The following is a 69,038-nucleotide window of genomic DNA, read 5'->3' on the forward strand; positions in this document are numbered from 1 at the left end:
CTCCTTTTTCACTTTCTCTGTGGTACCCTGACCTTACGTAGGCTTCCCTCACCCCAAGTTCCAGGAGAAAATAGCCTATGCCAGACAGATCCCTTTGGTTACATTAGGGAAAACCTAGAAAAAAAAGTGGATGCTGGGAGAGGTGTTCGGATCTAGACAAAGGACTCAACACTCCAGGATTTATGGTAAAAGAAGAAAAAAATGAAGTGGAAAGAAGTGAGTTCATGTAGTTGTATCTTCTTATAGAGTATGATAAATAATAATAGGTAATGTCTATTTGTTGTTCATTAGCTGCCACGCACTATACTAAGTGATTTAGTGTGACTTATCACATTTAATAAGGAGCTCTTGTAGCACAATGCCTAAGGCATTTGACTGCTAACAAGAATGTTGGCAGTTCAAACCCACCAGCTGCAATCTACTTCCCCTAAAGATGATTTATCACCTTGGAAACCCAATGGGGGTTGATTTGAGTCAAAAGTGACTTGATGGCAGTGGGTTTATTACATTTAATCCTCCAGCCCCATCAATCAGAAGTTCTTATGCTCATTCCATAGTGGGAAAACAGAGAAGTTAACATGTCTACAGTTCTAAAGCTAGAAAGGGGTGGAGCTAGGATGTGAACCCAAGCAATCTAACCCCAGAGCTCATAATCTAGAAGATGTATGAAGAACTCAGTGATTAAGGAATATAGGTTGGAATGAATCCTTCCCTTTTGGCCCCATTTTCCATTAGTCTTCCCCCTCTTGGGAGTTAGGGAGCAGAGTCCCACCCAAAACATATCCCTCTTTGTTGATGACCTGAGCACTGTATTTTCTTCGACCCTTGTACACCCTCCCAAAAGAGCCTTCTCCAATCATCTCCAACACGTGGTACTTCTCCATGACAGACGTCTCAGGAGCCTTCAAAAGGAAGGAAGTGGAGACGGTGGTGAAGGGCTACAGCTCCAGGGACAGTTCTGCACATCTGGGAGGCCTGGTATGGGCATGGGAGAAGGGTTAACGTCAGCGCCTTGTCTTTTCCCCTCCCACAAAAATCCAGGCTTTGAAAATATGGAATGGTAGAATGGATGAAAAGGAGCTCTGGTAGCTTAGTGCCTAAGGCACCTGACTGATAACCAGAAGGCTGGCGGTTCAAACCCATCAGCTCTCCTCGGAAGACAGATGGGGCAATCTACTTCCGTAGTGACACTGCTTCGGAAGCCCAACGAAGGGTCGCTATGAGTCGGGTCCGTCTCGAAGGCACATAACAACAACAACAAAGTGGATGGAAAGATGAAGGATAAGATCTTCCTGCAACGCCTCTTGGAGCTCTTTCGCCTTTCTAGACTCTCCAGTCCCCCAACCAGCCTCATCCTACCCAGATCCTTTAGATCCAGCCTCGCCCAGCCTCGCCCACCCAACCCCATCCCACCCCTAACCCCCCCCCCATCGCTTTCGACAGCGCCTTGACAACTCCGCCCCTCCCCCAGCCTCGCCCACCCGACCCCTGCCCTTCCCCCAGGCCCACACGTCCACCCGTTCGCTCCTCCTTCCCCACAGCCTTGCCGCCGACCCCGCCCCCCTCAACCCAGCCTTACCCACCTAATCTCGCCACTTCCCAGCCTTCCTCTTGTTCCTTCCTCTCTCAACGTCTTCAGCACCCTCGCCCACCCCCCGCTGCCCGCGCGCCTCACAAGCCCGAGCCCCTCTTCCAGTCTAGGAGTTTCAAGCTCCTCAGGCCGAGGGACGCCGGCTCTGGCTTTTATCCCGCCCCTTCCGGCTCCCTAGGTAGTTTGCCTGATTTGAAATTCTCTTCCACCCGCACTGCCAGTCTCTTTGTACTCCTATTCTTACCAATTTTGCTTGCTACAACTGGAAAGAGTCTGGAGGACAAAGGCGTTCAGCTGTGTGGAGGAGACGGTAAACTGCCTATAGGCACTTGCTAGGGCATTTCCGAACTGTCTCTTAGCCATTAGGCCCCAGTAAGGACCCGGAGTCTGCGGTTGCCTAGAAACGATTGCTAGCCGCCCTCCTGATCTCCCTTAGTTTTTCGCCTCCGACCTCCCCAAGAGCATTTCCGGTTCCGGCTAGGAGCCGGAGGAGAGATGGCGGTGTCGGCGTCGGCAGCTGCCGGGGAAGAGTTCTGGTAACTTTGGGGTATGGGCTTTGGCCAGCCGCCTGGCTCCGGCCGAGGGACTAACGGCGGCCGCAGAAGGCCCGCCTGGCGGGTGTATGGGGTGGAGCGGGGGATGAGAGCGGAAACGGTGATATCTCTCCGTGGGAGAGCCTCTGAACTGGGGAGCAGATGGATGGAAGGGCACTGGTATGAGCGGAAGGAGACCGGGTGTGGGCCTGGACATTTCGAGCCGCGCCTCATCTGCTTCAGTCCCCACCCTGTCCTGTCTTCTCCTCCTGGAGCAGGTTTGCTCGGGGGTCAGTGAAATGCCTGCTTGTTAGACCTGCCGCCTTTCACCTCCAGCTTTCGTTCCCCTTCCCCCTTGGATCAGTCTGTTTGTTCTGACGCCTTCCTCAATCTTCTCCCTCTCCGTACCAGACTAATGAGGACTGTTATCTAAATAAAGCTTTGCACTTCACAAAAAACTCTCCTAGTCCTTCTCTCCAGCCTTCTTAACAAAAGACCAGAACCTGGAAGGACTCTGGGATTTGGGAACAGGGTAACTATGGCCTCATTCCACACTTCACTATGTGCTAACCAGGTCACTTAGCTTCTGTGAGTCAGCATCCTCAGCCATACAAAGAAGTGGGTGTGGCATCTACTTCATAGAATCGTTGAATCGTTCATTAAGATCGTTGAGGTATAGGCAGCTGAGAAGAGATGTGGCCCCAAGGAAGGTAACTTGTCAAAAGGTAAATATTGGCAACAAGGAATCCAGCTCTGTCTGACTCCAACTGTCATATTCTTAGTACTAGGATGTTTTGCAGTCGCTTTTTATGTCACCACCTCACCACTCTATTGCTCCATACCTCACATCTAGGACTCAAATCAGAGCTAGAGTGGGTGAAGTACTAAAGGCCTCCTAACTCAGGCGTTTCATTGGCTCAGGGGGTGCTGGCTTTGATTGAGACCGTTTAGGCTAGTGGCTTCAGACTGTTGTGGGGAGATTCTCAGACATCTTGAGCCATGGAGATGGCAGCAGTGGCTGTAAAACCTAGGCTGGTGCTCTGAGCCACCTACTCCTGCGTCACCCAGAACTTCTCTGCTGTTACCTATTTTATATTTTGGGGTTTCTGCCTAAGAGTGAGGAGCCCTGATGGTGCACTGGTGCTCGGCCATTAACTAAAAGGTCAGCAATTTGAACCCACCAGGTGCTCTGCAGAAGAAAGATGTGTCGATCCGCTTCTGTAAAGATAACCTTGGAAACCCTATGGATCTCATGGGGCAGTTCTCTATTCTGTAGGGTTGCTATGAGTCAGAATTGATTTGACAGCAAAAGCGTTTTTTGTTTGTTTTGCCTAAGGCAAAACAAACAAAACCCACAAGCAGGCAGGTTTGAGGACCACTAATATAAAGGCCATGCTAGAAAAGCCCAGTTGTTAAAGAGGGAACAATGTTTATACCTATTGGAACACAAACAAAGTTTTCATCTTCATGTATCACCTTTGTAGAGCTGTGGACGGAAACCAGCCACACATCCTTATGTCATTATAATCGCAGTTTGTAATTAAGTACATATATCCTCTGACTTACAATAGAACAACTAGGTCCTGACTGGACAGGTTGATGTTAGATCAAGCAGGCAACCAAGGTCATAAATATATCCAGAATACTCTGCTAACTACATCCTTTCTGCTTTCCTTTTAAGGGAGAAAGATATGTACAAGCAGGAAAAAAAAAAAAAGAGGACATAGACTATGGCCAGATACTATTAGGTACTATACATAAATGAATCATCTTTAGTTCTCATAATAAACGCTAAAGAGCAGGTGGTACTGTCCATATATGGTAGGGCAACTCAGGCTATCAGAGTAGGTCACTACCCAGATTACATAGCTGGTAATTGGTACCTATTACTGACTTCAAGGCTCATGGCTCTTCCATTGCAACACAGCCTTTATACCACCTAGACGTTTGTTCTGTTCAGATTGGTATCTCCTTTAAGAAGGATTTGGGTGACTGCTGTTGGCAGTGTGTATAGCGAGTAGCCAGGGCACTGTCTGGGTCCCACGGCAAACTGGGGGGTAAGCTAAGAGTAGTATTGCTAACTTCAGTGCTGATGGATAAACATCGTATTTGAGGATCAGTGAGATGGCTGCTGAGTGACTACCAACAGTGGAATAAAACTTAAATGAGAAGTTAAGAAACCTGACTATGATGCCATTTCTGCCTCCTAAGCCTTGAGATTTGGCCTAGTTAGTTCACCTCTCTGGGAATTTGTTTTCTCATCTTTAAATAGAAATGAGCTCTAAAATTCTGATCCCCTGCTTTCTACTTTGCCTCTTGACAACGTAGTCCTCCATTTTTCATGTGAGAATGCATTCAGGCAGACTGTCATTTTCTACAAAGTCAGCCATCATTGGCCTTAGCAGGCTTCAACCAGGAGAGCTGTAATGATAAGCTGGTCTCCCTCTGTCTCTCTAGGGTCCTTCCCTCTGAAGTTGAAGTGTTAGAGTCTATCTATCTGGATGAACTACAGGTGGTTAAAGGAAATGGAAGGTATGTATCCAACTAGGGGTGGGAAGGAGTCCTCTTAGTAATGAGGAGAGGATTCCATGCAGAGTGTGGTCTTAAGTCACTGAACCTTGCTTCAGAGCTAATATTTCTCTCATGAAGACAAAGGCTATTCCTTTCATTCTCCCAAGAGAGAATCCAATGCTCACTTTACTCTCCCAAGAGACAGACTCCAATGCTCACTTCCTCCACCCCTTTACCACCTCCCTGTCCTCCCCAGCCCTCGAGCCCTTGCCCAGTCATATCCCAGGTCTCCACTTCATCCACCTGCAGATCTTCATGGGAGATCTGTATCACCCTCCATCCCTCCACTGCAGAGGACCAGGACTCTCAGTACGTCTGCTTCACTCTGGTGCTTCAGGTTCCAGTGCAGGTGAGGCCCCTCGTCTGGCAGCAAAGGGAGGAGGGTTCAGCGGTGGAGCATTCAGCAGTAACTTGCTGTCTCCCCCACTAGTATCCCAATGAGGTGCCTCAGATCTCTATCCGTAACCCCCGAGGACTCTCAGATGAACAGATCCACATGTAAGTTGGGCTTGTTGGAGCAGGGAAAACTCAGGATACAGCTCTGCCTGGTGATGGAAGGGGGCAGGCCTAATGTTTGGGTTGCCCTCTTTCCTCCAGGATCTCACAGGCGCTGAGCCATGTGGCCAAGGCCAATCTGGGCACTGCCATGCTCTATGAACTCATTGAGGTAAGAGATGTGTTGCGCTAGCCTGGGGAAATGTCCTTCCCTCCAAGCTAGAGCAGTTTCTCTGAAGAAGCCATGGGCCTAGAATCTGAAATATATCTGGAGTCACTTCAGCTTGTCATTGTTTACCAACCAACCAATTACTGCTGAGTTGCCTCTGATTCATGGTGACTCCATGTGTGTCAGCTCTACTACTTGATTTTTCAGAAGTAGATTGCTAGGCCTTTCTTCCAAGATACCTCTGGAGGAATGTTGCACTTGGTTAGCAGCCAAGTGCATTAACCATCTGTACCACCCCAGGGACTAGAGTCGTCGTTTAGGTAAGGCCTACATTAGTCTAGGGAGATGAGACTCCTTTCTATTTCAAGGAATTTCCTCAAACACAGTTCTATAGTTTCCCAAGGTTGCCTGTTCCAGCATCTTAAAAGAAATTACTTTTCCTCTTGAACTTGCAGGGGTTTTTTTGCTTCAGTTTCAGTACATTTTCTGTTCTCTTCACATTGGGAATTGTAAGTGGCAAGAGATAGGGATCTCGCCTGGGGGAGAAGGAGATGTCTTAGTCAGCCATCCTTGAACTTTTGAAGGCTAATCTGTGTGGGACTGAGTGAAAATGTCATGATCCTTTACTCAAAGAGTTAATACCCTTGTTAAGAAAACAACCCACATCAAGTACCCAGAACTGCAGTATTGGTTGAGATTAAAAAACATACAATTTAGTACAATCTTGTTGTCCTCTACTTTGGATTGAATTTAAGAAAATATTCAGAATTGAATGAAGGTGAGTGGCCTGGCGTCAGAGTTGTTGCCTTCAAGTCGGCTGAACGAAATGTTGCTTGGTCCTGCACCACCCTCGTAATCTCAGTTATGTTTGAACCCATTGTTGCAGCTGTGTGTCAATCCATTGCATTGAGGATTTCTGTCATATTTGCTGACCCTCTGCTTTACCAAGCATAATGTCCTTTTTTAGGAGGGGGTAGGCATAGTAGATCTCTGTAGCACTGCTGACTCAAGCCTACACAATGCAGCTTTGAACTTGGAATTCTAGAGTTAACTATTCAGTAACAGTGCAAACACTTATTACAAAGCCCAACCCAATGCACTTTGAATTCTTTGCCCATTTGAGTTGTCCAGAAAGTTGAGTTGTTTCAGAAAGATGACTTTCTGAAAGCTGTTTCCAGAATAAATTGATTGCCCCACGAGGGATTGATCAAAGGAGGTTAATCAAGAAAGCCCTCCCAGAAGATAGGCGTTTTCATCAAACTTTTTTTCTCTCCAAGGTATATTTCTTTCATCTCCAAGATAAATTTAAAGTGACTTAATGAGACAAAAACTTAAATTGGATTTGGAAGCCAGGAAGATCAAATTGGGGGGAGGATTGGGCATGTGGAGAAGGACTGGTACCAAGCAGAGGGAGCATCGTGAAGACAGACATGCATAAACACGAGTCAACAAACTGGCTTGGGAAAGGCGGCCCAGCAGTCACTCCTGGGAATGGGCGACAGGCTTGGCTCACAATTCTTGCTTCTGCCTCCCTGTTTGAGCAATGTCTTCTCTCCTCTCAGAAAGGGAAGGAAATTCTCACAGATAACAACATTCCCCATGGCCAGTGTGTCATCTGCCTGTATGGCTTCCAGGTGGGTTTTTCTCTTGGCACCTGGCGATCTGCCAGGACAGTCAGTGGAGGGCTAGTAAAGAGCTCTGGCCCAGAGCCCTGCATCTGTCCTCCCTCCAGGAGAGGGAAGCCTTTACCAAAACACCGTGTTACCACTACTTCCATTGCCATTGCCTTGCACGGTACATCCAGCACATGGAGCAAGAGCTGAAGGCCCAAGGGCAGGAGCAGGAATGGCAGCATGCAGTAGCCCAACAGGTACACTTGACACCCACCCACCCCATCCTAACACTCTTGGTCACTGACTTTCACAACCTTTTCCATCATTTCACTCCAGTGGCTCTGAAACTTTTTAAGGGCCTAGGTCCCTTTGGAAGGAGCCCTAGTGGTTAAGCTCTCAGCTACTAACCAGAAGGTCAGCACTTTGAGCCTACCAGCAACTCTGCAGGAGAAAGAAGATAGTTTCTGTAAAGATTTACAGCCTTGGAAACTATGGGACAGTTCTTTACCCTGTAGGGTCGCTGTGAATTGGAATTGACTCGACGCCAATGAGTTTCAAGAAGTGCGTTCTTATATACTAAAACCAAACTCACTGCCATCGAGTCAGATCTGACTCAAAGCGACCCCTCCTTGGGTTTCTGAGGTAGTATCGCTGCAGGCGTATATTGCCCAGCCTTCCTTTTGAGGAGTGGCTGGTGGGTTTGAACTGCCAGCCTTCTGGTTAGCAGTTAAATGCCTTAGGCACTACCACCAGAGCTCTCCGCTTTCTTATATATGCTTCTCATATTGCATGTATTTTAGGGAGTTCCCAGACCCCTAGTTCCCATCCCCTGCTCATTCCTGCCTCATGACTGAATAGGTATGCCTCTGCCCTTCAGTCTCCGCCCTCTGCAGAGTGGGAGGGTTGGCTGGCTGATCCGACAGCTGGGGTGTGATTTCTCTTTTTTAGGAGGCAGTTGGTGTGCAGTGTCCAGTGTGCAGAGAGCCCCTCGTGTATGATCTTGCCACATTGGAAGCAGCCCCTGAACCCCAGCATCCCATGGTAAGGGAACTCCTGAGCCAGGAATAATGGCATTCTCCAAGGAAGGGGGAATGACAGCTTGCTTGCCTTCAATGAGGTCTCCAGAATGGGGCTTGACCTTCCTAGGACCTCTCTGCAATGCACTAGTCCCACTGGGAGACTAAGGCTTAGGCCTAGAAGCTGGAATCTGAGGGGCCAAATGAAGCACCTAGTGCACATTCCTTGAGATAGTCCTAAAAGAGCAGGGTTTGAGTCTGCCTTCACCTGCCTGCGTATTCTTTCCCCTGGCCATCTGCTTCCTTCCCTCTAGGAGCTGTACCAGCCTGATGCAGAGAGCTTGCGCCAGCAAGAAGAACGCAAGCGGCTCTACCAGAGGCAGCAGGAGAGGGGGGGCATCATTGACCTTGAGGCGGAGCGTAACCGGTACTTCATTAGCCTCCTGCAGGTGAGGGAAGGGTTTCCCACTCTTCCTGTGTGCCACCTTCCTACAAACACCATGGCCTTGGTGCGATCTATTCTACCCACATTGGTTATAGGATGGTGGTTGGCTCTGGTAATGAGAAATGGGCCAACTGTCCTCTGCTCTATAAGAACTGCATCTCCTACTTCTTTCTAGGCTCCTGCCCCTTCAGAACCTGAGTCAGCTGTAGATGTCTCCGGAGTGTCCCACCCAGCTAATGCCCTTGGCACGGAACTGTCCACCTCATTAACTGCCCAACCTACCCTGTCAGCTCTTCTGCCTGTGGCCTCCCAACACACGTGTGAGAAGATTTCAGGGGCTGGGCCAAATCAGCAGAAGTTGGGCAAGACCCAGAGAGCTATGCCAGATCTGCCCAGAGCCAGTAGAGACTCCCGGCAACTGCCTGAACAGCGGCTCCTGAAGGGAAGGGAGTGCTATGCTGCCAGAGGTACCAGGGATACTCATGAACTGCCACCTCCTGAGGGGCCCTTGAAGGAGCCCATGGTCCAAAACCAGAGGGTTCAAGATCTTCCCCAAGAGGAAGGCCCTGGCAACCGGCAGGGCCCCCCACCCCGCCGGACTCGGGACTGTGCTCACTGGGGGCACACCAAAGGTCGGACATCAGGCTCTTCCTACCCCCGTGTGCCTCAGGGTCGGAGGGTCTACAGGCCTGGCGGTCGGAGACAGCACCTGGGCCTGGAACCTGAAGATGGTCCCTAGCAATACTGCTAGGGGCAGGGGATTTGGGGTGGGAGGGGGCAATAAAGAGACTTGGCCTTCGGCATTTGTGCTCAGTAGTGCCCGCCCTGTGAGGTAGGGTTCTCTCTAAATTCCTAGTAAGATTAGGATAGGGTAGAGCTGTTCCGGACTGTTCTCAGGGCTCAGGGTCTGGATAAAGGGATCCAGCATCTCACCCAGTGGACAGAGGGAATGCTAGTGGGATAGCAACATTTGGGAACACTTAGGAACCACCTTCCACATAACCCATTGTGTAGTGTGTATTTTTTTTTTAACGCCTTTAGTAAGAACATCTTTTCCTGTGTTCTGCAGTACCTCTTCTCCGCTTGTCTCAGGCTGTTTCTGTTGTCCCTGACCTGTTACTTACTAGTAGCCACTGATTCAGTTTTGACTCATGGTGACCCCACGTGCAGAACAGAATTGCTCCATGGGGTTTTAGAGGCTGTGACCACTCAGAAACATCACCAAGCATATCTTCTGAGGCCCTTTGAGTGGGTTCGGGTCGCTGACCTTCCAGCCAGCAGTCCAGTGCTGAACTGTTCACACCACCCAGGAACACACTGCCCCTTGCAGACAGGCATCTGCAGTTGCACACTCTGCTTTCCACTCATGTACCAATACAGTGAGAGAAGAAGGGGGCGTTGAGACAGAGGAGGACAACAGGTGTTTATTGGTTTCCTAGATTTGAAGAGCCTGGTCATCTCTTCAGCGTCTCAGCATTGTGAACTGCTCCTGCAGGGTCATTTTTATACAGCATGAAGTAGCCCTGCACCTGTGCGGGACTGATCTGAGTTGTAGCTTGAAGAACATGTTCTGCAAAGGCCTCAGCCAAGGAAGGTGCTTGCCCTGGATAGAACCTCTGGAACATCTGGGTCAGCTGCCAGTGTGAGCAGTAGCCCACATACTCCTTCAGGTCTACTCGCCCAGGGCGTACCAGGGCAGGATCCAGCCTAAGAGGAGGAAGCAGGGAAAGCATGACTATGGGCACCAGTACCACCAGCAGCCCTATAGATGGTGCTCCCTTCTGAACCTCAGGATCCTCCCAGGGCACTGAGATGAGGTGGAATCCCCTTCTTACCTGTCAACATGGTTGGTTGTCATGAACACAATGCGTGCTTCTGTGGAAGCCACACCATCCAAGGCATTGAGCAATCCACTAAAGGTGAGACGACCTAGACCTTGATACTTTATTGGGTCTGAAGGAAAGCAACAATAAAGTATGTTATTGCCATCGAGTCGGACCCAACTCATAGTGACCCCTCCTTGGGTTTTCAAGGTGGTATCACTACAGAAGTAGATTGCCCAACCTTCCTTCCAAGGAGTGGCTAGTGGGTTTGAACCACCAGCTTTCTGGTTAGCAGTCAAATGCCTTAGGTACTATGCTACCAGAGCTCCTTAATAAAGAAGTAAAAATGGTCATATCTCTTCTTAAAATGGGCATCTCTTTCCATTCCCTTCCCCTATTGGTGCCTCTTGGCTCTTGTAGCTAACCCTGGCATCCTCTATGAGCCTCTGGATTTCAATTCTCATACGGTTTTTCAAGGAGCTTTGGTGGCACAGTGGCTGCTAACCAAAAGGTCAGCAGCTTGAGCTCACCAGCTGTTCTGCAGGAGAAAGATGGACAGCCTTGGAAACCCTACAGGCAGTTTGCTATGAGTTAGGTTCAACGTGATGGTAGTGGGTTTGGTTTGCGTTCATTTGGTAACATCCCCCAAGCCCCCTCACTTACTCTCCGCAGCTAAGTCTCGACTGAGAAAAGCGGCATCCACATCCTCCAGGAGCACCAGGCTCTGCTGCGGGGCCACGCTTAGCAGGTGGTTGAGCCGGTCATCAGAGAGGCTGGAGTCAGTGAGGCTCAGCAGGCAGATACTGTGCTGCAGTTCTCCTGCCAGGGCCATGCTAGGGGGTGGGGGAGGGGATGACAGGAGGAAGCAGCCCCCCGGGAATTCTTCCTTGGGCCCAGTTGCCCATTCCTCATTGTCCTGGGAGGGCATGTCTCAAAAGTCTAACCTGCCATCCCACCCTGATGTTCCATGCATCATGGTTATCAAAGACCCTGTTCCCAGGTTTCTTTTCCTTTCCAACCCCATCAACCCAGTTTTTCTCCAAAAGTTAAATGTTATAAAGTTAAGGGAAATTTTGACTCTACTTACATAAAACTGCTTTTTCCACAGCCAGGAGGCCCATAAAGCAGGTAGCCACGTCTGTAGGGAATGCCTAAGAACATACCAGGATGATCAAGACCACAAATGAATCAGGTATCTTGCCCCAGAGGTCCACATTCATCCCCAGCCATGCCCTCTGGAGGCCTGATGGCCTTGCTACTGGAAGAAATGATCCTGTAGGCAACTTTTCTTTCCCCTTCATTTGGGAAGTTGGTCTAAAGTTTTCTATTTGCCTCATCTCCTGTCTTAACAATACATTAAAAACAATCCAGTCAAGACTCCAGCTACTCACCTCTGTCAATGTACCACTTGGGATTATCGATGAATTCCTTGATGTCTCTGACAATTCGGTCAGTCAGACCCTGTTGCAGAACCACAGAATTCAGTGGCCGGCGGCGGCGTGGATAACCAAAGGGGCGCCATTCAGAGCCCACGGCTGTGTACATCACTGTCTTCCCTTCCTCCTGCTGCAAGGCTAGCTCTCGAGCTGGGAGGGGGAGACAAAGCCAAGAATTCATCTTTTGCCATGGCTGATTCTTGATCTGGACAGGGAGCTGTCCTAAACAGCTGCTTCTGGCTCCTTGCTCCCAGGGGCTCTGGTCTTACTCCTCCTCTCCAAGGCTGCTTACTGTGATTTTAAATGCCCCTACTTCTGCAGCCCCTCTGTAAAGCTCCTATGCCATCCACACCTTCCTTCAGGATGTTGAAGAAAACTTTGCGGTCAGTGCCCAAGGCCGTGAAGGTGACAGATTCCCATGGAGTCCCCGTCTGCAGGTCTATCATCTGCATCTCTCGACTTCGTTCCACTCGGATCCACTTCCCCTGATACCTGTATAAGAATGGCCAAAATGGGGTGAGCAGATAGGTCAAACCTTGCTCCCCTCATTCTCCTTTTCTGCTTTTAGAGCTCTCCTTGGCTCCAACCTTACCAGATAAAATGGTTTCCAGGGCTGGGAACAAATTCAAACTTGGTGGAGATGCGGCCACTCTCATGCTGAAGGTATGAAGTCTCGACACTAAGGTGCTGAGTTCTGGTACTGTGGCGGGTGAGCCAGCTAAGCAACCAAGCATAGCTCCTGTCTCGAGCAGGGACTTCCAGTGTGATCATGTAATGGCGCCGGAATGCCACCATGCCCAGCTGGGCACCCTTCCGGGCCAGGGCAAGGGCTGTACCCACACCCACCAGCCCAAATCCAGCCCCAAAGTAAGGATTGTCCTTCAGGGCCAGAATAAAGTCTGAGAGCGGCATCTTGAAAGGGAAACACTGAGCCTTACAGGCCCTGAGGCATTATCAATACCTACGGGGAGGGGGCAGTGCAAATGGGATAAAGCACAAGATTAGCTTAGAAACTGGACTCCATAATACCTAACCCACCCCCACCCCATTCCTTCCTGTAGAAGGACAGGTCAGCACCAATGTATTTCAATATCCTCCCTTTCAGGGTGTAAATGCCAAGGGCCAGAGAACAGAGACTCCAGGTTCATTTCCCCAGTTTGTCCATCATTAGCCTGTTCATACCTGTTTCCTGCCAGAGGATGGTATCTGGAGAATCCTTAAACCCAAGGGAGCAACCCAGCTTCGCTTCAGGATAATAGAAGATTTGTTGTGGTCCCCGAGACCAGCTGAGACAGAAAAGGGGTCCGATGCCTGCAGTCAGCTGGCGGTGAAAAGCGACTCTTCCACTGACAAGGCAGTAACTTCATGAATTGAGTAAGGTCTTTCAAATATCCTCTCTCTTTCATATCCAATTCCTCATAACCTGTCCTATTTAGAATGTTATTTCCCACCTAATTGTCTCTAAAATGTTTAAATTTTGGTTCTTGAAACTGCCTCTTAATGGATCTCCACCTCCAGCTTTGTGCAGATGCTGCAGGGGAGATCAGCTCCAGTTCTATCACTCACCCTGCTCTAACTCCTAAACTCACTGCCGCCTAGTGGGATCAGACTCATAGTGACCTCTCCTTGGGTTTCCGAGACGGTATCTCTATGGAAGTAGATTGCCCAACCTTCCTTCCGAAGAGTGACTGGTGGGTTTGAACCACCAGCCTTCTGGTTAGCAGTCAAATGCTTTAGCACTACCACCAGAGCTCTAATACCTAGGAGTGTATCAAAGGTACTGTAGGTATGGCACCTGCCTTCTCTTGAAGGGGGCGGTGCCATCGAGCAGTTTTTATTAACCAGCACTAGCTGTGAGAGATAATTCAGCAGATGAAAACTGATACTTGGAGAGCCCTTTCCAGACTTCAGGGCTTTCTTCTCCCACTACCTCCTTCTTCCCACTGGTCTGCTCAAATCCCTATGGTCTCTGCAGTGCCATCACAACACCCCTCCCTGCCCTGGCTCAGCCTCCATCAAACCGTATGCCAAATGCCCTCTTTTCCCCTGAAAAGTTTCTAGATGTTAGACTATTTTCTCCCAATGTAATCTTCAACCAAACCGGGAGAAAGTTATCTGTGATCCGGAGAAGGCCCAAGGGGATGGAGGGAACCCTAAGAGCTGGTTTTTAGAAAAATGGTCTCTCTTCCATGAAAATGAGTAACTGGGTCCCCATAGCAGAGTTTTGATTGTTAATTGTCAAGATCCACAACGATGTTAAATATTTAAGATGGGTGTCCGATGGTTATACAGGGCACTACATACGCCTCTGCTATCCCCAATGGTTCCCAAAAGACGATTGAATTAGGTACGAAATCCTCAGTCCAGTACTCAAAATTCTCAGCGACACGGCACCCATCTACCTTCCCTGGCTTAGCTTCTAATACTCCCCGTTCAAAAATATGCAAACCACCTCCCACCTCCTTGCTCCTGCAGATCTCTAGGCTAGGGACTACCCGTTCATTCCCTCCATTCTCGCGAAATGAAATTCTGCCCATTTGCTACTTCCTCCACGGAGCCTTTGCTGAATCCCCCAAGTAAAATTTGCCCAGGTCTGGTTCTAGGCTGTAAGATCGCAAAGGATAAGGGCCAAAACGTTTCTAGTATCCTGCCCTTACGCCTCCCCACCCCGACCCCCAACTCCCGCCACTTTGCCTTGAGCCTGCTCGCAGGACGGTGAACTGACAGCAGTGACCTCGGGTGAAGCTCAGGGTTAGGATCCAGATTTCCAAAGCATCTGTGCATGGAAAGCCGCGGATAAAGCCCTCCCTGCCCCTGGACACCCATGCTGGACGCCCAAAAGCACCCTCCCGAGCACTCTCCAAAAATCCAGCTCGCGCCTTCAGCGGCGTGATTTCGAGCGACTCGTCACCCCGCCCCTTACCGCCATGACTCTCTGGCCCTCTTTCTCGATGGTTTCACATCCTCGTACTTGAGGGAAGCGCCTTTCGACCCCGCCCCGACTTCTTTCATCTACTTCCCGCCACACCCACCAAGGAGATCATGCCACTCTGCTCCACAACTCTCTATGGTATTCCTTGGGCTCCTCAGACCGGGCTAAGGGGGAACGGGAACTATAGAAAAAAACCATAGAGTACGCCGCCCGCCGCTGAGAAGAAGAGAGAGTGGCCTCCATGCGCCCGATGTCCTAGAGGCGGCTGGGCTGGAGGCGGTCGCACAAAGGAAGCCCCGGGCGACCTCTCCAGCTGCTGGTCAACCATAGAGATGCAGCTCCCTCCGGCCCTGGGCCGGGAGGTGAGTGAGCCGCTGCGGGGTGGGAACTGCAGGGAGGTGGGGGGTGGAACAAGCTGGAGGCAAAAGTTTCACGATCCCGAGGACAAGGGAGTGTCTGGGTGAAAGGAACCTCCGGGAAGAGGTGCAGAAGGGAGCATGCCGAGAAACGGGGCCCCGGCGCCTCAGCAGCGTCACTGCTATGGACCACTCTTGTGGTACCCGCTGCCTCCTCAGAGTCGTAATGGTGACCATGCTCTATCCCAAGCCTTGCAGGTTAGAAAACGCCTTTTCCATTCGTCGGCTCTTGTGATTCCTGCTCCCGCCCGACAAAGTGAAGCTGTCATCGTTTCCACTTTACAGATGGGAAAACTGAGGTCCAGAGAAGCGAGGTGACTGTCTACCCGAGGCCACACGGTAAGTTAGAGCCTGAAGGCAGATGGGAACACGAGTGTGTTGGTCCCTAGGCCGGGATCTTTCTTTCTCAAGGCTTTGTCACTGCTTAATTTGTCCTTTCTCTTTCTCGTTGCCCCTATCCCAGTGATAAGCTTATCTCTTCTCATGTGTCCACCTATCTCCAACCTTACCTCACCTTGTAACAGATGATGTAGTCATCTTTGGCTCCTTTATGAGACACGTGAAAGTCCCCCAGAAATGGAAATAATAAGTGAACGCTATAATTTACAGAGAATCCCTCTAATCGCAGAAGGGCAATTCCCTGTGATCCGAGATTTTGAGTGTCAGGGTTCTGGAGAACTGGGAGTGTCAGATTGAAGGGTCTTGGTTTCTTTTTTATGCATGTTGCTTCTCATCTGCAATCAAATTTCTTCCTAGCCCTAGGTCTTTATTGACCTTCCATGATGCAATTTCATGAAGTGATTACTGTCATTATTCTTGTTAGTTACAAATTATTCCACTTAAACTCATTTTGGGAGCTCTGGTGGCATAGTGCCTAAGGCATGTGACTTCTAACCAGAAGGCTGGCGGTTCAAACCCACCAGCCACTCCTCGGAAGGAAGGTTGGGCAATCTACTTCTGTAGTGATACCACCTCAGAAACCCAAGGAGGGGTCGCTATGAGTCGGGGCTGACTCGACGGCAGTGCATCGTCTCTCTCGAACTCATTTTAGCCATGTCTAACAGGACATGCAATTTAACTGCCATTCATTCCTGAGGAGTTGTGTTCCAGGGTTCAGTTTGAGGCCATAGCCTCAATGAGTCTGGAATTTCCCTAGATGTATTACTTTATGTGTAAGGAGCCACTCGACTGCGAAGATACCTCGTTTTACTCTGATGCATCTCTGTGGTTATTCTACAGTTCTTTGTCAGAATCAGCTTACTTGTCTGACTTGCATTGGTGGTGGTTTGTGTTCAATGAAGTGATGTCAATAGGCTCCACTTGGAAAAAAAAAAAAAAGCTCAGAGCCTAGGGAGGGACAGTGATGAAAAAACAACAATGAAATGTGACAGGGCCATGTACAAACTGTCATTAGGATGAAAGAAGAGACAACGTTAAGAAGTCTTCACAGTGGAAGTGATGTTTGTGCAGATTCTTTTTGTTTTGTTTTGTTTTAATTGTGATTTGGGTGAAAGTTTACAGAGCAAATTTACTTTCCATACAGCAATTCACATACACTCTGTCTCATGACATTGACTACAATTTACCCCAATGCAACAGCTCCCCTCCCACTTCCTCCCAATAGTTAGCCTCTTCCCTGTTTCCATCCCTCCATGTTCTCCTGCCCCCTGAGCTGCCTCCTTGTGCATAAACATAAACAGCCCTTCTTTCTCTCTGATTGTTCTCTCCAAGGAGTGTATCCACCTTGGGTAATTGTTCAACTCATATGCCTGTCTTTTGTTTGGCTGGAAGCCACAGGTGTGGGTTCAGTTTCAGACCTGAAAGGCAGCTAGGGGCCATAGTCTCAGTGGTTCCGCCAAGCTCTATCAGAACAGCAAACCTGGTCCCTTTTTTTTTTTTCCAAATGATTTTGAGTTTTGTTCCACATTGTTCTCCCACTCTATCCAGGATCTCCTACATAGATCCCCCTCCGAGTGGTTGACAGTGATATCCGGGCACCATCTAGTTTTCCTGTTAGTGCAGATTCTTAACAGGTGGTTAGGAGTTGGTAAGGCAAGTGAGAGAAGGAGAAGGTGGAAGTGAACATCAGGCCAAGAAAGAAGTATGTGGCAAGCATGGAGAATTTTGCGAGTCTGAGGAGTGGCAAGTTGTTTGGTATGCCTGACTTAGAGATCTGTTGATTTGGGAGAAGTGGAAGATGAGTCTGGAACGGTCAACAGAGCCTGATAATGAAGGGTCTTGTAGCCATGATAAGGAACAGGGAAATCATAAAATGTTAAGAGGGAAAGGGACTTTGGAGATCCTTTGGCCCCACCTAGTTTTGTTGCAGATGAGAAAACCGAGACCCAGGTTGTTTCATGATTTGCCCAAAGTCACTTAGTTAAGTGGTTGCCGAGTCTCTGTAGTCTTTAATATCTTGGCCAGGATTTAGTGTCTCTTTTCTAATATTGTCCCTGTTTATTATCATTTTTATTTTTTGTTTTCAATGTAGTAATAAAAGAAAACCTTTCTTTAGGTTCATAAGGTACAGCATGAGCTGCATAAATTGGTAGGCACTGGCCAGTGTACCCACACCAACTGGGAAGAAAGTGAGACCTCTAACTCTTTGTTTGTTTGTTTGTTTTTTCTGCTTAGCTTACACTTAGTGACCACGGCACTGAAATTGGTGGTGATGACAGACCCTGTGTTGGACTCACAGCCAGGCAACAGTACTGGGGAGATGGATGGACTGTGCTCTGAACTATTACTGATCCCCCAGCCTCTCTCTAACAGTGGAATCCTGGAGCCTGTTCAGAGCCCCTGCACCCCTGGGAGCCCCACACCTTTGCCTGCCCACTCAGGCTGTTTGCTGGTCGAGGCCACAGCAACTGAAGAGGGCACAGGGAACATGGAGATCATTGTGGAAGCAGTAGGTGGAAACCTGTCCCCGAGTGCTCCTGGAGACACCCCAGGTACAAATACAGTTTCTATAGGCCAGAGGGACAAGCAGCCCTGAGCTTTTGTCTATTTTATTTTTGATCTTTCTATATAAATATGAAAACACAAGGCAGCATCCTATTTTTATACTTTGAGATGTTGTAATTTGATTTGCAGTTGGCAAATGTTGACTGAAGGCTGGCAGGGTGACGCACAACCCCATACCAACCTCTTGGCAACCTATTCTCAGTGAGGGCTCAGGATGGACTTCACATGTGCTAGGCAATAATCCAGAGGGGAAGATCTGTCTGACAAGTCTGGCTTCTTCTTATTCTTGTAGTCCCTGAGGATTCTTTCTCCCATATTGACCCTCCCACCTGGAACTGCAGCCAGGGATTAGCTAAAAGGCTCAGGCTCTTTCTACCACCTAGGCTTGGCAGGGCTTTCCAGAGGTAATTTGGTACATATTCCCTGCCCTAGTTTCTTGTGTATTATGTACTTCACTCACCCCAGCATGCTATTGAGAGTGGCAGTTGAGCATTTGAATTTATCCTGAGAAAGTCTTCCCTTTGTTTTGCCCCTATCTACACCCTCTTAATTTTAGAAACTACCTGTGTCTTTAGGAGCTCTGGTAGCGTAGTACCTAAAGCACTTGACTGCTAACCAGAAGGCTGGCAGTTCAAACCCACCAGCCACTCCTCAGAAGGAAGATGGGGCAATCTGATTCCATAGTGATACTGCTTTGGAAACCCAAGGAGGGGTCTAACTTGACGGCACATAACAACAACAACACCACCACCTGTTTCTTTAACTTTCGTCCTCCAGGTCATCGTCACCACTTTCTCTGGCAGTATAGTGTTGTGACAGAGAATACTGGGAAAGTTGAACTAAACTTTTATGTTGCTACGTTGTTGTTGTTGTTATGTGCCCTCGAGTCGGGGCATATAACTCATAGCAACCCCTCCTTGGGTTTCCGAGGCAGTATCATTACAGAAGTAGATTGCCCCATCTTCCTTCCGAGGAGTGGCTGGTGGGTTTGAACCACCAGCCTTCCGGTTAGCAGTCAAGTGCTTTAGGCACTATGCTACCAGAGCTCCTAAAGTTTTATGTAGGGTGAAATAAATTTAAAAAATAAATAGCGAGCCTGGGGAAAATATTTACAATATACAAGAAATAGTTAATATCCTTAAGATTAAGAGTTCCACAATAAGAAAAAGATAAAAAGAAAGGAAAAGAAGGGGGTATTTTTGTTGTGTTTTGTTTTGTTTTTTAAAAAAAGCAAAAGGTTGGGATGGGACAAGAAATCTGCTTGCAATTTTTTTTTATTTCTAAAGAAGAAGTAAAAATGGTCAATAACCCTGTGTAAGGATGATTAATCTCATTAACATAGAAATAAATTCTAGTTAAAAAAAACTGTATCATTTTTGCTTGTCAACTTTGAATGTGGGGAAATAGATACTTTTACAATATCTATGGAGAGTATAAATTAATATAATATTTGAAGGTCAATTTAGTTACTTACCACAGTTTAGAATATGTATACTCTTTGACCCAGTAATTCTGCTTCTAGAAATTGGTCCTATAGAAAGACTCAGACACATACACAGATACAGATGTGGGGGGCAGCTTTGTAATGATTGGAAACAACCCCAATGTTCATCAGTTAGGGCAAAATTTTGTTGTGATTTAGCAGTGCTCTGAAATGCCATGAATTAGACAAAAGAAAACGTGAGGAAGATCTAAATGTATTCATAGGTAAAAGTATGAAAGTGTAAAGCTCTTGGTAGAATTGAAAGCAGTACTTTGTCATTTACGTTGCAGAAATCATCCCCATTTGGTTGGTTGTCTTTTAGCTTTATTGGGTCATTTTCTTTGGGAAGTTTCCCCTTCTTATTTGGGCAAAACATACTATCTTTTGTTAATGTTTTCTGGCTTCGGTTCATGTTTGTCCATCCATTTAACAAATATTTATTAAGCACCTATTTTGTGCCAAGTACTGTGCTAGATACTGGGCATACAGACACAGGTGCAAGATAGATTGCCCCTGACCTTATAGGGCTTACAGTCCAGGTGGCAGAACCAGACCATCTCCACTCCACAAATATTAAAATGCGCAGTACATTTTCTGCTGGAAGCTAACACTTGTGAGTCTCATTCCGTCTGATATGTTGCCTTTCTCTGTTGGCCCTTGCCTGCAGGTGTCCTGGTAAAGGTGGTGGAAGTGTACTTCTGTGAGCGCTGCGAGCAGAGCTTTGCGGAGCCCACTCTGCTGGCCCTGCACCAGTGCCCCGAGGCCCTTAGACAGCCTGTGCAGGGCCTGGCTAGCTCCCAGTGCTCTCTAGAGCTGCCTGCCGGCAGCCTCACCCTCCTTGGCCCTCTACAGGGCCAGAGCCCACTAGATAGCCCCCTGCCATGCCCCGTGTGTAGACAGGAGTTTGCCCAACCCCAGGCCCTGAAGAGCCACTTCAAGATTCACCGAGGCACTCCTGACACCTTCTCCTGCCCAGAGTCTGGCTGTGTGTTCTCCTCTGAAGATCGCAAGGGTCTGCAGCACCACCTGAGGCAGACTCACAAGGCGATTCCTGTGCCCTGCTCTTTCCGGGGCTGTTCCTTGCTCTTCGGGAGCCAGCAGGGCATGGAGCTGCACCGGCAGGCCCATTACCCTTTCCACTGCAGCCATTGCAACTTCACTGGCTCCAACGTCAAACTCTTCCGGCAGCATCAGCGGACCCATGGGGTCAGGACACAGGGAGAACTCTCTTCCGTTCAGGGCCTTCCATCCCAGAAGCCACTGCCAGGTATGAGGCAAAGGACCTTGCAGTCCCCTACCTAGAATGCAGTCAGCCCTATGGGAGAGAGCAGTGCATGAATACGAGGGACTCCAGAGTAGGGGCTCAGGAGAAGAGAAGTACTGGATGACACAGAAAGGTATCTAGAAATTATTGACTGGTCAGAATAGATAGAGTAAGAAGAAATCTTTATCCCTGAGAGTGAGTGCAGTTTGACTGTAGGTAACTATGGCCTTGAAGGTAACCAGTATTTTCTTCTGGTCCATTTCAGAACTTTCCAGGCAAAAGTTAAATGTTTATGGGTGGCTATAGGCTCTGGCAGAATGCTTTGTAAACTCCCTTTTAGAGCAAGTGGAAATGGGGTACTTGATGAGAGAAGCTTGGGTTATTTTAAAAATAAACCTTTATGAGGGTGGTGGTGCTTCACTGATTCTTCCTTCTCTTTGGGAAAAAAAAAAAAAAAAAGGTGTAGGTTGAGTAGAGGAGCAGAAGGAAATTGAGAAAATAGGCCAGGAGACACGACGATTCTGATGAGAGAACTTGACTTGCAAAGACTCAGTTATGCTCTGGGACCCAAAGAAAGGACTTGTCTTTCCTGGAGATGGGTCCCTACATCATTACCTCGCTGAGACAGCTGCTTCTGTTAGGGGATGGGAGGAGATTTGAGGCGGCCAGGTGTGATGACCTTGAATTGCTGAGTTGGCTTTCTCAGAATACTTTGGGGATCAGGGTATGTTTACTTACACTGAGCCATGGAAGTGCAATTGATTAGTTCTTACCTTGCAGCCCCTCAGTGATCTAAAAGCTCTTATCTTCAAGGGGTCTGAGTTTGGCATTAGATGACTTTTGATTTACTTTAGACTGAACATTGCTGACAGCTTGCCTCCTGCTCTTCCTATACTGGTCTTGAGTGGGAGTAAATTTATTTACTCAGAATCCCAGACTCCCTCTTAGTAAATGGGGAGGAGGGTGATTCTTCTAGCCAATAAGTGGAGAAGAACAAGTATTCAGTTCTGTCATTGGCTTCTGTAGACTTCATCAGATTTTGTGTCTCTAGCACCCAAACTAGCCCCAGGAGAGGGAGAGTCTTCCAAAGAAGCAGGTGTACCCTTGCCTGGGCAGGAATCAGCTGACGAGGAGGAAGCTGAGGAAGAAGAGAGTAGCTCCCAGAAGGACTCCCAGAATGTCCTGGAAAAAGGCCAGGGGCCTCAGCAATTGGAAGGTAATGTTGGCATTAGGCTGTCAGCCTTGGTGGTGGGAAGGAATGGGTTGTAGAGAGCCTGGCATTGTGGCTCTGAGGTTTGAGTTGTCTGAACTTTGGTTCAGACTCATTTCTTTCCATTCTGCTTTGACATATCTTATGTTGTTGTTGTTATGTGCCGTTGAGTCGAACCCGACTCATAGCAACCCCTCCTTGGGTTTCGAAGGTGGTATCACTATGAAAGTAGATTGCCCAACCTTCTTTCCAAGGAATGGCTGGTGGGTTTGAACCACTAGCCCTCTGGTTAGCAGTCAAGTGCCTTAGGCACTATATGACATATCTCATAGGAAAATGGTAAATGGATATGCTTTAGTAAATAGGGATAAATAGAGTTTGCTCTCCTGGGCTGATTTTCCTAAGGCAGAAAGCTTTTTTTGTGGGAGGCCTGGCCAGGGGTTCCATAGTTTAAAGATGCCAGTAGTTACTGATTCAGCAGCCTTCTTGTCTGGCACTGAGCCCCCTCATTTGTGTTTCTGAATCCTTGTTTCCCATTTTTCCAAGATAGAACATTTGAAACCTATCCCACAGGGAGCATATTTAGTGTCAGATGAATAGGAAAGCACTGATTGTATTTATGACCAGTTTTCTTACCTAGAACCATAAGCCATTGTTAAGAAATAAAAATCCTCTACTTTCTCTCTTCTGCTCATGCCCTATGGGGCTGTTTTCCTTCCAGACAGCCCCGCTGGTTCTTCTTTTAACCCCTATGGCACAAGAGCCAGAGGAACAGGAATGCTCCATCTGGGGTCTGGGTGGTTCTTTTGAGCAACTCTAATCAAAGGTTCAGGAATCATGGGTGACTGAGTGAAGCAAATGAAACAGGCCACAACAAGGTCTCTGATTTTATTTATCTGAATTCTTGAATTTCTCATCTTAGCTCTTATTTGAGACCCCAATTTGAGACTCTGTTGTTTGGTTTCCTGGAGAGAAAGGAGGCAGGTAACACAGAGTTCATGTCAGGGAAAGTTGTGGTTCTCTCATTATTTGGCCAGTCCCTGGCCTATTGAGGAGTCTCACTCTGTACCCTCTCTGTTTCCCTGATTATTCCTTTGACCCCTGTGTCCTTTCTTCCCTCTTCCAGGTGAGGTGGCTTCTGGCACTGAGTCCCTCTTCAAGACCCATATGTGTCCAGAGTGCAAGCGCTGCTTTAAGAAGCGGACCCATCTGGTGGAGCACCTGCATCTCCATTTCCCGGACCCCAGCCTCCAGTGCCCCAACTGCCAGAAGTTCTTCACCAGTAAGAGCAAGCTCAAGACCCACCTGCTGCGGGAGCTGGGCGAGAAGGCCCACCGCTGCCCACTGTGCCACTACAGTGCCGTGGAAAGGAATGCACTCAACCGCCACATGGCCAGCATGCACGAGGACATATCCAACTTCTACTCAGACACATACGCCTGTCCTGTCTGCCGTGAGGAATTCCACCGCAGCCAGGCCCTCAAGGAGCACCTCAAGAGTCACACAGCAGCGGCTGCAGCAGAGCCACTGTCTCTTCACTGCTTTCAGGAGGGCTGCAGCTACACAGCACCTGACCGCAAGGCCTTCGTAAAGCACTTGAAAGAGGCCCACAGCGTGCGGGCTGTGGAGTGCCGCCATCATTCATGCCCCATGCTTTTTGCCACAGCCGAGGCCATGGAGGTCCACCACAAGAGCCATTATGCCTTCCACTGCCCCCACTGTGACTTCGCCTGCTCCAACAAGCACCTGTTCCGTAAGCACAAGAAGCAGGGCCACCCTGGCAGTGAAGAGCTGCACTGCACTTTCTGTCCCTTTGCCACCTTCAACCCAGTGGCCTACCAGGACCATGTGGGCAAGATGCATGCTCATGAGAAGATCCACCAGTGCCCTGAATGCAGTTTTGCCACTGCCCACAAGAGAGTGCTCATCCGACACATGCTGCTGCATACTGGTGAGATGGATGCATCCTTATAACATGGTGGGAATAGCAACAGTCATGATGGTAACGGCCAACATGAGACACCACATGAAGGCTTTGCACACGTTTTCTCACTTCACCTAGTATTCCTGGAGATAAGCCTGGTATTCCAGTTTTACAGATAAGCCTTAAATGGTGTGTCAGTCACATGCTAAGAGGTAGAACTAGGGTTTGAATCCAGGCAGTCTGATTACAGAGCCCGTGCTCTAACCATTGTGTTCTTGTGCCTAAACTTAAGTCCCTTCCCAGGTCTCTCCACCCCTAGTTGGGCTGGTTGATCCTAGCTGTTAGAGTGGACATGCCCAGACCAGAACAGATACCTTCATTTGCAGTTTTGGGATGTGCTGTGAGAAACAAGACAAGGAGATAGACCCATTTTTATAAGAATGGCCTTCTATTGCTTGAGTGTCCATGATTCTGAAACAGGGTCACCTCCAGTGACCTGGAAGTTATAGATATTGGAGCTAAGAGTTGGTTATCAGTGTTACTAATGCTTTGGGTCACAACCAAGTCAAGCTTCCTGCCATGGCGTCATTCCACTTGTGATCTCCATATAAGCATCTGTGGACTGGCAGGATATCAAAGATCTCAGCCAAAATTCTTTGGTTTGGGAGGAAAGTTTTTAGGCAGCTTAGGATAGAGCTATTGCAATGAGTGGTTTATTTCTAAATATGCTTTAGTCACCAAATCTGTTTCAGAGGCCTTTCCATAAACTTTACCTCTGTATAGGAGCTCTGGTGGCATAGTGCCTAAGGCATTTGACTGCTAACCAGAAGGCTGGTGGTTCAAGCCCACCAGCCACTCCTCAGAAGGAAAACTGGGCAATCTACTTCCATAGTAACACCACCTCAGAAACCAAGGAGGGGTTGCTATGAGTTGGATCCAACTCAACAGCATTGAGTTTGGTTTTACCTCTATATAGTATTTTACACTTTACAGAGCTCTTTCAGATGCATTATCCAATTTAATCCATAATAACAACCTTGGAAGGCAGACAAGTAAAGATGAGAAAAGAAACTCTGTGAAGTTAAATGACCTGTTCCTAGACTATACACCTAGTTGCACAGCCAGAGCCAGAAAGAACCATGCTGTTTGCCAGAGAAAAGGACAGGGAACAGCCTGGAAGGAACATGCCCTCAGCATCTTAGAGCCAGACCTTGACCTGCACGTTGATAGCTCATCCTTGGGTTCTCACTAAATACCACTGAGGACTTGGGACATTTCACCTTCACTGTGTGAGGCCAATATTTTGATTGCCCCCTTTTTGGTAACAAGAAACTGAGACTTAGAGGGGTTAAGTGACCTCTGGGTTAAGTAACCTGCCCAAAACCACAGGCTAGTAGCCTAGGATCTGACCCACCACTTAATAGCACTCTGTGCCTTGGTTTCCTCATCTGTAAAATGGGGGTAATAGTAATACTTGTCTCAGGGCTATTGTAAGAATTCATTGAGAGGAAACATTTTAATAAAATGCTCAGAAAAGCACCCACCTGGTGAGCCGTGTATAAATGTTGGCTGTAAATATTTTTGTGATTATATCAGACTCCAGAGTCCGAGTCCTTCGCCAGTATGTCCTCTTGCCTAATTTCTTCTTGTCTTCCAAAAAAATGGTAGGAATTGGGCCAAGTTGAGAAGTTGGCCATTTCTGCCAACAAGTTGTATAGCAAATCAAAGTGGACTTTAAGCTAGTTTTGAAAACCTCCATTTTACTTTCTTCCCACACTCCCTGGTATAGGAGTCAGGGGAGCAGCCTTGCAAATTGATGCTTTTAGCACCTTCGCCCCTGCTAGGCATCAGGGCAAGCTTTTTGCAAAGGTCGTCTGTCAGCTCATTCAGTCTGTGTCTGACCTGTGTTCTCTCCTCTCATCCCACCCCACCCCCCTCGTAAGGTGAGAAACCTCACAAGTGTGAGCTGTGTGACTTCACATGCCGAGATGTGAGCTACCTGTCCAAGCACATGCTGACCCACTCCAACACCAAGGATTACATGTGCACCGAATGTGGCTACGTCACCAAATGGAAGCACTACCTCAGTGTACACATGCGAAAACACGCAGGGGACCTCAGGTATGAGCACACACACTTCCCCACCCCATCCCAAGAACTTTGTACCAAACTAGGCTCCTCTTGGTTCCAGCCCCTGGCCCCACTGTTCTTGTTAGTCCCGGAGAGACTCCTAAAAACCCTTGGTCTGTACCCATCAGTGTCTGTAGCTGGCCTGTGTGCCAGTGGCCCCGTCTATGTAGTGATAGCTCTCTGGGCTCAGGGAAGGGAGTATCGGCCTAGAGACTAAGGTGTCACTTGAGTTCTTAGAGTCTAGTCCTGGGAAAATGATGCTTTCCAAATCCAGGCCAGTTTCCTTCTGACCTGTGAACACAGCTGGCTTAGGGGCTTCTCCAGAGTGTTGGTACCTTCATAGGAAAATGGGAGCAAGGCACAGAACTGCCCTGCATGGCTCTAGCAGTGTCAGCTCCTTAGAAGTCTGTAGTTCGTGATTACATTCCTTTAGGAGACAACCTAGAGTGGGGGCTAAAACACAGGCCCTGGAGCTAGGGTTCAAATACTGCCTCTGCCCCTCACTTCTTTTGTAATCTTAAAAATAAAACCAAACCCATTGCCATCAAGTCAGTTCTGACTGATGGCATCCCCACTGGGTTTCTAAGACTGTAAATATTTACAGAAGTAGATTGCCTCATCTTTCTCCCAGGAGTACTTGGTGGGTTTGAACAGCTGACCTTCTGGTTAGCAACCAAATACCATACCCACTATGCCACCAGAGCGCCTTGTGATCTTAGGCAAGTTATTAATTTCTCTGTGTCTTTGTTTTCTCATTTGTAAAATGGAGGTATTTGTTTCATGGGCCAGTGGAAAGGAGGATCAAGTTAGATGGTACATGTAGATGGTAGAGCCTGGCCCAGAGGAAGTACTATTTGTGACTGTTAGTTGTTATGACTGGTTTATAATGATTGCCCCTCTTCCCTCCTTGTCAGATACCAGTGCAACCAGTGCTCCTATCGCTGCCACCGGGCTGACCAGCTGAGCAGCCACAAGCTGCGGCACCAGGGCAAGTCCCTGATGTGTGAGGTGTGTGCCTTCGCCTGCAAGCGGAAGTATGAGCTGCAGAAGCACATGGCTTCCCAGCACCGCCCTGGCACACCAGCTCCTCTCTACCCCTGCCGCTACTGCAGCTACCAAAGCCGCCACAAGCAGGCCCTGCTGAGCCATGAGAACTGCAAACACACCCGCCTCCGTGAGTTCCGCTGTGCCCTCTGTGACTACCGCACCTTCAGCAACACCACCCTTTTCTTCCACAAGCGCAAAGCCCATGGCTACGTACCTGGGGACCAGGTCTGGCAGCTCCGCTATGCTAGCCAGGAGCCAGGGGGCTCTAGGCAGTGTCCAACACCCCCATCAGACACAGAGCCCTCAAACCAGCTGTCTTCCCAGCCTGAGAGTCTGAGCACTGACCCTGGGACTGTCGTGGAGCCCAGTTTGGGCCAGGCCATGCCAGAGACAAGTGAGGAGGATGGTGCTGGGAGACAGGATGGCGCTGAGGCTCCTCAGGGGGATGACCTCGTTGGCAGTCCCCGCCCAGCAGAGGTGGATGAGGGTGGCTGCACTCTACACCTAGAGGCCCTGAGAGTAGAGCTGGAACCCGTGGCCGAGCCACCCCTTGAGGAGATCACTGAGACAGCCCCAGTGGAGTTCAGGACCCTGGATACCTCAGGGTCCTTGGGACTGGAAGGGCCAGATGGAACTTTGACAGAGCTATCCAGCTTTGAAGGCGTTGGGCCTTCTGGCTTGGGTGCTAATGAAGAGCCCATTCTGGAGAAGCCAGTCCCTGAGCCTCCCAGAGAGCCCCCATTCTCAGAGGAGCCCCCTAACAGCTGGGTGGGAACCTTCAAGACAACTCCATCTGCTGAGACAGCACCCTTGCCCCAGTTTCCTGAGTCAGAGTCATTACTCAAGGCCCTAAGGAGGCAGGACAAAGAGCAGGCTGAGGCACTGGTGCTGGAGGGACGAGTGCAGATGGTAGTGATCCAAGGAGAGGGCCGGGCCTTCCGCTGCCCACACTGCCCTTTTATCACCCGCCGGGAGAAGGCCCTGAGTCTGCACTCCAGGACCGGGTGCCAGGGCCGCCGAGAGCCCCTGCTGTGCCCTGAGTGTGGGGCCAGCTTCAAGCAACAGCGGGGCCTCAGCACCCACTTGCTGAAGAAGTGCCCTGTTCTCAGAAAGAACAAGAGCTTGCCCAGATCAGAGTCACCCAGCCCTGTGCCCACCGGCACCCTGGCCTCAGAGGATGCAAACACTGGGAGGCCCCCACTAGAACCATTAGAAATAGAGCTAGTGTTTCCAAAAGCTACCCCTTCTGAGCTGCCCAGTGAGCCAAAAAACCTAGAGGAACCTCTTATCACACCCTCTGGCTCCCCAGTCCCTCCTGCAGGGAACCCCATACCTACAGGGACCCCTGAGAAGTTCTGCTTTGAGCAGGGCAAGTTTCACTGCAACTCGTGCACATTCCTTTGTTCTCGGCTATCCTCCATTACCTCTCATGTGGCTGAAGGCTGCCGGGGGGCACGTGGTAGGGGAGGGAAGCAAGGGGTCCCCCAGGCCCAGCCTGTTGTGTCCTCTGTGAACAGTGGGGACTCTGCTCCCCTGAGCAATGGGAGCACAGTGTTCAGCCCTGGTGGTGGTGACCTAGCTCTGGTTCCAAGACAGAAAGGGGCTCGCTTCTCCTGCCCTACGTGCCCCTTTAGCTGCCAGCAGGAACGTGCTTTGAGGACTCATCAGGCCCGGGGCTGTCCCCTTGAGGAGTCTGGAGAGCTACACTGTGGCCTCTGCCCATTCACCACTCCTGCTGCTGCCGCCTTGAGGCTCCACCAAAAGAGGCGGCACCCCACTGTGTGCCCAGCCCGTGGCCCCCGGCCACCCCTGCAGTGTGAGGACTGCAACTTCACCTGTAAGCAAAGCCGATGTCTACAGCAGCACCGGCGGCTCAAGCATGAAGGGGTGAAGCCACATCAGTGCCCTTTCTGCGACTTTTCTACCACCAGGAGGTACCGACTGGAGGCCCACCAGTCCCGGCACACGGGTGTGGGCCGCATCCCCTGCAGCTCCTGCCCTCAGACATTTGGTACCAACTCGAAGCTGCGCTTGCACCGCCTAAGGGTACATGACAAAACACCCACCCACTTCTGTCCACTGTGTGACTATAGTGGCTACCTCCGCCATGACATCACACGCCACGTCAACAGCTGCCACCAAGGCACTCCAGCCTTTGCCTGCCCCCAGTGTGAGGCCCAGTTCAGCTCAGAGACGGCACTCAAGCAGCATGCTCTGCGCCGGCACCCTGAGCCAGCACCCCCAGCCCCTGGCTCTCCTGCAGAGGCTACCCAGGGCCCCCTGCACTGCTCCCGCTGTGGGCTGCTGTGTCCCAGCCCTGCCAGCCTGCGAGGACACACCCGTAAGCAGCACCCACGGCTGGAATGTGCGGCCTGTCGGGAGGCCTTCCCTAGTCGGCCAGCACTGGATGAGCATCGGAGGCAGCGGCACTTCAGCCACCGCTGTCAGCTCTGTGACTTTGCAGCCCGGGAGCAGGTGGGCCTGGTGAAGCACTACCTGGAGCAGCACGAGGAGACTTCAGCAGCAGCCTCCGATGTGGACAGGGGTGCTAGCCAGCCTCCTCTGCGCTGCCCCTTTTGTGACTTTGCATGCCGCCATCAGCTGGTGTTAGATCACCACGTGAAGGGCCATGGGGGGACTCGGCTCTACAAGTGTACTGACTGTGCGTACAGCACCAAGAACCGGCAAAAGATCACCTGGCACAGCCGCATCCACACTGGGGAAAAGCCCTACCGCTGTCACCTCTGCCCCTATGCTTGTGCCGACCCCTCTCGCCTCAAGGTAAGGTCAGGGGCCGTATGGCCAGGGAGGGTAAGGAGTGCTGGCTCTGGAGCTCACCTATCTGGGTTCTCTAATCCCAGCTGTTCCACCATGAGCTCTGTGACCCTAGACAAATTCCTTAACTTCTCCAAGCCTCAGATTCCTCATTTGTAAAAAAGGAATAATACTTAACCAACTTGATAGGGTTGTTATAAGGATAAAATCCCATGATAGGTACTTGACAGGTGATGAGGCGTGTGATAGGTTGGGGGTCATCTGGTTAATAGCTAACATTGACTGAGCGCTTATTATATGCCAGGCACTGCACTTTTAATCCTTTTAAAAATACAAGAGACAGATATTTTTACTATTCCTTATTTTACAGATTAGTAAACCGAGAATTAGGGGTTAGGTTAGCCAATGACACAGCTGGTAAATGATAGAGCCGAGATTCCACCTCAGGCCAGGGCAGACCTAGAAGGAGACCAACTAAGTCAGGTTGGTGTCAAACAACCAGACTGGGAGACCTGCTAATGGGAGTATGCATAGCGTGGGAGCAGGGAACAAGGTTATCTGCCAAGAGCTTCCTGCCTGCTGGTCCTTACTCCCACTCCAGGAAGTACCCAGGGGTGTACATTATCTGGGCGTATTCTGTGTTTCTGCCCTCCTTCAGTACCATATGCGGATCCACAAGGAAGAAAGGAAGTACCTGTGCCCTGAGTGTGGCTATAAGTGCAAGTGGGTCAATCAGCTCAAATACCACATGACTAAGCACACAGGTGAGTCTCCATGGTTTTGACAGCCCCAAGGGGTTTTTCCACCCTTGGTATACCCAGCCACCCTGAAGTGATGTCCTTGCTCAGATTCAGTGCCCACATTGATTTCATGTTGAGGCTGGACAGTGGGCAGGGGAATCTGTACCAGAATGGCTCCCCACCCCACTGAAGACCTTTCAGAAGAGGGGTGAACCTGAGACCCTGGGCATGTGTACTGGATGGAGTCACCCGCCCCCAGTTGAGAACCCCCAACTCAAACATGAGTGATGGAGGGCAGGTCTACTTGGTTCCTACGTGGACATCATGGAGTAAAGAGAAAACATAGGGTTCTCCTGTTATGTCTCTTCCTTTTCTTCTGAGTATGGAGTCAGTATGTGTCCGCAGAGAAGGGTTAATGATCGTGTGCCTGTGATCTTTGCATATGGTCCCTCATGTGGAGGAATTGACCAGATACATTTCAAGGTCCTCTGTTTCTATGAATGCCACTTCTCTTACCTCTAGCCCTCCCCTAGTAAACATTTTATCTTACTTCTTGAGTTGAACAAGGAGTTGTTTTTAAATGGATTCCCAAACACCATGTGTACCCTATGACCAAAAGGGAGCTGGAATTTCCCATTTGGAAACCCTATCATATTTAAGTACTCATTGCTATCAAGTGGCTACTTAGGGGTCATCGGCACCCATTGAACACCCAGTGTTTAAAAGGGGCTATGTTGGGGAAGGACATGTAAGTGTCAGGTAGAACTGGAACATTCCAAAGGTGTGGTCATTAATCAGCCTGTTGTCTGTGTCTTTATGTCTCAGCATGACTATGACCCAATGGTCCTCTGAGCCTCATTCACTCCCCTTCATTGGTGATGTGAGGATACTCTGCCACTAAGCCTCCTCCTGTCTCTGCCCTGTCCTACAGGACTAAAGCCATACCAGTGTCCCGAGTGTGAGTACTGCACCAACCGGGCTGATGCACTGCGTGTGCACCGGGAGACACGGCATCGAGAAGCCCGGGCCTTCATGTGTGAACAGTGTGGCAAGGCCTTCAAGACGCGCTTCCTGCTGCGCACCCACCTCCGCAAGCATAGCGAGGCCAAACCCTATGTGTGCAATGTGTGCCACCGTGCTTTCCGCTGGGCTGCTGGCCTGCGCCACCACGCCCTCACCCACACCGACCGTCACCCCTTTTTCTGCCGCCTCTGTAGCTACAAGGCCAAGCAGAAATTCCAGGTGGTCAAGCACGTCCGCAGGCACCACCCCGACCAGGCTGACCCAAACCAGGGTGTGGGCAAAGACCCCACCACCCCCACAGTGCACCTGCATGACGTGCAGCTGGGGGACCCTGGCCCTCCTGCTCCTGCTGCTCCATCCACTGGACCTGAGGGCTGAGCGTCTGCCTACCCACCTTCCAGACAGGAAGAGGATGTGGTCTGAGGTGTGCAAACTGGAACCAGAGCTGGTCTGTGGAGCTTAGGGCCTAAGGAAGGGCTGGCTTTGGGGTGTCAGAGAGGCTGGAACCCTCCTGGGACTCTGGCTCTGGTACTTTGGAAGTGACATCTGTATAAAAGAGAGACGTAGACTATAACATTGATTTCCTGTTGAGGCGCTCTATGTTTAACTCTTGAGTTCTTTATTTCTTCCCCATCATGCCACTAAAGTTCCTGGCTATAAGAGCTAGGTTTTACCCTCTCTCCTCTTTCTTTCTTACAGTGTCACATTCTGTTTTTGTTCAACATCCTCAAAACACTTGTATCTAACCGCATGTGCTGTTGTGCCTAATGCTCTATAAAGCATGTTAAACAGAATGATCACTAGCTTTTAGATGCGTCCAAATTTCTGTCTTAACATTTCTAGGCTGTCATCTCAATCTGCCCTGTTGCCTCTCAGACCCCTGCCTCCCTTTGTCTCCTTCCATCTTCACTTGGTGATTGATTCTGAAACAGGCTCAGAAAGGGTTCCCTTCTCTCTGTCCTTGAGCCTGTTGTGGCCTTGGCCCTGCTATCTACTTCTGAACCTTTTGTCTGTATGTCAAAGGGAGGACTACTATCCAGTAAGTCTCCTCCAGGTACCAGCTGTAGTTCACCATCAACCTTCAGCAGCTGCAGTAAGGAGTTAAGACGCAAAGAAAGTGTGAAAGACAGGTGATCAGAGAAGTAAATCTCTAATCCAGAACTCTGTAAGTGCTTCACAATGACAATATAATTAGTCATCTAAACTGGGACCCGTTCCATTCCCCATTGCCCTAGAATTCGATTCCAACTCTTAGCGATTCTATAGGACAGAGCAGAACTGCCCCCATAGGGTTTCCAAGGCTGTAATTTTTTTATATTTATTTATTTATTTATTTAGGAGCTCTGGTGGCATAGTGCCTAAGGCACTTGACTGCTAACCAGAAGGCTGGCGGTTCAAACCTACTAGCCACTCCTCGGAAGGAAGATGGGGCAATCTACTTCTGTAGTGATACTGCCTCAGAAACCCAAGGAGGGGTCACTATGAGTCGGGTTCGACTCGACAGTACATAACAACAATAACAACATACATATTTATTTATTTATATTGTAATTTGGGTGAAAGTTTACAGAGCAAATTTACTTTCCATGCAACAGTTCACATACACTTTGTCTCATGACATTGACTACAATTTACCCCAATGCAACAGCTCCCCTCCCACTTCCTCCCAATAGTTACCTCTTCCCTGGGTCCATCCCTCCATGCACTCCTGCCCCCTGAGCTGTCTCCCTGTGCATAAACAGCCCTTCTTTCTCCCATAATTGATGTCTCCAAGGAGTGTATCTACCTCAGGTAAATATTCAGTTCATATGCCTATCTTTTGTTTGACTGGAAGCCACAGGTGTGGGTTCAATTCCAGACCTGAAGGGCAGCTAGGGGCCATAGTCTCAGGGATTCCAGCAGCCAAGGCTGTAATTTTTATGGAAGCAGATTGCCACATCTTTCTCTTGCAGAGCAGCTAGTGAATTCAAACCACCAACCTTCCTGTGCCACCAGGGCAGAACTGGGACACTTGGGAAAACTAAAGAAGATGCTATTATGGCTGAGGCAACAGACATAACCCAGGACTGTCCTGGGCAAACTACAAGATGGCAAGAGGCCACATAACCCTTTGTCTCCTCCTTTTGCCCTGTTCCTTAGAAGCCTTACTTCTATGTCCTTCCTATGTAGTGCATGCAGGGTGGGGGGACCCTGGGAACCTCTTGCTTTTCTCCCTTTCCTGGCCCCACTTGTCTCTATCCAGATGTCCTACAACCCTCATACTTCCCCTTCTTGCCCAACAATAAGACCATACCCAAGCCAAATTGAAGGAAGAAGCTCTGTTTATATAGGTTGGGCTAGGGAAGAGCAAGCCAGAGGGAACTCTGAGGGTCGTGCACTGTTCTCTTGACAGTCATCATGTAGCCTTGTGGTCAGGTCTTCCCCAGCCTTTAGGGAGCCTTGAGCCATGCTCCATCCTATTTTTTAGCTCTGGGCTTTGAGGAAGTTGGAGGTTGAAGTAAAAACCTCTAGGTTTCTCAGCCCCATGCCCTCTCTGGATTTCTGTTGCACTCTGCTTTTGAACCAGGGTTCATGGGAAGGATTAGAAGTAGAACTGGGTAAGGGTTTGAGCTACACCAAGAGGAAGGAGGGAACTCCAGTATAGAGTACAGAAGAGAAAGGGCAGGAAAGATTCCATAGGCTGAGAAAAGGAAAGAAAATAGGCATTAAACCAGGCCCTAGGTTTGCTTGTGAGAGGTAATTTTGAGGTTAGGAATGATGCATAAGTCAAAGCTTGGTTTTTACCAGCTGAGCATCCTACCACCTGTTCCTCACCATATAAAGCCAGTGCACCACCCTCCACATGAAGTGCCCATTTCAGGCTTCAGCCCCCTCTGGCTCTTCCTGGATGGAGATGTGCACAAAGATGGAAGCTGGGTGGAGGCTGGTACCATCCCTGGAGAGCAGGTGTATGTGGCGGTAACCTGGAAAGGGGCAGGACAGCAGCATTAGGAAGGTCACCAGAGTTGGGGTATTGGCCGGGAACCAAAGAGCTGGCTCACCTTGTTGCATGCAGGTCCAAGGTAGGGTGTACTGCCCAACAAAGTCATTTCGGGATTTCCAATCATAATCCTCTACCACAAAACGCAGCAGGGCAAGTTCAGGCACCAGGACCCGGAAGCATAATGTCTGCCCCCAGTATGGATTAAAACCTGAGGTAGTGAGTAGGAGGGAAAGAAGGAAGAGACATCATTAGCTCTCTTTAGGATTGCACTATACTCGGTTGCTTTCCCTGGTTCTCTCATTTAATCTTAATAGCACTTGACATCTTACAGGTGAGGAAATAAGTTCAGAGTGGTTATGCAGTCTGCCCAGGTCACCAGAGCTTATAAGTGAGGGGCCAGGATTCAGATCCAAGATGCCCAAGCCCTTATTCTTATTACGGTTCCATGTGGCCCCCCATGGAGAGAGTGGTGATTTGGACTATATTTACTGGAGAGCAGGATGGAGAGCTCTGGTGGTGTAGTGCCTAAGGCATTTGACTGCTAACCAGAAGGCTGGCGGTTCAGACCCACCAGCCACTCCTTGGAAGGAAGATTGGGCAACCTACTTCGTAAAGATACCGCCTTGGAAACCCAAGGAGGAGTCACTATGAGTCGGAACAGACTCATTGGCAGTGAGTTTGGTTTGGTTTTTTTTTTTTTTTTTTGAGGATTGAAGGAAAACACTGTTCATGCTCCCACTTCCTCCCCTAGTACTGCCCAGTCTCTCACCATTGTTCTCCACGTAGCTGGTCTCCTGTCGGGCTGTGTCTGGGCGGACGCCAAAGATTTCCACTTTCACCAGTGGATCCACAATGGACCCTTCCTTGATGTTGTCCACTTTGGGGAGTTGCTGACCACTGATCACCTGCAACCAGGGCTGTGGAACCTCACTAGTTCCTGCTCAGCCCAGCCTTTGCTCCACCTCTCATAGCTCAGGGGAGGGGAAGCGGAAGGTACCCGGGACCTGGTGCTATAGTGTTTGGGTTTACAAGGCTGTTCCTCCATGGCTAATTCTAGTATTCTGTCTGCAATTTAAAATACATCCAAGGAGCAATTTAACAAAGTTTGAAATGATAATGATAGCAACCCCTTATGTACCATTTAATGTGTACCAGGCATTGTTGTACATCTTATGTATATTAGTAACTAAGTTAAGAGCTCTGGTAGCGTAGTACCTAAGGCACTTGACTGCTAACCAAAAGGCTGGTGGTTCAAACCCACCAGCCACTCCTCAGAAGGAAGGTCGGGCAATCTACTTCCGTAGTGATACCGCCTCGGTAACCCAAGGAGGGGTCGCTATGAGTTGGGTCCGACTCGACGGCACATAACAACAACAAGTAATCCTTACAACAACCCTGTGAGATAGGTACTATTGTTACCCTCAGTTTGCAGGTGAGGGGATTGAGGTATGGAGAGGTTAAGTAACTTGCCCAATATTGCACAACTAGTAAGTGAGTTTAGACCTAGGCAGTATGGTTCTAAAGTCCGTGCTCTTAACAACCATGCTATCCTGCTTCTCATGAAAAACTTTTCACCTGTTACACTCCTGTCAGGCCTAGCCACCTCTTCCCCCACTGCCATCCGTTTCTCTTTCCATCGTACCTGGATTAGGAGGGTCTGGGTCTTGAAAGGACTGATGGGTCTCTCAGGGTGGAAGGAACTCTGGGTGTCACGTAGGAAGTCTGGCTTCAAGACATAGCCACAGCCACCATTCTGGCGGAAGAACCCGTCACAGACGTCCATCTCCAGCCCTGCAGTCTGCACATTCATAGCCACTGAGGGACCCAGGAGAAAAGAGGAAGGGTTCACCTTAGGAGCCTCCCAGAACCTCTTTTGGGAAGTTAAGAACACAGGTATTGGCTGGAAGAGTGCCTGCTGGGAACACCTCCATAAATGGCATCTTTTTCAACCTAGCACTCTTCTTGGAGGAATCCCTTGCCCAGTTGCCACCAGAGAGCTTCCTTCCCACCTACTGCTCCTGTTTTCTCCTCCCAGTCCCAGCTTGCCCCTCACCCATCTGGCAGCCTGCATTCCAGAGTTCCTGGGGGTTATAGTTGGAAGAGTCTGTCCTCAGGCCACTGGGATACACTCGGCTTAGCTGCCAGGTGTTGTGCTGCACAAACTCATTACCTGTAAGTGGGATGTGGGGATGGAGAGAGAGAGAGAAGTAAGGCTGACTTCCCTGGGCCCTGCCCACTCACTTCTCTCTTCTCCCCATCATCTGAGGCTGGCTCCAGAGAGCTTCAAGGTGCCTCTCCTACTCTGTTCCATGCAAGCTTTCTTTTACCTAGAGCCACCATTCATAACCTTCCCCTGCCTGCCCTGGAGAGTATCTTAGTTCCTCCATCTCTCCTTAGCTCTCTGTCCTCTTCCTTTGGATTCATCTGCCTGCCCTACATACATGCACACACATACAACCTATCAGTGGCCCTTAAAACTGGCCCTTAAGGAGACTGAAAGTTGAACAAAGATGTCTCAGGAGTCACCTGGGGGATCCAGGAGTAAGCCAAATGGGTGCTTCAACTAAGATGGGTCTGCATTGATCTATTTTGTAGACTGTTTCCAAATAAATTCCAGTTCCCTCCCTGACCCATCCCAGTTCCCTCCCCACCCCTTATCTTTTGGTCCTGACCAGCCTCCTTGATGAGGCTCTTGGCCTTGGTTTCAGAGAAGGATGATGTCTCATAGAAGCGATAGTGCTCCCTTGAATGAGTGAAGTTATGGAACGGGACACTCTTCAAGTAGACAACTAAGGCAGAGAGAGACGGACACAACATGGGCTTGGATTTCTGGAGAAGGAGAAAGTGGAGAGGAAGATGAGCCCTCAGCAATCTGAGAGGGAGGAAGGCAATGGCCAAGACTCAACTTCCCCACCCATCCTAAGCTTCTGCCCTCTGCCTCCCCAATGCATTCTTTCTCTTGCCTCACCTGCTTGGTCAAGAGAAGGGACCAACGCTTGGAGATAGGAGCCTGGGCTATAGTCTGACAAGTAGGAGGACAAAACGGCACATCACAACATGGGGGTGGGAATGGAAATAAATGCAGTCTGCCTGTGCTGATGGCATCAACTGCAGCCTCTGTGCTTGGAGGGTTTGCTCTGTGTTAGATCCTGGGTAACAGAGTTTTAATTTATTATTATTATTTTAAACAGAAAGGAGTCATCCTTTCTTCTTTTAAAACAAATTAGCAATCTTTGGTCAAAATGTACATTAATTCAGACAGATAAGTCAGGTATACAAATGGTCATGGATGTCATATTCTGGAAGGACGTGAGGGTTCCAGAGTAGTATCTTTGGGCTTGTCTCCTGAATTCCCATTTCCACTCCTGGACATGACAACATGTTAGACACCACAGCACCAGAGAACAGGATAAGCTAAAAGTCCACCAGATGAGCCAAGCAAGTGCACAAGAGAGAGAAATACCTCAAACCTAGATTTTGGAGGTTCCACTAGTGGCACCCCTCCATGCTCTGCTTCTCTTCCCCACAAGGAGATGGCCCACTCTGCACCACTTTCTCAGAGCCTTCATCTTCCCCCACCTCAAAGCTCCTCTTTGGCTATTTCTAGTCTCTTCTCAAACTCACCCTTTCCAAGCTTTCTCTAACTTAGCTCTCCTCAGTTGAGGTCACAGCAAGCACTCCAGCAGCCCCTACTTACCCGGACGATATAATGTTATACACGTACATGCACACACACACAACCTATCAGTGGCCCTTAAAACTGGCCCTTAAGGAGACTGAAAGTTGAACAAAGATGTCTCAGGAGTCACCTGGGGGATCCAGGAGAAAGCCAATGGGTGCTTCAACTAAGATGGGTCTGCATTGATCTATTCTGTAGACTGAGTCTCCAAATAAATTCCATTTTAAAGAGGGATTTCATGGCTTAAGAAAGTTGGGAAGCCACTGCACTGTATCTACACACAGCACTACATAGTATATAGTGTGGCTATGGCTGCATTCTTACACCTCTTCCATTGGGAAGAGAGGGCATTTTGCTCTTTGGTCCATTATCTGCCTGGCTGTAGTCTCTTCACCTATGAACCCTCAGCTTGTGGTGCAGATGGGCCAAATGCCAGGGCAGACCAAGACCACTCCTAGCTCACCTTCTTTTTGTCTTTGCTCCGAGGGCTCAACTCCTGGGGCTCAGGCTCAGGTTCTGACTGGGCTTCCAGCTCCAGCCCCAACTCAGGCTCCTCCTCCTCTTCCTCAAGATCCTCTTCAAGTGTCCTTGACTTCTTTCCCTTCAGCAGAATCTTCCTTTGAAGCTCCTTGGGGTAAAAATAAAGGGGTCTGTCTACCTGTCTGCTCTGGGACCCTCCTGGGGATCACTCAGACCCCAATTGCTCTCATGGGGCAACCTCAAAGGCAGAGGAAGTAAGTGATGGTCAGAAATTCCCACAGGAAAATTGGCTACTTGATCCATACAGTAGGGCTTCACCTATTGTGAAACACACTGGAACATTTCTATCCATATGGAAAAAAATAAAAGAAGACCCCTATCTCACATTTGATACATAAAAGTCTCTCAGATTAAAGATTTACATGTGAAAAATAACATAAAAGTACTAGAAGAAAATAGAGAATCTTTATAAGTAATCTTAAGGAGCTCTAGTGGAGTAGTGGTTAGCACATTCAGCTGCTAAGCAGAAGGTGGGCAGTTCAAATCCACCAGCTACTCCAAAGGAGAAAGATGAGGCAGTCTGCTTTTGTAAGATTTACAGCCTTGAAAACCCTGGGGGCAGATCTACTCTGTCCTATAGAGTTGCTATGAGCTGGAATCAACTCGATGGCAGTGGATTTTTTTTTTCCTCATGTTAGGAAAGCCTTTACAAATATGGCATGAAAACCCACAATACATAAAAGGAAAAATTGACAGATTTGACTATGTAAAGTTTAAAAACTTCTGTAAGGCAGTTGTTGTTGTTGTTATGTGCCGTCGAGTCGGGCCCGACTCATAGCGACCCCTCCTTGGGTTTCCAAGGTAGTATCACTACGGAAGTAGATTGCCCCATCTTCCTTCCAAGGAGTGGCTAGTGGGTTTGAACCACCAGCCTTCTGATTAGCTGTCAAGTGCCTTAGGCACTATGCTACCAGAGCTCCTTTCTGTAAGGCAGAGGATGCTACAATAAAAAAAAAAAAAATAGACTACAAAAAAAATTTCCCAAAGAATTAATATATTTTACATTTAAAGAATTGTTACATATCAATAAAAATAATACACCCTAATATAAATCAATAAATAATATTCACTCTGGTAGCATAATGCCTAAGGCACTTGAATGCTAACCAGAAGGCTGGCAGTTCAAACCCACCAGCACTCCTCGGAAGGAAGGCTGGGCAATCTACTTCCATAGTAATACCACCTCAGAAACCCAAGGAGGGGTCGCTGTGAGTCGGGTCCGACTCGATAGCACATAACAACAACAACAACATTGGGTTTCTGAGGCAGTATCACCACAGAAGTAGATTGCCCCATCTTCCTTCCAAGGAGTGGCTGGTGGGGCACTCTGGTAGCGTAATGCCTAAGGCACTTGAGTGCTAACCAGAAGGCTACAACAAGAATAGTCACAAATAATTCAAAAGAAAACAAACATGGATTCTGGTGGGGGGAAAAAATGAACTTTTTCATGTTTGCCATTACGAAACTTTTCCCTCCTGGAGTTACTTGCAGGCACCCTCTCACATTGATGGTTGGAGCATAATTTGGTATGTTTTCCAGAGGGCAACTTGGCAATTACAAGCAAAATTGTCAGCATGCAGACTCTTCAACTCAGCAATTTTGCTTCCAGGAATCTACCTCAAAGATAATAGAATAAATGGGCAAAGTTTGCTCCTTGGCCCATTATTTGCCTGGCTGCAGTCTCTACAGTGAAAAATGATAAACAACCTCAATAAGGGGAACTGGTTCAATAAATTCGGGTCCATAACATGGCATGGAATACTATGGCACTGTTAGAAAGTATATCCATGAAAAGACATCCATGACATTTCTTATATGTGAAATACATAAAAAGAATACAGAACATGATCACATTCATGTTTTTTTATGTGAATATATAAACGTGTACAAAGCAAGCATTTTAAAAAATCTGTTGACAGCTGTTATTATGGGAGAGTTTGGGATTATGGGGGATGGTGAATTTCCCTTTCTCTATATTATTTGAATATTCTACAATAATCATGAACTATCAGGAAAAAAGTACTTATTTCCACTGGAAAAATACATATTTACATATAAAGTAAATCATTGATTTAAAATTTAGAGAATTATAAATGGAATTCTGTGTTCAATTAGATTTTCTTTTTTAATTTATTCAAGTTGTCTCTGAGGGTACTAAGAGGGCAAGATGGTCCATCTGAGAGAGAAAGGAGCAAGAGGATATGCAAGTCACAGTAGAGCCTGGGCTGGGGGAGCAGTGTGCCTACCTCAGGTGAGGGCAGCTGGGTGGGCAGCAGCCCATCCAAGGTGGTGCTCAATAGCTGTTCCCCCAGGATCTCTGTCAAATGGTGTGCCATGATCTCCTGTTGCTCCAAGCTGCAGTGGTTCTCCAGGGACAAGATAACTGGGTAGTCTGATGTCTAGTGGTGAGAGGAAGGGTTACTGGATACAGTGTTCTAAAGTCCTGTAACCTCCTGCCTTCTCCAAACACCTGCTTACTCACTCTACTGAGAATCTTGGTGTCTCAGTTGCTTCAATCCCATTAGAGGGCTCAAGGAGGGCTTGCTTATGTCAGGGACCCACCCTTGGAACATGACCCACATCTAAAGATCACTCTTGAGACCTCAAATCTCATGCTTGGTCCAGGTCTAATCCAGGTTTCTCCAGGCCTGTGAGTTTTCAGACTTAGCGAGAGTGGGAAGGCTAGGCCATTCCCCTGATTATGTGTTCATGTTACATACTTAGGCTCTCATCTCCAGATTCCTACTGTACCCCAGAACTACCCACCACTTTCTCTGTCCTAATCCACTCTCTCCCTTGCTGTTAGAAGTAGTAGTTACTAAGCACTAGTAATTACCTCTATGACCATTACTTACGAGTAACACATTCAACATTTATTCATAATAATACCTAATATCAGCCTGGTACTTTACAATTAAAATCTCTTTTACTTACTCTGTGCCATTTGACATATCCCCTGCCCTCCCCGAGCTTAGATCCTCTGCCCTCCCCAAGCTTAAATCCTCTGCCCTCCCCAAGCTTAGATCCTCTGCCCTCCCCAAGCTTAGACCTTCTTACCTCACCAATATTCCCATCCTGGTCTCCTACCTGAAAGGCATACTGAGCTACTGTGGCCACAACATCTTGAAACAGGATACGAGAGGTCAGAGTATGTCCATGGTAAACAATTGGTTCCCCACTAGGTCCATCCCAGACATCCACCTCCACACAGCGGCAACCCCGCTTCAGGGCCCTGCAAGAACCCAGCCCGCAGGCCAGCAAGGGTCAAGGTCTGATCTTCCACCTAGAGACCATCACCCCACTCTGGAGAGAGCAATGTTCACCAGCACTTAACCCTTGAGACCCTTTCAAGCTATTTCTCTATGGAAGCTTCTCTGTCTACTGAGACACAGCTGCAGCTCACACAGATTACACCCCTTCCCCACTCTAACTCACGGTTTTCCTTACAACCCATCACACCTTGTTTCATGATACTTCTGGTGTTTGGTTGTGTATTTTTATACAATTCTGGGTTATTCAAACTCCTAGTGAGGTTAAGTTTTATTTCCTCAACTAGACATTACTCTTCCTAGGGCAGAAACTGTTTCATTCATATTTGTATCTCATGAATCTAATACTTCAGGTGCTGGTACTACACAGATATCTTGACTATTCAATCTAATCCATAATTAATCAGAACTAAAGCAGCTACTACTTATTGTCAGGTACCTAAGTGGCACGGTTTACACTAGATTACTAACCTAAAGGTGGTGGCTTGAACCCAGTCAGTGGGACCAGGAAAGAAAGGCCTGGTGATCTGTTTCCTTTAAGATTATATCCAAGCAAACCCTATGGAGCAGTTCTACTTTGTAACACATGGCATTGCCATGAGTCACAATTCATGTCATGATTCAACACAATGGATTACACTACTTATTGAGTGTTGACACATGGATTATCTCATTTTATCCTTACAACAACCCAGACAGAATAGGCACTGTTATCATCCCTGTATCATAGATAAAGGAAACTGAGACATAGAGAGGTTAAATACTTAGAGCACTAAGTGAGGGAGCTAGCATTCAAACTCAGATGGTCCGATTCAGGAATCCATGTTCTTACTTTCAATGCTCCACTCTCTTCCATTTACTTGAATAAATGTGTCAGGACCCCTGCGTTCCAAGCGAGTTTCATAGTTTGTGAAAGAGAAGCTCTGTTCACCCACTGGGTTTCATTACTACTTCTCTCTCCAGTCTCCAGTATCTCCTCCAGATATCCAGGGACCCCCATCCCTTAAGGTTTTCTCAATCCCTGTTACCCAGTAACACTATTCCTTCATCCTCCCACCCCACAGTTTTCCACAGGTGGTCCATCTCATGAGCTGAACCTTCCCTCCCCCCACTGCACCGTATATATCCCTCGAGGCTGCTCTGGCCACAAAGCTGGTCCCCCACTAGGTAGGTATTATGAGAGGAGTTGATGTAGTAGTGGCTCAGGGGTTGGGTCATATCCTGGTAGATAGGGTAGCAGGCTGGGTTGAAGATGTCTCCATCCTTGGAGCAGAGGTAGCTAAGGAAGCCATCCATGCTCAGCACGTGCCGCCGTTTGCCTAGAGTGTGGGGTGAGGAAACACTAGAGTGAGAAGCTCCGAGTAGGGGCTCCCAGCACACTACAGCCTCTCCTCCCTCCACCTTACCTCACCCCTCTCCAGGGGCCTGCCTTTCAGACTGTGTTCACTCCCAGTCTCCAGATCCCAGACTTGCCTTACCTAGCACCTATCATTTCAATCATTTCCACTCTCAGAGAACGTTAAAGCTTAAAGGAGGAATCATCAAAGTCATTCTGGACTATCGCTACCTAATAGAAGTTTTTACAATGATGGAAACATTCTATTCTGTACTAGCCAATATGGTAGTCTCTCACCACTTGTGGCTATTGAGCACTTGAAATGTGCCTTGTGTGACTGAAGAACTGAATTATAATTTTATTTGGTTTCAGTTAATTGAACTTTAAATAGCCACATGGAGCTCATGGCTAATGCATAGCACAGCATCTTGTTCAGAGGGCTAATTTTATAGATGAGGAAACAGACCCAGAATCAGAATGAAAGGCTTGGTATCAAAGGCCAAAGTATCTGTAAGTTTTTCCCCCTGGGCTGCATAGAGACCTCCAACTGTGACCTATAGTCAATGCTCCTATATGGTACTTTGAGGGGAATTTGTCCAACAATCCCCTGGGCTACACTCTCATTGAGGACATGGACTTGAAACTCCTCCAATAACTCTCACTATTCTAGCATGGACTTTCTGTAATGACAATGATGACTAACAGTTATTGAGTATTTGCTCTGTGGTAAGCACCTTATATGTAGCATCTAACTTAATGCTCTCTCTAACTCAATGAGGTATGTATAATATAATCCAAGCTCACATAATTAGTAAGTGGAGGGCCTGGGATTTGAACCCTGGTAGCCAGGTGTGAGAGCCACACTGGGCTATGCAATCTCACAGAGGGTTAATGTTGCTGAAGTGAGGCTCCCCTGGAAGGTGGAACAACTTGACTCTCATGCCCGGCTTCCTTGCCCCAGATTTGACAAAGCCAGGAGATGGTAGAGAATGGTAGAAAGCTGGGCAGTGAGTTTCATTCTGAGAGTAATATCTCAAATATCTAGGGTAAGTCCACAGTTGCCAGATACTTTTAAAGTGTATAATTTGGTTTAATCACCAATTATTTTACAAAAGAAGGAATTGAGTCTCAGAGAGGTTAAGTGACTTGCCCACTTACCACTTTATCCGAAGAAATAAAACTTCCAGGACCCCAAACATCCAACAGATTTTCATATTTTGTGAAAAAAGACACTCTGTGACCACTCAGGTAAGACTAAGCAGTAAATGAATGAATGAATGAATGGGAGTGGGAGTTGAGACTCAGCTTTCATTCATACCACCTCGAATCCTCATTCTCAAGAAGCACCAGGTAGAAACCAATGTCTGGGGTTGAAGCCCAGTTACTCCTCTCACTAGTGATTGGCTTTGAGCAAGTCATTTAATCTTTCTAAGCCTGAGTTTTCCTCTTTTATTAAAACTGACTTAATTATAGAACCTATTGCTTGAACTTTGAGCTGCTGTGAAGGGTGATGAAAACATTTGGAAATGGATAATGATGTTGGTTGCACAACATGTAATTAATGCCACTGAATTGTACATTGGAAGAATGTTGAAACTGCAAATGTTTTGTTACATATATGTTAACCACAATTTTTTTTACAGAATAGAACCTTTTTCATTGGGTCATTGTGAGGATGAGAAGAGAGAAGGCATGCACAGCTATTAGCATGGGATGGTAGCAGAGGCCCAGTAGAGATTATTGCTGCTGATTTACAGGGTTGTAGTGAGGACTAAATAAAGTGAGGTATGTGAACCCACTGCCATCGAGTCGATTCTGACTCACAGCTACCCCCACAGGGTTTCCAAGGCTATAAATCTTTACAGAAGCAGATTGCCTCATCTTCCTTCCACAGAGCAGCTGGTGGACTTGAACTGCCAGCCTTCTGGTTAGCAGTCAAATGCCTTAGGCACTGTGCTACAGAGCTCCCACAGGATTGTAGCGAGGACTAAACAAAGTGAGGTATGTGAACCCACTGCCATAGAGTCGATTCTGACTCATAGCGACCCCACTGGGTTTCCAAGACTGTAAATTTTTATGCAAGTAGATTGCCTCATCTTCCTTCTGCAGAGCAGCTGGTGGGTTCGAACCAGCAGCCTTCTGGTTAGCAGCCAAATACCTTAGCCACTGCACCACCAGGGCTCTTGAGGTATGTGAAAGTGCTTTGTAAATCACTTATTAGTAATAATGTAAATTCCTCACACTCTGAAGGGAATAGAAAGTAGGAAGGAGTCTACTGAAGGGATAAGGGATGAAAGGTTTGAGGGCAGAGAAAGCATATTTTAATTGTACTAGTTAACAGTTACATGATTGGCTGTCTCGTCATCCACCCAACCAGAGACTGACTATCTTCCTGGCTCAGGGCCTTAGGCATTCAAGAACCACTCATAGAATCTGGAGAGAGCCCAAGAAAGGGCAGAATCAGCACTTAAAGAGACAGCACCCAGGAACCATGATAGGGCACTAGAGGAAAAGGAATAATTTGTACCAGAGGAGAAAAGGCCAAGGCAAGAGGACCAAGGATTTTCCCTTTCCACTGAGGACACTGGTTAATATCAGAAAGAATTTCCTGAAGTGAAGGATGTGAAACTTGAGCATAGCAGATCTGTGGACTCTTCCTCCTGAGAGATCTAGCATCACAGAGGACACCCCTGTCTTGTCTGGGCAGAGAATGGCTGCTCTTCTTCTGAGAGAGTGGTTGAATGAGATGATAGGGCAGGGCGGAGGGTAGGGGTGCACTCAGCCTGCTTTGAGTTAAGCAGGCTGCTTGTCCCTGGAGCTTTCTAATCATGTCCTCCTCTACCTCCCATGCCTGGTGCTTCTGCATCTCCTACCGCTATCTGATGGCTCATGGCGGTCGATGAGTTCCAGAGCAAGGTCAGGAGCTCGGTCTCCTTCTTTCTGCTCCTCTCGGAGGAAATCCACAAATTCCAACAGGGTCAGCTTCTGCCCATCAGCCGAGAAATTTTCAAACAATTCTTCCACCTCAGCCCGCTTAGTCAACGCCTTATAGAACTCTACAAATTCTTCTCCCTCCAGAGTCCCAGACTGAGACTTGTCTGCTGCCTGCCAGAGAGGGTTTAGGGAAGAGTGAGAAAACTCTTTAACCAGATAATGGACGGTCTTGACATGCCCTGGAACAGCAGTTTTACCAATGGACTGATCCAAACATGCTTTCACAAAACTCCTGATATTTAGTGTTCATGGAAGACCTACTTCAGTACGTGAAGGGCAAAATATCAGCCATGCCATTTGCTACAAGAGAAAGTTTTCAACTGGAAAGAGTTGGATGTTCCAAAGGTCCCTAAAGGGTCAAAAGATTGCATCTCCTCTTTACTCACATTCTAGTTGGGGTTTTCCATTTACTAGGTACCTGTGACATTTTGGCCATGGACAGGATGATTCTTGAGTTGGATATAGTAACATATTATTATTCACCTTTTATGGGATCATTGTTGTTGTTATTTGCCATTGAGTCGATTCTCACTCATGGTGACCTTGTGTGTGCAGAGTAGGACTGTTTCAAAAGGTTTTCAAGGCTGTGACTTTTCAGAAGCAGATTGCCAGGCCTGTCTTCCAAGGTGCCTCTGGGTGGGTTCGAATGGCCAACTTTTCAGCTAATACTTGAGTGCTTAACCATTTGCATCACCTAGAGACTCTTCTTTCCAACAAGACTGAAGGGTACTTCCCTCAATTCCCCATCAAGTGTGGCATGGTTCTAGGGTGTACAGTAGGGATTCAACAAATAATCATTGCTGAGTACAGTCAGAGTACTTCTGGCCAAGTGGGAATATGGCCTGGCTGACTCTTGCAAACCCTTTCCCAGCAGACTCACTTGGAAAAGCTGGAAGGCATACTCTTGGTCCATTTCCACATTCATCAGGTGCAGTAACCGCTGGACTTCTCGGAAACTCATCCGACCATCCTGGTTTTTGTCTCCACGTTGAAACCAGTCGCTCAACCATCCAGGTCTGAGTCAAGGAAAAAGCACTGTGTGTGTGTGTGCATGTGTGTGTGTGTACAGATGTGTGTATTTCTACATCAACATCTCTCCCCACATCTTTGTCTCTCTCCCATGCCAATCCATTCTCCACACAGCTTCTCCATAATCTCCTCAGAGCACCAATCTATTTTCTCACTGCATGGCTTCAGAGCCTGCAGGAACCTCCATGTTGCCCACAGGAAGAAATCCATATTCCTTAACATAGAAGTCAAGATCCCCTTTGCCCCTCGTGATATTGCCTCAACCCAGCCTTCTCAATCTTTCTCTGGCTTCTCCTGTACTTTAGCCACACTCAGTGACTCCCTGTTCAGTGATGCCTCACTCTCCCTCCTCCTCTTCAGTTTCCTATCTCTGGGCCTTTGCTTATGCTGTTCCCTCAGGCTGGAATGTCTTTCCTTCCTCCTCTCTTCATGCTCAAATTCTACTCATTTTCAAGTTCCAGATCAAATATCCCTTTCTCCCTGAGCTTTTAGAACCTTTTTTGACTGCTAACCAGAAGGCTGGCGGTTCAAACCCACCAGCCACTCCTCAGAAGGAAGATTTGGGCAATCTACTTCTGTAGAGATACTGCCTTGAAAACCCAAAGAGGGGTTGCTATGAGTTGAATCAACTTGAAGGCAGTGATTTTTTTTTTTTTTTTTAAAGCTAGAATTAAGTATTTCTCCTTCTTTTGGACATCCACAAATAATCTAAGTACTATAATACTCTTATGATACTTATTTTCACAATTCCATTCTCTCCTTTGATTGAAGCAAAATCTGGCTGTATTATTAATCAGCACATTTTGCTGAATAGATGGTGAATGAATGAATGAATGGAGAAGAAGGCAAGTACAATTCAGGAAACTTGAAGTGGGTCTACACTCTACGCCCTCTAACAATTGCTTTCCACCGCTATGGTAGTTGCTCAATGCCACCTTCTGTTCAGCTCCTGGGACCAGCACCTTGTTTGGTCCTTTGCCTCCCACTGTCCTTCCTCCAATCCTGGGAGTTCTGATTCATGCCTGGATTCTGGGCTGTAACTTTGCCACCCCTAGTACCCATCTTTCCCTCAGGATCCTCAGCCTCACGTGGGCCTGAGCTCCCCCTGCCCATCCTATCTGAGCCTTTGGACCTCCATAGCCTTTGCAGCTCTTCTTACCTGTCTCTGGCCCTGCAGCATCTGGCTTCTCAGTGACCCCCACCCCTACCCTGACTCTGTCCTGCTGATACTGGTCCAGCCGCTCCTGTTGGTCCATGCTGGTGACGATATCCACCAGCAGCTGGAGTCCTCGCATCCAAATTTGGGCCTCCTCGGCACTGTTGGCTACCAGGTCAAGGTTGGAGCGGCGGCCGTGGAAGATGACAGTGAAGCCCTGCTCCAGAGGGAACTCCTCTGCCAGGCTGCGCAGCAACTCAGACTCGTGGCCCTCACGCACTGTCTCCACATCAGAGATCGAGACTGCCAGAGAAGAAGTGGGTGGGGGCACTGAGGAAGGGATTCCCCAAAATGCAGGAGCCAAACACCAAGGACAAGTACCTCTTCTTTGTGAAGCCAGAGGGAGGAGGAACCCCAGCCTCTACAGGCTGGATCTCAAAAAGCATTAGTACAATGCTTACTTCAGCAGCACATATACAAAAATGGAATGATACAGAGATGAATATGGCCCCTGTGCAAGGATGACCCAGAAAGTATTAGTACAAGGACACACAGATGCCTGGGACTCAGGCGTGCACATGAGTCATTGCTGTTTTCATAGGCAGCATGGCAAGGGGCCTGTGCTGGAAATGGTAAGACTAGACTTCCAGCCACCAGCTGGCAGTGTGACACAGACCAAATAACTTGCCCTCTCAGTGTCCTCATCTTAAGTAAGGGATAGGCCCCTTTTATGGCCAGTCTTTATGGGGATCACATGGGGGTCAGAAGGGCTGACAGATGGAAATACACTTGAGGGGTAGAAGCAGTTACATGAAAGCATTATATGCCAAATCCAGTTCTCCCATCCCAGGTTCGAGGGCTTCCTCTTCCCAGAATGTCTAGGAAGGAGACAGACAACTTCTTCCACCCCCTTACCTCAGCTATAGCTGGTGTGGATCATGCATGAGCCTTGACAGTGTCTCTAAAGCAGACTATCTTAGATGTGCCCTATGATCAACTTTCTAGAGGTATTGTAAAAAGCTTGGCTGATAGAGTGCACACTATTATGATGCTTTTATGATATTAAAACCATTTATCATAATGGCTAACACTTATTAAATGCCTCCTAATCTCAGGTCCCACATTAAGTGCTTTGCACATTAACTCATTGAGTCCCTATAACCTATGAGGTAGGTACCATTTAATCCTCATTCTATAGATGAGGAAACTGAAGCTTAGATGTTAATTAATTTATCCAAGTTTACTCAGCTAGAAAGTGGCCAAGCAAGGATTTTAATTCAGGCTGGCAGATGCCTGGGAGCATGCTCTTATAACAATGATGACAAGACAGAAGCTGTGATGTATAGAGCCTTATTATGTACCAGGCAGGGTTTGAACCATTTGAATTGGTTCAGTCATTGCCAACCCACTGAAATCAGAATAAACCTGAATTTGGTAAAATGTGAGTGTACCAAAGGATAACCGAAACGGGAAAAATTACGTGTTGAAGGCCTGGAATGCGAGACTTGGAAGAGGCATGTGAGCCCTTTCAGGAGCCTGATGTGGGAAATTGGATTGTGGCCAGGACTGTTTTGAGTGACACACATTCAAAGTGGTGTGGTTGTCCACATCTTTGAGCTAGGTGCTATTGTTTTCGACTCAGTCCATCAAGAGATTTGGTTGCTATCTAACCTGCACACTGTCCTTATTTTTTAACAGAGAGATTAAGTTTCTAGCAGGGCTTGACCCATAATTTTCCCCATTCCAGTTAGTGTTCCAGTTCACTCATATTTTAAAACTTCGGGTCTGTTCCATTGTTGTTTTCTCAGACATAACTGAACCAAATTGAACTGGTTCGTAGCCTTGGTTTTAATCTTCATTTTACAGATTCAGACATAAGGGCCAAGTAAGGACAGCACAACAGCACATTCTTGTAAGATCCTGGTCCCTCACTTACCCTCAGGCTGCGGGGGCCTGTCAAGGTCCTAGCCTACCACTTGCCCATCCCCCAGCTATCCACGTTACTCACAGCTGGGTTTGGCACGCCACCCGATCTGCCGGGAATGCCAGACTGTCATGCCATCATCCTGAAGTCTGAAGTATCGTAGCTTCTTCCAGTTTTTGGACCTCACCTTGCGCATCTGCATGCCTTCCTGCATTAGCTGCAGGTCTGGGTCAGCGGGCAGCCCTGAGCCAAGAGAAGTAGGGGCTGAGTAGCCAGTGGGGAGGGGAGGGCCCAGGAGGAGCTCTGAACAGGGTCCAGCCTCCTCCCCTTCCTTGGGCTATTTCCTTCAAGCCTTCTTTCCCCTCAGGAGTACTTACGGACTCCTTGCAGCAGGGACGCCATCACTCACTGCTCCACCAGCTGGCGCCAGAGTCACCTAAAAGAGCAAGGAGGAGCAACGGTCTTGGGTGACCCTAGGTGGTTTTAGAATAACAGATCAAAGGCAGAGGAGAAGAAAACTAATGTTTCCTGAGTACCGACTATGTGTCAGACACTTCACCTACATAGTCTGTAGCTATTTTTCCTCTGATATGAATTTGGTGACACTTGAGAGGCTAAGGAACCTACCTCAAATCACATAGAGGACTTAGAATTTAAACCCAGATATGACTGATCTCAGAGCCCCTGTTGTTTCCTATGACCATCTCCACAGAGCACTAACCAGGGCTCTCTGCCAAATACCCCCTTCCTACCCAATATCCTGCCATCCACTGGGCAGCCTCATGCCACACTGCTCACTTCTCTCATTGTTAGGAACCACTGTCTTGTTGGCTTCCAGAACCTGGAAGTGCTTCACATCCTAGCCTTCTTTTCTCCAGGGGAATCATCCCAGCGTCCCTCCTCTGGGAACCCTCTCCATGATCCCTTATAGATAGTCCAGCTCCTGAAGGGTTAGCACAGAGTGTCTCTTTAGTCTCTTCTATAACACTAAGTGCTGTACTTAGCTAAGTGAGCTCTCTTTTACTTTTTACATTGTAAAGCATAACTAATACTCTTTTTCATAGCAGTTATTCTCACAGTTTTAACAGACCGAGTAAATTACATAAATCTCAAAACGGTATTTTCAAGTTTTCTTTACCTACTGAAAAAAAGGTCCCTTCTTTCCAACTTATGCTGTCCACTTTAGGATTTGGTTAAGTCACCTAGGAGTCCCTGAGTGGTGTAAATGGTTAAATGCTCAACTGCCAGCTGAAAGACTGATAGTTCAAACCCACCCAGAGGCCCCTCAGAAGACGGGACTGGCGATCTGCTTCTGAAAGGTCAGAGCCTTGAAAACTCTATGAGTAAGTTCTATTCTGCACATATGGGGTCACACGGAGTCATCATGAGTTGGAATAAACTCAACACCAACTAACAACAATGAAGGCACCTAGAAACTAGCAATCAATTTCCCTTGAAAAGAACCAGAAGATTTGATATGTGGCCACCTTGATTCTAGCTCTGCCCACATAGAAATACTCAATTCTTTACCAAATCATGAAACTGACAAAGCTCGTGAAACATAAAACTATAGTTTTGCAGAAGCAATGGACCTATCACTTCAATAGAAACTTGTTATGTTTTTTAATTAGTAAATTAAAATTTTGTCCGTGGTAAATATCTAAAAAATCTGTATCTAAATATCTAAAGAATCTGTAAAGTGATCATTCAGTTAATGTTCCATTAAAACATCACATAGTTCAGTTTCTTTTATCATAGAAATGAAAAAGCAGACTTCAGATATGTGATGTGACTTGTCTAAGGTCACACAGCATGTTAGCACCCTATCTCTCTTTAGTGGGAAGAGTCTCTAAAGTCATCCATGACTAGTTTTAGGAAGAATGTGAGAGTAACTGTGAAAACACAGCTTCTCTGACTGCAGAGAAGGCTGTCTAACAAGGTAACAACGTGCAGGTGTCCAGAGTGAGAGGGTTGATTGGAAAGTGGCCTGGCCTAAGTGACAGCTAAAGATAGCTCAAGGCAGCTCTCAAGAACTGGAATTGTGACAGTCACAGGAAGAAGGATTCTACTAAGGACGAAAATGAGTGCTTGAGTGACACCAGAAAAAATCTCTGTGTGGAAGGGACTCAGAGTGCTATCTGGGAGGCAGAAAGTATCTCTGCTTTTCCAGGTGGAAATACACAGTTTGGAATCACAGGCATACAAAGGCTGTGATATGAAGAGTGAATAGAAAATAACAGGTCTCTCCAATGGCTTAGGTCCTCAGACTTTAAGCAGGGTTGGCTTTGGCTGAAGTCTAGTCCCCCTTGCCAACATCCTGCCTCATCTCCTGTGTGGACCTCGGCTCCCATCTCTGGGAGCATAGGAACTCTAGGATGGGGTGTGCCTTGGGCCTGGAAGAGAAAATTCCCTTCCTTTACTCTAGGATATCACAATGATGTCTTGAAACATGGGTAGCCTGAGAATAGAGCCCAAATGCCTGGACACTTTTATTTTGGAGCCCACTTCCTCTCAAATCAACCATTGAAAATAAGGATTTTGTTCTTCCTTTGCCAAACTCTTCCAACTTCAGGGCTTGGCCTTGGTCTTCTAATCCTGCTCTCATTGCTTAATCACTACTTTAAACCTGTATTCAGGTAAGATGTGGCCATAAGTGGGCCAGTTTCAACTCATGGAGCCACAGAATCTAAGGACTGGACTTCATTTTATAGACAAGGGAACTGAGGACTAGAAAGATTAGCTGAATTGCCTGAGTCACCTAATGAGATAAGTGGCAGAACTGGGATTGGAACTAAGATCTCCATAAGATCAGCTCAGGGATCTCACCAAGACTCTTGCGCTTAGAAAGAACCTTCTCTTGGGAGCAGATTGAGGCTGGGTTAGGAATCAATATGGGACACTATAGCTTTATCTTTCTCCTCCATTATTTTCTGTTTCCTCTATATCCCACATAATAGCCTTTCCCCCACCTTTCTTCCCATTTTCTATTTTGTGCCCGATCCTTCATTCTCCTTTCTCTCTAGCTCACCCCTCTTTCTCTCAATCCTCCCTCTGCCTTCCTGTTTGCTCACTTAAGTCGTTTCTGTTTGCTCCTCTGTCACCTCTTCCTATCAGTTCCCTCCTTTTTCTTCACTAACTCCCAATAGCTCTGATTCTTAACCCCTTTGAAGATTTTGAGATTGTGGTGTAGGTGGAGACACTCTGGTTTGGACATTCAGTAGCGGATCCCTCTGCTCACCCTTCATTTTCCGTGTCCTAGGGAACTGGCTAAACAAACTGCCCAGAGAATAGAGAGTTGAGACCCAAGAGTCTTGGTGTCTCCTCTGGTGTCTGAAGGCAGGGTGGGAAGGATGGTCACAGCTGATGTAGGTGCAGTGAGAAGACAAAGGAGGAAGGATTTAGGAGTAGGGGCATGGCAAGGAAGAGGATGAAGACTAAGAGTAAGAGAAACTGGGTCTTAAATATTAACTCCTAGACACACATACACCGGTGGTAGTTCGTTCTGTCGTCCATGGGGTTGCTATGAGTCAGAGCTGACTCGACAGCACCTAACAACAACAGATATATATATGCAGAAATCCTCAGAGATTTGAGGCAGGATAGCATTTATACTACAGATGGGGAAAAAAGAGACACAGAAGAAGAAGGAAATCATCCAGGCCTCCAGAGTAAGATTTGGTCTTCAGCTTCCAGGTGGCTTCACATCACTCTGGGGATGAACTTTTACATGTCTCCAGTGGCACCAATGGCATTACAGCAGGAGGCAGAGTGTCTAATGTCTCTCTGAGGGGCAGGAAGGAAGAGAAGCATTTTGTCTACATCCTTGCTTCTGAGAAGGATTATGCCTGACGTGGTTCATATAGAGGACAGAATGGCTCTGGCCACAGGTCATAGCCCTCAGAATGTTAGCACTTGAAGGTTTTTTTTTTTTTTTTTTTTTTTCAAAGTAACACTTCTAACCCAGAGGTTAGAAGTGGCTACATCAGTATCTTCTGGAGAGGGTCATAAAAGAGATTCCTGAGCCCCACCCAAAATACACTGATCAGAATGTGCAAGGATGGGACCAAGAGAGTGTGCTTTTAACAAGCACCCCTGGTATGAAGGTAAATTTGGGAAATCCCGAATTCTCCCTTATTACAGAGCATAATGTTCTTGTGGTCTAAAGTCACAAAAGAGTCAGGACAAGAAGCAAGTGCCTTTTTTCAGTGAAACTGCTCTGGCCCATTTAGCAGACTGAAAATCGAGTTCCAAAACTCAAACCTGGCTTTTTCCAACGAAGTCTCATCCCGGGTTCTTCCCACTACCAGGGGTTTCTGCGTGCCCTCATGGGACCGACCCTCAACATTTGCTAAGGAACCTATGCTAAATCTCTGGCTACCCCAATTCTCTTTTCCCTTGGAGGGTAGGGCTCCCATCTGAGGAGTGCTAGAGATAGCACCCCTGGCCCTGGATAGCTAAGAAGCCCCTGAAAGACAGGAGGCATGTAAGGGGGTGACTGGCACAGCCAAGAGGAAACTGTCAGAGTCAAAGAAAATAAGCTGGACACTAGGAGGTCTTAGCCATGTAGAGCTGTTCGGGTGGGAAAGGGAGTGCGGACCACAACGGAATCAGGGTGGATAAGCAGCTGGGAGGGCACAGCTGGGGGCACGAGCAGGGCAGAGGTTGGAGCAGAGGCTGGCCAGAGTCTGCAGACCCTTACCGTGGGCGGGACAGCAGGATGGCAATCTTGTGTCGGAGCTCTGCCTCCCAAGCGCTGCGATGCCCTCCACTGTGGGCTGAGGAAGCCCAGCCTGGCTCCTTTGTTTCTACTGCTCACTTCCTCCTCTCTCCTACTGCAGCGGCTGCTGTGGCTGGCAGAGTCACAGCCAGAGGGAAAGGGTTAGGTGGGGAGAGGTGTGCGCTCTCTCCTCAATGCAGCCCTTTCACCACTTAAAGGCCCAGGACACTGTGAGGGAGTGCTGGGGGTGGGGCGGGGAGAAGAGGATTAAAGGGAGGGATTGGCGGCCACCACATCTCAGAGAGGAGGAGCCGGCTGTCCTTCATCTTGATGCCAGTGCTCACTGACCCCAATCTCACAGTAGCTCTCCAAGTGAAACCCAAGGAGTGTCTGAGTTGCTGTGCTCCTTGAATCACCGCTTTTCATTCTGCTCGGTGGCTCTCTGCATGCAATACAGCTGTCTGTGCCCTTATTTCACCTGGCTCCCTTCCATGGTGTCTGTTTCCAGGGGCCTGCTCCTGTGTCTCTGCGTCCTGCCTGGTAGGGCACTCAGTCTAGCTGTATGGCACCGGGAAAGGAAGAAAGGAAGAGGATGGGAGAGGAGGAGAATTAGGGGAACAGGAGGAGAGCGATGATCTCAGCATATAGAGGGACCAGTTAGTTATCCATGTGTACAGTAGGCACTTGCTAAAGAGGGAAGAAATGCAGACATGAATGCATGAAACAAGTAAGCTGTTCTTCTTTTCTGTTCATTCATTCTTTTTACAAGCATCTTATCACCACCAGTGAGCGTGTTTATAAATGTGCGACAGATGAAGCAAACTCGTGGTGTGGGAGAACGGAGAACAAAGAGAGGAACACAAACACTGACAAGATGCCCAACTGGCAAAGGAAAGGTATGAGCTCCTTACAAGGGTGAATGAATAGGCAGCTGAAATAGGAACCAAAATCAAGGAAAGGGGACCAAATTGCCAGAGGAGCAGAGGACTGTAAAGGACTTTATTATGACCCCATGTCATGGTTTCTCATTGAGAAATTGAGGCCCAGGGAAATCTGGCGATGTCCTGGACTCCTGCCAGCAGCAGAGACAACCAACCCTCTTGCACACTCCCAAGCACTGTGAGCTGGGGACCTCCTTTTGCTCTTCCATGGAAGACTGTGGGGCATGGCTCCTTCTGAACCTGTGATTGACAAATAAGGCAGCCAAGGGCACAGCACCCAGCCCTTTCTCTACTTGGACTTCGGTGGGATCCTTTTCCAATGACGTCTATCAGTCAGGCACAGAGGGGACAGTAGGAAATGGTGTGATTTTAAGTGTCCTGAGATCTAGCTGCCTCTCGTGGCTCCACGTACCCCCATCTCCAACTGCCTAATATTCTACCATTAGTGATTATTTTTAGCTAAACCTTCAGTCCCATTAAAATAAAATCCTCCTAAGTGATTAACATAAAAGTCAAATAATGGTTTCTTTTGGGAGGCGGGAGGAGTTAGGATGGGATGGAGCATGTAGCTGGCCAAGCTCTGTTTCTAATCCTGGGCACTAACAAGTGTCCTCACTTTATAATTTATTAAGCTATACATTTTCTCTACGTAGTTTTCTATGTGTGTTGTATTTTGTAAAAGGGTTTAAACTTTTCACAACTGATTATTTCTGAAGCTTCATTGATCTTTCATAATTTACACCTAGGTTGAGTTTACCATACTCTTTACTGAGAGCCAGTTTTGATAGAGGGAGATGGGAGACAGAAGAGGGAGGCACTAATTGTTCCCCCATTTCTGCTCCTCCAACATCACCACCACCTTATTTTTCCGTGCTTCATCTTCATATTCCCTACTACTCTTCCATACCCTGGACCATATATGGTTTGTCTCTCTTTGAGTCACTATTTGGCTCAGCTCAGTGGTATCTTTCTTCTTGACTGCTGCTTCCATGGGGATTGATTGTGGATTCAAGTGAAAAAGAAATTCTTGACAACTTGAATATTTTCTCTGTTTATCATGATGTTGCTCATTGGTCCAGTTGTGAGGATTTTTGTTTTACGTTGAAGTGTAATCCATACTGAAGGCTGTAGTCTTTTGGTGTTCATCAGTTAAGTGCTTCAAGTCCTCCTCACTTTCAGCAAGCAAGGTTGTGTCATATGCATATTGCAGGTTAGTAAGTCTTCATCCAATGCTGACGCAGTGTTCTTCTTCATACAGTCTTGGATTATTTGCTCAGCATACAAACTAAATATAGTGAAAAAATACAACCCTGATGCACACCCTTCCTGATTTTACACCATATGTTATCCCCTCATTCTGTTCAGTTGGCCTCTTGGTCTATGTACATAAGCACAAGTAAGTGTTCTGGAATTCCCATTCTTCACAATGTTATCCATAATTTGTTATGATCCACAGTCGAATGCCTTTGCATAGTCAATAAAACACCAGAAACATCTTCTGGTAGTCTCTGCCTTCAGCCAAGATCCATGTGACATTAGCAATGTTATCCCTTGTTCCACATTCTCTTCTAAATATGGCTTAAATTTCTGGCAGTTCTGTTTATGTACTGCTGCAGCAGTTTTTTCATGAATGATACATTGTATTGGGCAATCTGTTGCAAAAAATCTTTAGTGTTTGTGGTAGTTAAGGTTATGTGTCAACTTGGCTGGGCCTGGTTGAGTGGCTGGGCAGCTGGTTGCAGTTATTCTCCATGATGGGACTGGCAATCAACTCCATGGTGGAATCTGCCACGAGCAGCTGAATAGCTGCTTTAGGGATGTGGTCTGCTCCCAGTATAGAAGGCGAAGCTTTAAGAATGGTCTGCAGCTTTTTGGCATGCTTGGAACCTGCATGTAGCTGAGTCTTCATTCAGAAGCCTGCCATATTTCTTGCTGATCTTGGGACTGTCTCTAGACTTGAACTAGTGGCCTGCCATGCTGTTTGGTAATACTGGGACTGTGCCATTTTATTTGTCAACCCTGGACTTGTTAGCCTCAGCAGCCAGTAACTGCTTGAGTGAAGAGATGTTTTATGTCTCTAGCTCCAGTAGGCTGGGAGCAAGAGGCAGAGCTGAAGCCCAAGGTTGAAGGGCTTTCACCTAGCCCCTAGAGCTGGCACTTGAACTTGGACTTCTAGCCTCAACTGTAAGAGAGTAAACTGTTTGTTCAAACCACCCACTTGTGGTATTTTCTGTTAGAGCAGCATGACATAACCAAAACAGTGTTAAGGGCATTTTCAATTGCTTAATATGCATGTGAAAGCTGGACAATGAATATGGAAGCCTGAAGAAGAGTTGGTGCCTTTGAATTACGTTGTTGGTGAAGAGTATTGAATATACATGGGCTGCCAGAAGATTGAACAAATCTTAGAAGTAGTAGAACCAGAATGCTTCTTACAAGGGAGGGTGGCGAGACTTCGTCTCATGTGATTTTGACAGTCTCTGCCAACAATGTGCTCAAACATAGCTACACTTGTGAGGTTGGTGCAGGACTCGGCAGTGTTTCACCCCATTGTACAGAGGGTCATGAGTTGGAGTCAATGGCACTTAAAAATGTTTCCCAATCTCCTTCTCTTCTAAGTGTTTTTTGAGGGGTATTATCACTCATCCTGGATTTTCTGGGAGAACCCAGATTTCAAATGCTCGGTTTCAGTGTTCCTGTAAATCCACCAGCACTTCCAGGCCATGTATTTTGATGTTTGGGTGGGCACTTAGAGGTTTTCACAAGTTAATAGGACTCCAAAGGGAGGCTTTAGAGGCATGCTGCTGCAGGACACTCATTAGATGCAGGGAGAGAGGAGATAGAGAGCGCCCAGGCACAGGGACTGTCCGTCTGGTTTGGTTGTTCCTATTTCCACAATTCTGGCCCTTCCCCCACTGTTTTCTATTATTAACTGATCCAGAAACCTGATCAGAGCAGCAGTAGCAGAGGGACTTTCTGGGAACCGAGCCCAGGAAAGGCCTAGAAGGCCTAAGTTGAAATGAATGGGCAGCTGGCAAAGAGGGAGCCCTAAACACTGTACCCTCAATCTGCCACCCAGGGCAGATACTACTGCATCTCAACAGTTCAGCCTCTAAGGAAAATCAGGGTGGGAAGTCAGAGGCCAGCTCCCCTAGCCTATAAAGTCAAACTACTCAAACTTCTGAAATAAAGTCCATCATCTTGGTAGTCAAAAAGGCAACTCAAGATATTGCACTCTATTTAAAAATCACCAATATAGCCACCTATAAATGGCAGGATATTTAACTTCAAAAGACCAGAGGATATATAGACTCATCCCAGAAAATAAAAACAAAACTGAGGGGCAACAAACCCAGAGAACAAAATGAAAGGAGTTAGAATAAAACCCAGATATTATGTAATATTCCATATTGACAAAAAATTGTCAAAAAGTCATAAAACAAAATAGAAATATGTGCTATTCAGAAGAGTCATGTCTACAAAAAGATGTCACTAACTGGCTGGAAGTTAAAGGAAGCTATCTAGGAGTGGAAGGACCAAGATTTTGGTTTATTTCCAAGGTTGCCTTGGTCATTTTTCACAAAATTAAATCTGCTGGGATTTCACCTAGAATGGGATCTAAGCTGCAGATCAATTTCAGAGAACTGGTATCCTTAAAATGTTAACTTTCCCAATCCATGGAGATGATAGATGCCTCCATTTTCATAGGGCTTTGATTCTCAAGAATGTTTCACGTTTCCAGTGTAAAGGCTGTGTACATCTTTTGATGTATCTACTTCTAGGCACTTGAGCTCTTGTGCTATTATAAACCGTTGTTGTTGTTATGTGCCATCGAGTCGGCCCCGACTCATAGCAACCCCTCCTTGGGTTTCTGAGGTGGTATCACTATGGAAGTAGATCGCCCAACCTTTCTTCTGGAGTGGCTGGTGGGTTTGAACCGCCAGCCTCTGGTTAGCAGTCAAGTGCCTTAGGCACTATGCTACCAGAGCTCCCACTATAAACTACCTACTTTAAATATTTAATTGTTGGTATACAGAAATACACTTGATTTTTTGCATACTGATTTCATATTCTATAATCTTGCTAACTTTGAGAGCTCTGGTAGCATAGTGGCTAAAGCACTTGACTGCTAACCAGAAGGCTGGCGGTTCAAACCCACCAGCCACTCCTCGGAAGGAAGGTTGGGCAATCCTACTTCCGTAGTGATACTGCCTCGGAAACCCAAGGAGGGGTCGCTATGAGTCGGGGCTGACTCGATGGCACACAACAACAACAACAACAATCTTGCTAACTTAGGAATTCTAAAGGTTGTAGATTCTTTTTGGATATCTATGTGCACGATCATGTTGTAAGAAAAGAATGAGTTTTATTTATCCCTTTATAATCCTATCTTTTCTTTTTGGTTTATCACGTTGGCTAGGACCAGTATGACAGTAAGGGGAGGTATGATAGTGAACATCCTCTTTCCTCATCTCACGGAGATTGTTCAATTTTTCACCATTGAGAAGTTAACAGCTTTTTTTGTTTATAACTTTTTATTAAAGACATGCCCTCCTATTTTTGGTTCTCTTGAGTTTTCTTTAATGAATAGGTGTTGGATTTCGTAGTATTCTCTGCATCGGTCTAAAAGATTGTGATTTTTCATGTTAATTACACTAATTGGTTTTTAAGTATCAAATCAACCTTGTATTTGTGCTATAAACCCAGGTTGGATATGATGCTTTGTCATTTTTATATGTTGCTAGATTTGATTTGCTAGTGTATCATCTGGAGATTCTGTTCACATTTATGGGAGAGGTGGGCCCTGTTTTTCTCTTGTGATTTCCTTGGCAGGTTTTGGTGGCAGGGATATGCTGCTTCAAAATGACTTGTGAGCTGTTCCTTTTTTCTATCCTCTGGAAGTTTGCGTCATTAGTCATTTGAATATATGAGTGATGTCCCTTTTCCCATTTCTAAGGTTATGTTTTTTTTTCTTTGATCTGTCTTACTAGGGGTTTACCAATTTTGTTTTCAAGGAGATGCCTTTTGGCTTTACTTTTCTCTATTAAGAAAAGTGTTTCCTACTCTTTGATTTCAGCTTTTTTCTTCTTTTGGTATTTTTTGTAATACTTACTCTTCTTTTTCCAGTTTCTGAAACTAGACCACTATTAGCCTTTTTTCTTCTGTAATGCATGAATGTGTTAAATTAAGGTTAAAGATTCCACAGAAAGCACTGCTGTAGATGGATAACCCAGGTTTTGATATGGCCTATTCTTTATTATCATTCAAAATATTTTCTAATTTCCTTTGTGATTTCTTCTTTGCTCTGGGGGTTATTTAGCATAAGCTTCAAACAAATAGGAATTTTACAGTTTTCTTTTCCTTGGCTTAATTCCACTGTGGGCAAACATTCTATTAATGCTTTAGAAATTTCTTAATGCTTGCTTGATGGTCAGCTATGATGAAATCTTGTAAATGCTTCAGGTACAATTAAAAAGAATATTCATACTGTTGGTTTAGAGTACAGTGTTCTATATATACAATTAGGCTGTTTGTTATTCAAATTGTTGGCTTGTTTTATCTGGTATTGAAATAAATATGAAATTTTTATTTTTTGAAAAATTAAATTCCACAATGTATCCAGAAAAGAAAAGCTTCATTTCATTTTGTGTTTTTTTATTCCATGTTTTCCTTGGGTGTTTAGTAGCAACAACTCTGCAGATGCCAGCAGGGATTGTGAGCAGGGGAATCATATATATAGGTAAGGTAGATATGCTTTGAAGGCTACTGAGGCCTCCACTGTTCCATCACTGAAAGAGTCACAAGTCCTCTGAAGTACTGAAAAAAATATGCTAGAAGCCAGATTTGGCTGTTTGTCATTAAAAGCCAGGCAGTCTTCCAAGCAGCAGGCATGGGAGGTGTGCTCTTGAGTGTGGAGCCCCAGGAAGAGATGAAAATTATAGGTCTATAAAATGCCTCAAGCAATACTCCACACTGGTACCACGTTCTGGCTTCTACAGCAGAAGTGAGATTTTATCCCAATGATAGATACTTTTATCAGATAAGGAGCACCACCCCAGTCTCCCAAACAGCTTTCATACATCAGTTGGACTCCTCCCAAGGGACCTGTTCACAAAGGAACCATCAATGCCTGCTTGGCAAGGGCAGTGTGTTTGTGTGTGTGTGTGCTGAGGATAGAGACAGGGCTGGGCAAGGGTCAGCTGACCGAAGTGCCTAGGTAGCTCTATATTGATAGAATAAAATCTCCAGTTTAAAGGAAAACTTATTTTATAAAAACAGAAGCATTTTTTATTTCAATCCTGCTGAGAGAGAGGGATGGAAAACATAAAATGAGGGGAGGGGCTCTTTATACACACACATACACACACAATATCAAGATCAACTACACGGAATAATACCCATTTCCACTGTCCTCCCCCCCAACTCTTATGTGGGGTCCAAGGCCAGCTGAGGGAGAAAAGATGGGGCAAGAATTAAGACACTATTGGCACAGTAACATGGCCAGTGCACCAAAAGATGAAGAGAATTTCCCAGGGAGCAAGGCCCCAGGCCTCAGCTGCTTCCCCAGAGGAGGGAAAAGGATAAAACTTTGGCTCAACAGGAAGGTGGTTGGCAAAAATCAGGGTTACCCTAGTGGACTTTCCATATCAGACTATGGGGCTGATGGGAGTCAAAACGTATATGCAGTCCATGCTGTCCTCGGCTTTGTCCAAGAACTTCCTCTTCAGGCTTGAGATTAATGAACATGGCCTGATTCTCCTCTTCCTTTTAGAAGGCAGGGGAATAAGTGCTTATCCTATCCTTTCTACATCTAGGCTATTTAATTACTACTGTCTTAGTTTAGAGACAGAAGCCAACTAACAAGGCCGGCTCCCTTTGGGAAAGTCGGCTTGAAAGAGCCCTTGTGTTGGTAAAGCTGCCTCTGCAAGGTTTCTCTGAGCTTGCCCCTTAGAGACCTTTTCCACACCTGTTCAGAGACACCTTCAACTGTGTGAGATGTGGTCAGAAAGACTTGGTCCCTCTCTAGAGCTGGATTAGCAATACCACCTCTGATTGGAGATGGGGGCGAGAGAGATAGGTGCTGCCAGGGAAAAAGACTAGGGGAAAGCGAAGCGGTTTACACTAGGTTACGGATTCAAGTCTGTGAATTGGGAGCAGAGCCACTTAAAGTTCCAGAGGAAGAAGGGAATTGAGTTCTCTGATACAATATGAACAAGTGGAAAATATCTTAGTGGTAACCCTGTAATTCCCATAGACCAAAAGGGAATGTGTCAAAAGACAAGAGTGAGTGAGCAAACAGCCCAACCCTCCATCTTAAATCTGAATAACATGGACTCATTCAGCTAATACTGCTTCAAGTACAACCATGAAGGCAGCTGGAGCTGCTGCAATTCACACTAAAGCAAAGTAGGATCAAGTAGCCAGTCACCTTAATCCCAAACATCTCCCTTTTAGAAGTCATCCAGAAAGTATCTATAAGGACCTGGACTGAAGGTGAGGTCTCCCCCACCGAACAGAATACCCTTTCACAACAGTCTGATGAATTAAGACGTCTATTTTAAAGTTTAATAGGAGAGGAGTGATAAAGGGAAAGCATTGAGATTTGGGAAAAGCTAGCAGCTAAAGCCAGAAACAAGGTATAAGGTCCTTGTGGCATCCAAGGGGTAGGAGACTGAGAAAGGAGGTGACTTAGGCGGTGGGTTCCTGCTGTCCTTTGGCTTTACACCTTTCCCTTGCTTCCCATTCCTCCCAACAGCTCAATGCAGCTATTGGCCTTCCAGAGGGGATGTAATGCCCAGACCAACTTTTTATTAAGCTTATGCAGCTAACAAACTTGTAAACAGTGCCAATTGACAAAGTTTTGCTGAATATGATAGCTCGTGTCCACTAAACACACCTCTCTCTGAGATTAAAAACAAAACAAAACAAAAAACCAAAGTAAACAAACACTGAGAGAGAGAATGAAGAGACACATCTTGAGTCTTCCAGGAAGGCAAAATAAAAAATGCCACATGGCTTGGTCCCAGGCGTTCACCGTGCCTAGAGTACTGCTGCTCTCACCACTGTCTCCCCTCCCTGCCAGTGGGTAGGTGGAGGTGGGGGAGAGGGTCATCTTGGGCATGCTGTAAATACAGCATTTGCTGGTGTTGACACCCTCCTGGGGCTGTGGTGGCAGACTGCTTTGTCAGGAGCCCATTCCCTGGGAGTAGTAGAAGGAGCCCAGGTCCTCAAGGCAGCCTAAGATGGCAGCCCATTCACCTCAGCAGGGGTCTCTTGCCCCTTTTCTCCAGTGCGGTTCAGCATTGAGGTTGTCTATTCCCAGTCGACGATAAAACCTGAGCTGTTTTCCTCGTAGGTTCCCCCTCCCTTCCCCAACATTGGGGAGTAGTGGAGAGGGCAGGGGAGGATCATTGAGGGGGTAGGGGGATACCCCGGGGGTCGGTGACCTGGCCCTCTTGCAGGTTCTTCACTAGTTGTGCAAGCCAGCGTTTTGTGGTGGTGTCATCTTTTAGCACCTGGGCGAAGGTCGTGTCCTTCAGCTGGTCAGGAAGGCACTGCCTGAGTGCTTCACGTGCCCTACATCAGAAACAAACAAACCAACCAAGGAGACCAACAAATAAACCCACATTTGGGGGACAAGGAAGAACCCTTTTCTTAGACACAAATATACAGAATCCTAGAACTCTATGGCTGTCAAATCACTTATGAAGCCATTAAAACTCTTTAAAGCTTGCTGGTGTACATTTTGTTGTGTATATTCTCAACAACACCAAAATAAATAAAATTTAAAGGAAAAACAAAAACCACCACCAACAAAAAACTCTTTAAAGCTTCTATTAGACTTAAGTTCAGAGATTTCCAAGATCTGTAGTCTATAAAAATTTTCAAAATGATGCCCTGATGTAGAATTTCAGGAGAAAGCAAAACAGAATTAAAAGCTACAAGTTTACTTCAAGTCAAAGTACTTTCTGATTTGTTATAGTAAATACTATCAAAATACTACAAATACATGAATATGCTCTGGGTTACAGATAGATAAATAGAATGTGTTATAAATAAAACATTTCAAAAATAAGTACATTAATAGGGAATATGACCTGATTTACAGTATAATAAATTAATGAATTTAAATTCTATATCTACTAATAAATTTGTCTTTGAAATAACTACTTTAGTTGTACAGTTAAAAAACCATAACAAAAGATGAGCAATAAAACAAAATTATGGTAGCAGTATTACCAGATAAACTTTTAAATGTTTTATTTTATTTAAAAAGATCAGCAGAAAATCAAAGAAAAAATTTCAAAAAGATAAATGTTAACTATTTATAAGGTTGTTTTAAACAAAGTTATGGTTTTCATATTCAGTCTAATTTTCTTTGTACAAGTAAAATTTTAAATAAGTACATTTTCAAACTTTGGTGAAAACAGGAATCACTGAAGGACAAAAGTGACTGAAGAAATAGCTAGGGCTTGAACAACTTCAGTGGCAGGAGGCTGCATTCACATTAAATCAAATTATCCCCCCATACCTAGGAGCACAGAAATCACTCCATTATGCGGTTTAGCCTAATCTGAGTAAGTGGCTTTCAGCATGAATTATGGATTTACAAAGCAAAAGGTCAAACATTTCTAAAATGCACTGTATCTACAATGTACGATTTTTGGCAGAAAGATTATCAACATAAGGAGATAAAATAATTGGCTCAAGGACCTTACAGGAATCAAGAAGAGAAATGGAGATATAATTCAAGAGTCCTCTGTCCTTTCTAACAGATCTCTGAAAATATTCTTCTCTTTTTGACCACCTGCAGTAGCAACAGAATGCTCAAACCACAGGTGTAATGCATCATAAAGCTTCCCTGGAAACTGACTTGATTCTCTGGAAATTCAAGAGTATTGTAGAAAGTTTCAGTGGAGAGATAAAACTCTATAGATTTTTTTAATTCAACAGTCAGATTTTGAAAGGAATTAGGTTTTGTCCCAGACAAACGAAACATACTTAGATCCCTTCCTTGTCCTGAAGGTACATTAGCTATGTTGGGAGATGAGGCAACCATTCAGCAGAGCATTTCCCCAAATTCCTATAAATCCTGTAAATGTTTACCTGGGATTATCTGACAGTCGAAGGTAACATCTCACTACATGCTTCAGCAGACGGGCGGAAGGCTCTTTGGATAGCTGCAGGACCATCTTACCCTGTTTCCCCCAAAACAGAGGGTGGAGTAGGGAGAAAACATACAATATACAAAATAATCCTAATTGACATCAGCAATCAGATATCCCAAGAATCATTGTACAAGATTTCAGGGCTGTTATTTCTAATTGGAAATCTGAAGCTGCTCAGTGCCCATGGCAAAGGGACCAAGCTGTGTAATCAGAAGCAGTTGCAAAAGGGGTAGATGGAAGAACTCACCAAGATCATGGCAACATGGGAGAAACGCTCATACGTCTGACATATATAAGCCAAACCAGTGTCATCTAAGAGAATCTTCTGGAGGATGAATGTGGCAACCTGGAGCAAAACAAAATGAAGGAGTCCAGAAGACTACTCATACTTATCTTCCAACTGTCTATTCATTCTCCCAGGAGTGACCATCAATTAGAAAGCTGAGCAGAGACCCATACATGGTAATGGATAGAAAAACAAGGACTGGACAAATCAGAAAGCTATTGAAAATGTTTTTATAGAGTTACAACTTACTCTACCAGATATGCATAGTACAACAAAATTAGTATTATCATATTCAATACTTGCTAAGTGCCAGAATTTCTTCTAAAGGCTCTACATGCCTTATCTTACTTTCACAATAAACATATGAGGTAGGTACCATTATTATTCCTACTTTACATAAAAGGTTAAGTTCAGGGTTACTATCAGATTCTTAAAAATCCAGAAACTTTCTACTATGTACGAGGTACATAAACAATAAAATAACCTTGTCAGGTTAAGGTCCCAAGTGACAAAGACACTAAGTCACAGGGCTGGGGATCCAAACCTACTCTGAATGCTAGAGCTCCCTCTACTCTTTTCCATGGGTGAGGTATGCCTCAGCTCCTCCTAATGGGGTAAGGACTTTCCTATTCTTAAAAGATGTTATAAGATTTTAAACTTATTTGAATATTTGAAAATTGCTCTAATAGAATTTCCTGGTTGCTTAAGCTTTTATCTAGCCTCAATTCTTCTTCCCTCAATCTAAACTCATTACCCCTTACAAAGAAGGGATTGAAAAATGCTAGTTTAATTAAAATCAAACATTTCTTACAGTAACCCTTTCCCTTGGATGCTCATTAGAATCACTTACAGGAATTATTTATTTTACTTTAGGAGCTCTGGTGACACAATGGTTAAGGTATTTGGCTGCTAACCAAAAAGTCAATGGCTCAGACCTACCAGCCACTCTAAAAGAGAAAGATGAGGCAGTCTGTTTCCATAAAGCCTTGGAAACCCTATGAGGCAGTTCTACTCTGTCTTATAGGGTCACTGAGTTGGAATCAACTGATGACAGTGTTGGGTTTTTATTTTACTGAAGTATATCACTGTGGAAGGCTGAACAACTCCAAAGATGTCTGAGTCCTAATCATCCAAACCTGTGAATGTTACCTTACATGACAAAAAGGACTTTGCAGATGTGATTAAGCATCTTGAGATGGGGAGGTTATGCTGGAATATTCAGGTGGGCTCTAAATGTAATCACAGGTCTTTATGAGAGGGAGATTTGACTATAGAGGAGAAGGCAATGTGACAGAAGCAGGAAGAAACTGGAAGTAAGATGCTATACTCCTGGGGCCATGAGCCAGGGAAAAAGCAAGGAAATGGATTCTCCCCTAAAGCCTCCAGAAAGAATATGGCCCTACTGAATCCTGGCTTTAGCTCAATGAAACAGATTTCAGACTTCTGGCTTCTAAAACTGAAAGAGAATAAATTTATGAAGGTTTAAGCCATTTAGTATGTGGTAATTCTTTTGAAGCAGCAATAGGAAACTAATACAAACATATATACAGTAAAGTATATAATATACACTAATCTTAAGTGTAGCTCAATGAATTTTTATCCATGCATACATTTGTAAGCTACAATCAAATTAAAATATGGAACATTTTCCATACCCCCAGAAGATTCCCTTGTGCCCTTTCCAGTCAGTATCTTCCCTCAGACATAATTACTATTTTGACTTATGCCCATTGATTGGTTTTACCTGTTCCTGATCATATGTGAACTCAGCAGTGTCTGGATTTTTGCTCCACATAATACCTGTGAGAGCCATCTATGTTGCTGCATTTATCAGCAGATTCTTTTAAATCACCTTGTAGTTTCTTATTTTATGACTATATATCAGTTTATTTAGCCTTCATGAATAAAGCTGCTATAAATGTTCTGATACATGTGAGCTCACTTCTCTTGGGTATATACCTAAAAGTGGGACTGCTGGGTCATAGGGTAGGCTTATGTTTAGCTTTAGTGGATACTGCCCAATATCTTGCCAAATTGGTTACACTATACACTCACCTGGAGAGATTTTTTAAAAGCACAAATACCCAGATTTTACCACTTGGGAAAATATCTTGGTAGCTCAGGCATGGAACCTGGATATCTGCATTTTCAAACATTTCACAGTCTGTGAAGCTCTGGTGGTGCAATGGCTAATGCACTCGGCTGCTAATCAGAAGGTTGGCAATTTGAACCCACCAGCTGCTCCATGGGAAAAAGATGAAGTAATCTGCTTCCATAAAGATTTACAGCCTTGAAAACTCTATGGGGGCAGTTCTACTCTGTCTTATACGGTTGCTATGAGTCAGAACTGACTGGATGGCAATGGGTTTTGTTTTGTGGCTCATAGCCTGTAACACAGCCCTGATCAAGAATCAC

General features: G+C 46.6%; 6 protein-coding genes and 1 non-coding gene across 7 annotated transcripts in view; 3 read left to right on the plus strand and 4 right to left on the minus strand.

Annotated features, from left to right (window-relative positions):
* STK36 (serine/threonine kinase 36) overlaps window positions 1-884 on the minus strand; it is a 34,670-nt gene extending 33,786 nt beyond the window's left edge. Inside the window, exon 1 of the mRNA XM_007959492.1 lies at window positions 801-884. Within this exon, the coding sequence (XP_007957683.1) occupies window positions 801-884 (84 nt within the window). The remainder of the gene's footprint in view (window positions 1-800) is intronic.
* A 1,202-nt stretch (window positions 885-2,086) lies between these two features.
* On the plus strand, window positions 2,087-9,172 carry RNF25 (ring finger protein 25). Its single transcript, XM_007935760.1, has 10 exons — window positions 2,087-2,127; window positions 4,582-4,656; window positions 4,945-5,044; window positions 5,126-5,193; window positions 5,293-5,362; window positions 6,922-6,993; window positions 7,092-7,229; window positions 7,921-8,013; window positions 8,303-8,437; window positions 8,609-9,172. Exons 1-10 carry the CDS (start codon window positions 2,087-2,089, stop codon window positions 9,170-9,172), a joined length of 1,356 nt encoding a protein of 451 aa, XP_007933951.1.
* Window positions 9,173-9,887: 715 nt separating this feature from the next.
* Window positions 9,888-12,604, minus strand: LOC103213749 (mitochondrial chaperone BCS1). The gene is made up of 7 exons (XM_007959504.2): window positions 12,285-12,604; window positions 12,045-12,184; window positions 11,648-11,842; window positions 11,344-11,407; window positions 10,920-11,089; window positions 10,269-10,386; window positions 9,888-10,140 (listed from the first exon to the last, which is right to left on the minus strand). The coding sequence occupies exons 1-7, from the start codon at window positions 12,602-12,604 to the stop codon at window positions 9,888-9,890; spliced, it is 1,260 nt and encodes a 419-aa protein (XP_007957695.1).
* A 5,107-nt stretch (window positions 12,605-17,711) lies between these two features.
* On the plus strand, window positions 17,712-31,978 carry ZNF142 (zinc finger protein 142). The gene is made up of 8 exons (XM_042780222.1): window positions 17,712-17,991; window positions 20,155-20,754; window positions 21,803-21,967; window positions 23,088-23,912; window positions 25,829-26,006; window positions 26,930-29,843; window positions 30,496-30,601; window positions 31,509-31,978. The coding sequence occupies exons 1-8, from the start codon at window positions 17,712-17,714 to the stop codon at window positions 31,976-31,978; spliced, it is 5,538 nt and encodes a 1,845-aa protein (XP_042636156.1).
* A 2,478-nt stretch (window positions 31,979-34,456) lies between these two features.
* PLCD4 (phospholipase C delta 4) lies at window positions 34,457-50,912 on the minus strand. Its single transcript, XM_007959523.1, has 15 exons — window positions 50,888-50,912; window positions 50,595-50,753; window positions 48,661-48,889; window positions 47,282-47,417; window positions 46,281-46,512; window positions 43,189-43,390; window positions 41,890-42,034; window positions 41,049-41,201; window positions 38,726-38,890; window positions 37,256-37,412; window positions 36,637-36,753; window positions 36,226-36,398; window positions 35,353-35,488; window positions 34,642-34,791; window positions 34,457-34,563 (listed from the first exon to the last, which is right to left on the minus strand). Exons 1-15 carry the CDS (start codon window positions 50,910-50,912, stop codon window positions 34,457-34,459), a joined length of 2,286 nt encoding a protein of 761 aa, XP_007957714.1.
* On the plus strand, window positions 49,040-49,143 carry LOC122149538. Its single transcript, XR_006163186.1, has one exon. It is a non-coding gene; the product is annotated as a U6 spliceosomal RNA (small nuclear RNA).
* A 13,664-nt stretch (window positions 50,913-64,576) lies between the features above and the next one.
* Window positions 64,577-69,038, minus strand: part of CNOT9 (CCR4-NOT transcription complex subunit 9) — a 41,763-nt gene continuing 37,301 nt past the window's right edge. The window contains exons 6-8 of the mRNA XM_007959533.2: window positions 66,585-66,683; window positions 66,276-66,367; window positions 64,577-64,745 (exon numbers count right to left, since the gene is read on the minus strand). Of these exons, the coding sequence (XP_007957724.1) occupies window positions 64,577-64,745; window positions 66,276-66,367; window positions 66,585-66,683 (360 nt within the window). The remainder of the gene's footprint in view (window positions 64,746-66,275; window positions 66,368-66,584; window positions 66,684-69,038) is intronic.

This window comes from Orycteropus afer, unplaced genomic scaffold, assembly GCF_000298275.1.
Source record: "Orycteropus afer afer isolate SDZICR_OR568_19922 unplaced genomic scaffold, OryAfe1.0 scaffold00002, whole genome shotgun sequence".
In the NCBI taxonomy this organism is placed as follows: domain Eukaryota; kingdom Metazoa; phylum Chordata; class Mammalia; order Tubulidentata; family Orycteropodidae; genus Orycteropus; species Orycteropus afer.

Coding starts and splice junctions, on each gene's coding strand:
- RNF25 (XM_007935760.1), top strand. CDS start 2,087: ATGGCGGTGTCGGCGTCGGCAGCTGCCGGGGAAGAGTTCTG. Junction 4,657..4,944: donor GTGGTTAAAGGAAATGGAAG/GTATGTATCCAA, acceptor ATCCACCTGCAG/ATCTTCATGGGAGATCTGTA. Junction 5,045..5,125: donor TGCTTCAGGTTCCAGTGCAG/GTGAGGCCCCTC, acceptor CTCCCCCACTAG/TATCCCAATGAGGTGCCTCA.
- LOC103213749 (XM_007959504.2), bottom strand. CDS start 12,604: ATGCCGCTCTCAGACTTTATTCTGGCCCTGAAGGACAATCCTTACTTT. Junction 11,408..11,647: donor CAAGTGGTACATTGACAGAG/GTGAGTAGCTGG, acceptor GTATGTTCTTAG/GCATTCCCTACAGACGTGGC. Junction 11,090..11,343: donor TGTGGAAAAAGCAGTTTTAT/GTAAGTAGAGTC, acceptor CCCACCCCCTAG/CATGGCCCTGGCAGGAGAAC.
- ZNF142 (XM_042780222.1), top strand. CDS start 17,712: ATGACAGACCCTGTGTTGGACTCACAGCCAGGCAACAGTACTGGGGAG. Junction 26,007..26,929: donor AAACACGCAGGGGACCTCAG/GTATGAGCACAC, acceptor CCTCCTTGTCAG/ATACCAGTGCAACCAGTGCT. Junction 30,602..31,508: donor CCACATGACTAAGCACACAG/GTGAGTCTCCAT, acceptor CCTGTCCTACAG/GACTAAAGCCATACCAGTGT.
- PLCD4 (XM_007959523.1), bottom strand. CDS start 50,912: ATGGCGTCCCTGCTGCAAGGAGTCC. Junction 42,035..43,188: donor AGCCTCGAGGGATATATACG/GTGCAGTGGGGG, acceptor GGGTTCTTGCAG/GGCCCTGAAGCGGGGTTGCC. Junction 36,754..37,255: donor GAGCCTCATCAAGGAGGCTG/GTCAGGACCAAA, acceptor TCCCACTTACAG/GTAATGAGTTTGTGCAGCAC.